The 72089-nt window shown below is 36.4% G+C and overlaps 1 protein-coding gene across 1 annotated transcript; it reads right to left on the bottom strand.

Annotated features, from left to right (window-relative positions):
• Window positions 1–34587: 34587 nt before the first annotated feature.
• On the bottom strand, window positions 34588–37924 carry LOC145031177 (long-chain-alcohol oxidase FAO1-like). The gene is made up of 3 exons (XM_078979692.1): window positions 37569–37924; window positions 37185–37457; window positions 34588–36536 (listed from the first exon to the last, which is right to left on the bottom strand). Exons 1-3 carry the CDS (start codon window positions 37797–37799, stop codon window positions 34815–34817), a joined length of 2226 nt encoding a protein of 741 aa, XP_078835818.1. The 5' UTR covers window positions 37800–37924; the 3' UTR covers window positions 34588–34814.
• Between the last annotated feature and the right edge of the window lie 34165 nt (window positions 37925–72089).

Here is a 72089-nt window from a genome sequence, read left to right as displayed (position 1 = left end):
TATGTATAAAAAACTCCAATAGTGTGTACTGATCATGCAGGCGTCTTCCCGCGATCCTCACTGGTACCTGAAACACATAACACAAAACACTATAAGCATAACTGCTTAGTGAGTTCCACAAAATACTACATGTAACACATAATAGCCACTCGAGGCTATAGCTCTGTGATCCCTCTAGCTCTAACCCTGTGGACCCTCTGGTCCTAACTCTGTGGACCTTTCGGTGCTAACTCTGTAAACTCTGATATACACACAATATAAATCACATAGATATAATGATATGTAACACAACACATAAATAGCATACAAGATACTCTAACGCATAACTCTAATTACCACTCAAGGTAATGTATAGTGAGAAAACTCACCTCGGGTAACTCGGTAAACCTCGAACTCTGAAATATTGCACTAGCCTCCGCCTAATCACATAAATAATCACTTTAATTAATACAACTTATAAAGGCTAGGCTAACCCCTATCTATAAGTTCTCTAAGAAGGGTAAAAGACCATTCTACACCTCTAATGGCTCATAAGTCCAAACACTGACTAAATCCTAAAACTCAACAAGAGTCAACGGTCAAACTTTCATCCAACTCGTCGAGTGCACTCGTGTGACTCGGCAAGTACATGAATTTCCTCTTCGCCCCTGGTCCTAACTCAACTCGCTGAGTCAACCCTACACTTAACAGTTTATCACACGTCGCGAAGCGTGGGGTAATCCGAATCGACTTGTCGAGTCCCTTATGGGCTCGGTGAGTTCCTCCCATGAAAACACTCATTTGACCTCTTGAGGTCAGATCTGCTTCTCTAATCTATAGATCTGACTTTTCCATGACCAATAAACACATAAAGGTCAAATCTTGGTAAACATGCAAGGCACTCTAGGCTTATTTTGGTAAAATCTCTTCTAACATGGCAATCAAAGTCCATTTCCTCCAGAGAATCACAAAAAGCAGCATGGTTCAGGCTCTCTGGACCTCAAAAGGTCCAGATCTAGAGTTTAGCACTTAGTGGGACACTATACTCATCTAAACAAGCCATAAAAGGGTATAGAAAACCCTAAATTCAATGCTTTTAAGCAACACAGAAGGATATGATCGAATAGCTACCTCAAACTTTAAGATCCAAACTAGAAACCCACTGAAATGCAATCCTCCTGACCTCCCCTTGCTGGAAACACCTTTTTGTTGCAAAATCACACCAAATATGATAAAAAATGCTCAAAATCTCTCAGAACTCGCTCACAATCGCTATGGTCTCTCTCTCTGGACTACTAGTCGCAAATGGAGGCCATAAAGGCCTTTAAATAGGGCACAGACCCTGAGAATTCGGTTTTCAATCCACAACGTGGAATCTTCAAGTCCACCTTTCCCGACTCGTCAAGTCTGTTCATTAATCCAGTCAGCATTCGCGGTCCTACTCGACGAGTCTACGAATCAACTCGTCGAGTCCCTCTCTTTTTCTCAAAAATATAAATGATAAAATATAATACCTGGAATTCCGGATGTTACAATTCTCCCCCACTAGAATCAGACTTCACCCTTGGAGTCTTACTCCACAAACAACTATGGATGTTGCTCACACATCTCTAATTCTGGCTCCCAAGTCAACTCGGACCCACTCTGATGTTGTCACTGAACCTGCACCAGGGGCACCTCCTTGTTCCTCATAAGCTTGATCCTCCGATCCATAATCGCAACTGGCCTCTCAACATAAAGCAGGCTGGCATCCACCTGAATATCCTCCAATGGTACCACAGCCTACTCGCCGGCTATACACTTCCTCAACTGAGATACATGGAAGGTATCATGGATCTGGCTCAACTCCGCAGGTAGCTCCAGACGATATTCTACCCTACTTACCCTCGCAATCACCCTGAATGGACCGATGTATCTGGGCCCCAACTTCCCCCTCTTCCTGAATCGGATCACTCCTTTCCAAGGAGATACCTTCAGGAGTACGAAGTCCCCCACCTGAAACTTGAGCTCAGATCGTCGCCTGTCTGCATAACTCTTCTAGTAACTCTGAGTTGTCAACAACCCCTGTCTGACCTGCTGAATCCGCTCAGTCGTCTGAAGCACTAACTCAGTGCTGCCCGACCTCTCCCCAGCATATGGGAGTTTCACACCTCCTCCCGTAGAACAACTCAAAGGGAGGCATGCTGATACTCAAATGGTGGCTGTTGTTATAAGAAAACTTAGCCAATGGAAAATACATGTCCCAACTTCCTCCGAAGTCCATCACACATCCTCGCAGCATATCTTCGAGCTTCTGAATCGTCCGCTTACTTTGACCGTCCGTCTGTCGGTTATATACGGTACTAAAGTCAGCCTCGTACCCAAATCCTCATGGAATTTCTTCCAGAATCTGGAAGTGAAACGTACATCTCGATCTGACACGATCGAGATCGGTACTCCATGTCGCGATACCACCTCTCTCGCATATATCTCTGCTAACTTCTCAGCAAAAGAGCTCTCACTAATAGCAAGAAAGTGAGCACTCTTCGTCAGCCGGTTAACAATCACCCAAATTGCATCGACACCCCTCGCAGCCCTCAGAAATTTGGTGATAAAACCCATGGTAATTTGTTCCCACTTCCACTGGGGAACCTCAAGTGGCTTCAACTTGCCATGCGGACGCTGATGCTTGGGCTTGACCCTGCGACAGGTCAAGCACCTCTCTACGAATCACGCAACATTCCTCTTCATACACGACCACCAATACTCCCTCTTTAGGTCCAAATACATCTTAGTGGCCCCGGGATGGATCGAGAACCTTGACCTATGCACCTCCTCCATTAGAATGGTACGTGCCCCGCCTTCAAACGACTCCCAAATCCAACCTTGAAAGGTCATAAGCCCACGGCTATCGGCAACAAACTCAGATATATGTCCGATCACTCGCTCTCTTTTACGGTTCTCAGGTCTCATGGTCTCTACCTGGGCCTCTTAAATGCTATCAAACACCATAGTCATCACTGTCAATCTCAAATAAACATCTCGTATCGGGGCACTCTCCGCCCTGCGACTCAGAGCATCGGCTACAATATTAGCCTTGCCCGGGTGGTATAGGATCTCACACTCATAATCCTTTACTACATCCAACCATCTCCTCTGGCACATATTTAGGTTGGGATGATCCATCAGATACTTCAGGCTCTTGTGATCCATATATATGGTACACTGGACTCAATACAAATAGTGACGCCAGATATTGAGGGCGAACACCACAGCCCCCAACTCCAAATCATGAATGGGATATCTAGTCTCATGAGGCTTCAACCGCCTCGATGCGTATGCTATCACATAACCTCTCTGCATCAATACTGTACCAAAACCTGATATCGACGCGTCACAATATACCATAAAATCCTCCATCCCCTCCGGAAGGGCTAATACCGGGGCTTAACATAATCTCTAGCGAAGTGTCTCGAATGAGGCCTGCTACTCTGGTTGCTAAATGAATGCTACGCCCTTCCGGGTCAACCGGGTGAGAGGAAGCGCAATCTTGGAGAAATCCTTGATAAATCTTCGATAACAGCCGGCCAACCTTAGAACACTCCTGATCTCTGAGGGGATCTCGGCACCTCCCAACTCATCACTGCCTCATTCTTGGCCGGATAGACCAATATCCCGCTCTAGTTAACGAGATGTCCCAGGAACTGGACCTCTCGTAGCCAAAAATCAAACTTCGAGAATTTGGCGTAAAGCCTCTCCAACCTCAGAACTCCGAGGATCTCCCTCAAATGCTCCTCATGCTGCTCTTTCGATCTCAAATATACCAATATATCATCAATGAAAATGATCACTGAACGATCCAGCATCGGCCTGCACACTCTGTTCATGAGATCCATGAGCAGCGTCGGTGCATAGGTGAGCCCGAAAGGCATCACCACGAACTCGTAATGCCCGTAACGAGTCCTAAATGTTGTCTTCTTGATATCCTCATCACACACTCTCATCTGGTGATATCCAGATCTCAGATCAATCTTGGAGAACCAAGACGCTCCCTGTAACTAATCAAAAAAATTGTCAATCCTCGGCAAGGGGTAACGGTTCTTGACCGTCAACTTGTTCAACTCCCGGTAATCGATACACATCTGGTGCGAACCATCCTTTTTCTTGACAAAAAGGATCAGCGCTCCCCACGGCGAGCTACTCGATCAAATAAATCCCTACCCCAGCAACTCCTAAAGATGCGAGGATAACTCCTGCATCTCTGGAGGCGCAAGGTGATAGGGCACCTTGGCGATAGGTGCTGCCCCCGGAACTAAATCGATACGGAACTCTACTTGCCTCTCGAGAGGCACACCCGACAACTCCTTGGGGAAAACGTCTGGGAATTCTCGCACTATCGGAACCTCATCGACCGACCACAACCTCTCTGGATCTACTCTCATATCCACCACATATGCCATAAATCCACTACAGCCCTACTGTAGGCTCTGCCTCGCTCTAGCGGCCGAACAAAATGCTGACCCAGGACAGGTACCCTCTCCATATACCGTAAGAACTCCCCCACTAAGGTCTCGTATGGTCACCAGCTACTGCTCACAGTCGATAACCGCTCCAAATGTGCTCAACCAGTCCATGCCCACGATGACACAGACATCCCCCATCGCAATCGGAACCAGATCAATCGGAAACTTAACTCCGAAGATCTCAAGTACACATCTTCGAATCACATTGGTGGCATACAACACTCACTCATCAGCTATGGAAACTTGCAGAGGTCGACTCAATGCCTCTCGACGAATACTGATGTGCTGACTAAAGGCTAATGACACAAAAGATCGGCTCACACCCGAGTCAAATAACACCAAGGCAGATACATAACACACAAGAAAAGTACCTACGCATAAAATAATATAAACACAATATCTCAAACATCATAGTAAATACTTGAAAGAATACATACCAACCACAACATCGGGCGCTGCGCGGACCTCCTCCATGGTGAACTGGAAGGCTATCCCTCATGCCTTCGGTGCCTTGGCCTTCACCGTCCGACTCTCAATAGCTCGAACAGCAGCAGGGGCAGATTCCTGTGATGCTTCCTATGCTAATCCCCGCAGCTATGGACACTCGGACTTCCGATGTCCGGTCTGGTTGCAGTGAAAAAAGAATGCAAATCCCTTGGGGCAATCCTTAGCTATATGCTCCTCCTTACCACACTTGTAGCAAGACCCTACTCTACACACTCCGTCATGACCTTTGCCGCACTTGCCACAAGTATGGCCCTTCTGGTTCCCCGATCTCGAATCAGCGGGCTTGGCCCGCTTTGCTGCCAGCTGGGACTGAGCCAGTCGCTGATCCCTCCCCTGAGACTCCACCTCCTCCCTAGCCTAAGTCTCCAGCTCTATCTCCCTCTTCCTAGCATTTGCATGGAGCTCGACAAATGTCCGGTATGACGAGTTCCCCATGAACTCTCGTATGTCCCTCCTTAGAATACTTAGATACCGACTCATACGTGCCTACTCGGTAGACACGTTCTTAGAGTAGAACATCACCCTCTCATGGAACATCCAGGTGATCACAATAATAGACTCAGTACCCTGCTTCAAGGTTAGAAACTCCTGGGCCAAACGTTCCCTCTCCACCGGGGGAATGTACTCATCACGAAACATAATGGTGAACCTCTCCCAGGTCACCGCAGCAAGCTCAGCAGACAAAAGATGCACCATCACAAACTTCCACCAGTCCTTTGCTCCCAAGCGAAGCTGGTTCAGCGCAATACGGACCCTCAAATGCTCTGGACATGAACACATATAGAAGCACCCCTCAATATTAGAAACCCATCTCATCGTAGCAATCAGATCCTATGTCCCATTAAACTCTGGTGGCTTCTGTTGCTGAACTCCCGAAACAACAACGAATCACAACCCTGAGGTCTAGCAACAATAACAGTTGCGGTAGCTGCAGCAGCTGCAGCCTCTGTAACCGTTGTGTATCTCTTATCAAAAGTCTCAATCAGCATGGTCTTAATAGACCCGAACATCTCAGGAATCTCTGCATGGATAGCCGCAGCCACCTCCTCATGGATCATCTGGCGGAGCTCCTCATCACTCACCCTGCTGGTCTCTGGTCTATGGCATGTCCCAACCATGATGTCTCTTGAATACAACATAAAAAATATCAGAGATTCGCTCGAGCATACTCGAACTCGATAACTCATCCCTACTCGTTCCTTGGTACCCTAAGGATTATTACTTGGGCCGTGCACTGTTCCGGTGTCTTCAGTAGTACGGGACCAATACTTTCATCCACACTGCATCAGTATTCACCCTAAGTTCTCCACATAGGATCCCAAATACTCTACTCTCACTATGCATAGTCTACTCTCTAGTAGATCTCTCACAAGCTCCTCGCTGCTATCTACTCACTCTCAAGCATCTCCTAGCGGCAAAACCCCTAAGCTAAGGCATCACAGATCAGGCCACTCTAATTCTAATAAGAATACTTAGCCTACTCTATCATGCATAACATATTATCTCACAACACATAATAGAAGGGTATTTTGGGAAATCGTCGTTCAAGCGCTGGCTGATCGTACACACTGTTCTGATCTACTCTTTTCAAAAACCCTTTTACTCTTTTAGAAAATTTTTGTTTTTTTTTCCGAAAAAAATTCCTCAAATCCTAAGTTTGAGTTCAAATGTGCTCGAAGGCGCATCCGAATCCCTCAAACCAAGGCTCTGATACCAACTTGTAAGAACGTAAATTTCAAAACAATTTTTCACTTTTTAAAATTTATAATTTCATTCATGAACTTTCTCATATCTCATTGTATCACATATCAAATCCATAAAAACACATCCCAAGATCAAAATGTACAAAAAACTCCAATAGTGTGTACTGATCATGCTGACGACTTCCCGCGATCCTCACTGGTACCTGAAACACATAACACAAAACATTGTAAGCATAAATGCTTAGTGAGTTCCCCAAAATACCACATGTAACACATAATAGCCACTCGAGGCTATAGCTCTGTGAGCCCTCTGGCTCTAACCCTATGGACCCTCTGGTCCTAACTCGTTGGACCTTCTAGTCCTAACTCTGTAACTCTGATACACACACAACATAAATCACATAGAAATAATATTGTGCAACACATCACATAAATAGCATACAAGATACTCTAACGCATAACTCTAATTACCACTCAAGGTAATGTATAGTGAGAAGACTCACCTCGGGTAACTCGGAAAACCTCGAACTCTGAAATACTACACTAGCCTCCGCCTAATCACATAAATAATCACTCTAATTAATACAACTTCTAAAGGCTAGGGTAACCCCTATCTATAAGTTCTCTAAGAAGGGTAAAAGACAATTCTACCCCTCTAATGGCTCATAAGTCCAAACACTAACTAAATCCTAAAACTCAACAAGAGTCAACGGTCAAACTTTCACCCGACTCGTCGAGTGCACTCGTGTGACTCGGCAAGTACATGCATTTCCTCTTTGCCCCCTTGTAATGCCCCAATCCTCAGGTATTAATTAATTAAGAATTTCTGGATAAAGCTCTACTCGACGAGTTGGTCGACTTACTCGTCGAGTAGAAGCGGAGTGAGAACGCGTGGTTAGTGACCTACTCGGCGAGTCCACTATAGGGACTCGACGAGTAGGAGCTGGCTGATGAAACCCTAATTCTCGGGGTTTGCACCCCTATTGAAAGGAGCCTCATCCTCCTTTGGGACTCCTTACAGTCTTTGAGAACCCTTGAAACCCTAATTCGTGTGTATGTGCCTTGGTGTGGGTTTGAAGCTTGGAAAAGAGGATCTTGGAGGAAGGAGGCTAAGATTGCAAAGGGAATTGAAGCAAGAAAGGAGTAGAAAGTGGGTTTTGCCTCTGCTATCATTGTTTGAAGGTATCAAAGTACCATTCTTACTTCCTTTTCTTCCCTTTGGTTGATTTTAGGGCTTTTTATGGACTTTCAATTTGGGATGTTGAGCTATAGGCTAGATCTGAAGTTGTAACTTCAGATCTGGACCCTCCTTGGATGCTAGAGTCATAAAGTTGTTGTATTGGTTGTGGTTAGAGTCCCTCTTGGACTAGAAGCTCCCTTAAGAACATAAAATAGACATTTGGAGCCTTTATAACCATGCATGCACGTAAAGTTTGCAACTTTATGTGGTAAGTATGCTCTAGAAGCTTGGATCTATGATTTGGAGCCGCTGCATGGCTCAAAACAAGTTTGTATGGAAAGAGGATTGGATGGAATCGGCGAGTCACATGAAGATGGTCATTGAACTCGGCGAGTCCGATGAAGATCACCATAAAAGTCGACAAGTTGAAGAACAACTCGGCGAGTCAGATGGCTTTTCCTTTGGATAGGCATGTGTGTGTACCCGTCAAGTTACAAGGAGGAAACTCGACGGGTGGCCCTTAAGGATTGATCGGGATTCGAAGGGACTCGACGAGTTGGAATGTGCTCCACGGACTGGCGAGTGGTTGAGTGCACTCGGCGAGTTGAGGTCAACATGGACTGTTGACCTTGACTGAGGACTCTGACCTTGATCAGGTATTACTGAGAGGTTATGGGGTGTCTCATAAGAGTAAGAACTTATGAGTATATTGTTCCATGGTTATAGGTGGTAGTGCCGGTGTCAAGTGATCCGATAGTGGGAGTTTGCATTTCAATCGACATCTGCGAGGTGAGTTATCCTCACTATATCGATAAGGTCTACGACACCAAGGCCAACCCTCTATGATTTACATCATGGTTTAGGATGGTTGCTTTGTTATTGCCATGCTAGATTTCATCCTGGTTTAGGATGGGTGTTATGTTATTGCTTTGTTAGAATTCATCCTATTTAGGATGGTTGTTAGACTAGAGATCAGTTACATCGGTTGTTATCGTATGCTACATATGATTCTGATCTATTAGATCAGAATCAGAATAGATAGTATGTTATTCTTTTATGATTCATAAGGATTGGTATGTTAGTGACCTGTTAGGTCGATACTCTAGTTACGGGTGAAACTCTATGATTGATGGTCAATGAGATAGATATGTTTTCTATGTGTATATGCTAGTACATGATAGTATGCATACATGGTTAGTTGCTTGTTGGTTGGGTTGAGGTGGTCCTGCTTTGTGCTGAAGGCCAACACACCCTCTGAGTGGCCCAGGGAGACTGTAGGCCCACGCGGCGGACCAGTCATGCCGAAGGCTCGGGATAGATTCAGATAGACTGTAGGCCCAATAGGGCGGACCAGTCCGGCCGATGGCCCATTATGTATGTTGTTTGATTGATCGATATGGCTGTGGTTTCTGTCAGTATGGTGTTGGTATTTTGGGGGTAGCTCACTAAACCCTCGGGCTTACAGTTTTCAGTTTATTGTTTCAGGTACTTCAGGAGAGCGGGGGAAGGCAAAGGTGTGATCGTACCACTCCTCATCCTCATGATCTATTTTCGGACACTCTGATGATAAACGAATTGGAATTTTTTTTGTAAAAACAGTTACTACTTGACTCTTTTGTTAGTATTAAAAGTTTAAGTTTGGCGTAAATTTTTGGGTGTTACAAGTTGGTATCAGAGCCTTGGTTTGAGTGAATTGGAGGAACACTTGTGTGAACCCAGTCTCAAACCAAGGAGGTTTTCGGAAAATGAGTTTTTTTTAAATGGTTTTCAAAATAAAGAATGGAGGATGCAAAGGGTACGATCAGCCGGAGCCTGTAAGTATGCCCCAAAATACCATATAGTTATTTGATATTATGATATGTTAGAACAGCATGCTAGTGCTAGGCTAGGTATTTTCAGGAATCGCATGATAAATTGGCCTAATTTTATGATACCTATTAGCCTAGGGTTTCTTGTATGTAGGATTGACATCATAACTCTAGATGATTAGTGTATGCACCACGGCTGTGGATAGTCAAGATCTTATAGCCTGAGAATGTTCGATTTGACCTTAGTGTGGGATTGGATATTCAAAGTCTATCGGGTCCAGCGCTATGTGCAGCTAGTGTACACTAGCGCTGCAGGGGATGATGGAAGTTTCATGGATGTGTGAGTGGTGCAGAACTGTAGGATCAGTTACTAGTTAGGCGATGTCCCCTGTTAGTGAGGGTCGATCGCATATTATGTAAAATACAATTTAGGGCGTTGTGGTGATACTTGAGACAAATATGGGTAAGTGTGGAAGGTAGTAAGGGCCCATACTACTAAAAGCATAGGACCCATACGCGTATCAAGGAAGTCACAACCCCTAGGGATTGAGGGTAATTGGTTTTCCGTCATTATATAATCTGTCTGAGGCATTGAGTGTTTTTTTGTATGGTGGTGACGAGACGTGTTGCTTCGGGGTCCGGATCAGGATCAGGGTCAGGAGACGGTGGATTGGAGGTGCCGATAGCACTTGAGCCCGTGGTTCAGATAGGGACTGAGGAGTTGGATGCCCGAATTCAGGAGATCATGCACGATGAGATTGCTGCTACGTTCCGAGCGCAGTTGCCAGAGATGTTTGGGTCGATTAAGACTGCGATGGTCGAGTATTTTGATGAGCGGTATCCCGCTCTAGCAGAGACTGCTGCCGCTGCAGCCATTTCGGCTGTAACTGCTGCAGGGGTTGGAGGAGGAGGAGTCGGCAGGGCTTTCCAGTACCGGCACTTTGACAATACAAAGCCCCCGACATTTGATGGTACACAGGATGCCATTCGGGCTATGAGGTGGTTATCTGACGTGGAGGGATGTTTCTTCACGTGTTCATGCCTTGCTGACCAGAAGGTTAGGTGTGCCTTGAACCTGCTGAGGCTTGGGGCGAAGGACTAGTGGAGGCTGACAACGGGTTTGTATACTGATGATCAGAGAGCTGCTATTACCTGGGAGCTGTTCAGGGATATGTTTCGCACCCGCTACGTTCCGCGCGTGGAACGGGAGCGGCTTGCTCAGGAGTTTTTGACCTTGAGACAGGATGGGGAGTCTGTGATGGAGATTACCCATATGTTCACGGAGAGGGCTATGTTTTTCCCGGAGTTTGCTTCAGAGTAGTCTCAGATGACTCGTTATCTGAGTATGCTCAAGACGGATATTCGAAAGTTTATGTCTACTCAGCGATGTGATACCCTCCTGGACCTACAGGAATCTGCGCGGCAACGTGAGTTGGAGATAGAGTTGCAGCTGAAGGATCAGTGTCAAGCACCGACACAGTCTCAGTGGGCGCCTAAGCGATCTAAAACTGCTGATACACGGTCCGGGGTTCATAAGAGCCGCACTTGTGGAAAGTGTTGCAAGGCTCATTCAGTGGTTTGTCGAGTAGGAGGGGGTGCCACAAATGTAGCAAGGAGGGGAACTATGCCAGGGACTACTGTCAGTCCGCCCCTCCAGCAGATATGAGGATTTGTTACCATTGTCATCAGGTTGGTCATGTGAAGACCAACTGTCCGCAGCTCACCGCCAAGCTGGCGCAGGGTTCCACGCCAGCTACTGTGAGGATTGGAGATGGGAGGCTAGTCAAGATGGAGCCTCCGAAGGCTCAGGGTCGTGCCTTCCAGCTCACGGCTGAGGAGGCCAAGGCAGCACCGGATGTGGTTGCTGGTATGTTCCTATTCTCTATCTCAGTTATTGTATTTGTACTATGCTTATTGGTTGTGCCTATGATCAGGTACATTTTTAGTAAATTCTTTGCCTGCTTTGGTATTATTTGACTCGGTGGCGAGTCGGTCGTTCGTATCTTAGACCTTCTCTAGAGGGTTCAGTGTGTTGATAGATGATCTTGAGTGTCCGTTGCGAGTTTCGATCGCCAACGAGCACGGGGTTTCTGCTTCTTCGGTCTACCGAGGATACGAGTTGGAGATTTTCGGGGTGTCTTTCCCAATAGATTTGATTCCTATCCCCATGGGGGATGTATGTGTGATTGTAGGAATGCATTGGCTTAGCTGTTTTGGTGCCATGATCGACTGTGAGGGACAACGGGTAGTGGTTCGAACCCCAAGTGGGGGAGAACTGGTAGTATATGGTGAGGGCACCAGGTCGGGATCAGGGTTTTGTTCAGCAGCTAGGGCTCGATAGTATATTCAACATGGTTGTGCCGATTATTTAGTGTATGTGGTAGATACGCGGGTTAAGGAGCAGCTCTCAGTTTCAAAGGTCCCTATGGTTAGAGAGTTTGCTGATGTGTTTCCGGAGGAGTTACCCAAAGTGCCTCCGGTGAGGCAGGTTGAGTTTAGGATTGATCTAGTGCCAGGTGAGGCCCCAATTACCAAGGCGTCATACCGTTTGGCAACGCCAGAGATGCAGGAGCTATCATCTCAGCTGCAGGAACTGCTAGGTAAGCAGTTCATTCGACCGAGTAGCTCACCCTGGGGAGCACCGATCCTCTTCGTCAGGAAGAAGGATGGTTCACACAAGATGTGCATTGACTATAGGGAGCTGAATAAGTTAACGGTGAAGAACCGTTATCCGCTCCCGAGGATAGATGATCTTTTCGACCAGCTGTAAGGTGCATCTTGGTTTTCCAAGATCGATTTGAGATCAGGATACCACCAGGTCAGGGTGAGGGAGGAAGACGTAGAGAAGACTGCATTCCGGACTCGTTATGGTCATTATGAGTTCGTAGTGATGCGGTTTGGACTCACCAACGCGTCAGCAGTATTCATGGATCTGATGAACCGAGTCTGCAGACTGATGCTCGATCGCTCGGTCATTGTGTTTATAGATGACATCTTGGTGTATTCCAAGACCCAAGAGCAGCATGAGGAACACCCCAGGGAGTTGTTAGAGGTGCTGCGATGAGAACGACTTTATGCCTAGTTCTCGAAGTGTGAGTTATGGTTGCGAGAGGTTCAGTTCCTTGGACATCTCGTTAACCAAGATGGGATTTTGGTCGATCCAGCCAAGGTGGAGGCGGTTATGTAGTGGGAGACTTCGAGATCTCCTTCAGACATCAGGAGTTTTCTGGGATTAGCAGGGTATTATCGGAGATTCATTCGTGATTTCTCAAAGGTTGTCGTACCCCTTACTCGTCTAACGAGGAAGGGAGTGGATTTCCGGTGGGGCCCAGAGCAGCAGAGGGCGTTTGAGACCCTCCGGCAGCGGTTATGCGAGGCTCCAGTGTTGACACTCCCCTAAGGAGTGGGGGATTTCGTAGTATATTGTGATGCGTCCATCACAGGCTTAGAAGAAATCCTCATGCAGGGGGCGAGTGATAGCTTATGCATCATTGCAGTTGAAGCCGCATGAGACGAGATACCCCACGCATGATCTTGAGCTGGGAGTGGTGGTCTTCGCTCTCAAGGTTTAGAGGCACTATTTATACGGGGTCTGTTGTACCATATACACAGATCACAAGAGTTTGAGGCACATAATGGATCAGCCGAACTTGAATATGAGGCAGTGCAGGTGGCTGGATGTAGTCAAGGACTATGATTACGAGATCCTTTACCATCCTGTTAAAGCGAATGTAGTTGCGGACGTCCTGAGCCGCAAGTTAGCAGGGTCTTCTACCCCAGCCAGATGTATGAGGATAGCGGTGGATTCCCCGCTGGCGGGTTTGGTCAGGGATGCTTAGATCGAGGGTATGAAACCGTAAAACTGGAAATTGGAAAGGATTAAGGGCGAAAGCACCTGGTTTGTTCAGGATAGCCGCAGGCTATTGACCTGATATGGTCGGGTTTGGGTTCCGATGACCGGAGGAGTTAGGCAGACAGTGATGGAGGAGACTCATAAGCCTTGTTTTTTTATTCACCCGGGGGCTACCAAGATGTACCAAGATTTGAGTTTGAGTTATTGGTGGCCTGGTATGAAGCGAGATATCGCTTGGTACGTTGAGAGGTACTTGACCTGCAGGATGGTCAAGCCGAGCACCAGAGGCCGCAGGGTAAGCTGCAGCCTCTGGAGATTCCCATGTGGAAATGGTAATGGATCGCGATGGAAAGGTCTTGGAACTCCGAGAGGAAAGATCATCGCACAACCTTTCATCTGGAAATCGAGTCCATCCAACGCCACAGTACTTCCCGAATCTAATCCCAATCGCTGATTACAATGTCAATCAACAAACCCCAAACCAAATCAATTAAATCTAATAACTTCTAAAAATGTTGGGGAAAAAATCGGATAGAGCATTATAGTTACAGTTTTCTGCCACGCATCGCTTGCTGCATCTCACCTGACATTTCATTTATTTTTGATTTTCGCGTAAATCACCACCACGTCGAGATCTTCTTCTTCGACGGACATCCATCTCACCTCGCCACCGAAGATGCCTATTCCCTCAGTCTATAGATGCGATGAACCGTGGCTCATCCTTTGGAGAACTGGAACAATTTAATGAGGGGATCAATTTAGGGTTTTCAGAAACCGGTTTTTATATAAAGTGGGGAACGAGATTTAATAAACGTCAATACCATGATTATAGGAAATATTTTTGAAAGTTATTAAACAAATTACTAAATTACCCTTATTTATTTATTTTTTATTTAATTTTGATTAATCCACATTTATGCATACGATAACACAATACTTAGTTTAAACAAATGAATCTAACTCTCTCTCTCTCTCTCTCTCTCTCTCTCTCTCTCTCTCTCTCTCTATATATATATATATATATATATATATATATATATATATATATATATATATATATATATATATATATATATATATATTGAACACATAACTTTTTAGTTAGTTGTTAGATTAGAAAAAATGGCGAGACTATTTGATATCATGGTGGGTTACTTGACCCACCTCTTTTGTATTTTTTTTTTATAATAAGTTATATAACATTAAAGTTTGTGACCTATCTAAAAAAAATTAAATGAACCACCTTCATATTTTTTAAAAAAAGATGTATAAATCACATTTTTAAAGCTCACATGCTATGCTTCAATATCCCAATATTTTTAATATATAATTCAATATTCATGACCCAATACAAGCTAAACAAAATAATAATAATAATAATAATAATAATAATAATAATAAACGTAAACCTCTAATCATCAAGGCCGTTTCACAGTACATGGCGTTTCCACCCTTCACAGTCGTTAATCCAATTTTGGCTATTGGTTGTCGTAACCGTCGATGAATTATTTTAATTACTTTGTTAACTTTGTGCACATTAAGAATATGTGGAAGTTCTATTTTCAATTCAATAAGCATTAAACTAACCATTGTAGGTTAAGTTGCATTCCATCATTGCTATTTTTTTTAATTATTGTTTGTTTATATTTATTTCATGATCATCAAAATTATTGAATGTTTGTTAATACTTAATAGTGAGATTTTTCACTTGTTTGATTATTTCATGATTCCACGATAAGTGTTTTTATTGCTTCAAACTTTCAATATTATAAAGTATTAGTATGATATAAGTGTGACAATATATCAACATATAACACATCGTGGAGTACAATTGTAAGAATTGTTTTGCTACATTTTGACCTGATACGAACTCGAAACTAGTATTTTGATTTTTTTTAGTTTCTATCATTTTTATTAAAATATTGAACTATATGGTTTTACGTTATAGACTCGCTATTGATTAGGAACCTCCATGTTAGCCAACTTGTTCTCCTAATCTCCTTTATATTTGTTAGATCAAAACTATACAAATGCCATTTAGAAGATGAATTAAAAATCATATGTAACTCATCCAAAAAGATCGTTAGGAAAAAGAAAAGAAACAGATCTTCAAATCTTGTTCATCATATGACCCTAGAATTTAAAGATAGTTTTTTGTTTAAATACTATAACAAGAATCTTACATTGTTCTGAATGACTTGTCGATCATTGGAAACAAGTTCACGATAGCGACAAAACCTTCATTAACGTTGACTAGAAACCATTTTTTAGGTCAATTATTAAATTTAGCTAGGATCGTGGTTGTTAATTAAAGACAAAATTGCAAAAATGGTCCCTATGATTGGCAAAAATATGTGATTTTGGTCCAAAAATGTTTGGTGGTGCACCAATGGTCCAATTTTGGATCTTTTTAATGATTTTGGTCCTTATATACTGAAAAAGATGATTATGCCTTTGTAATTATATTTATCATTTTTTATATTTATATTAATGGTTTTAATTAAGTGAAAATAATAAAGGGCCCACCAACCCTACACCTCTTCTTCTCCAGTTCTCCCTATCTCTCTGATGTTATCCATCCTAACACCATCGCCACTTCATCTCCTTCCTACACCTCTTCTTCTCCAGTTCTCCCTATCTCTCTGATGTTATCCATCCTAACACCATCGCCACTTCATCTCCTTTTGGCTATGGATTCCCCCCCCCCCCCCCCCCCCAAGTTCGTAACATCTAGTATACACTTTATTCTTCGCACAAGCCACTAAAGGCAGAGCTTTAGTCGTCGCCAGTGCATCTTATCTGGCCACCACCGGAAACATCACTAGAATCACAGTCCAAACCCTAGTTTCAAGAATTTATGTAAAACTTTGAATCCATAAACACCCAGAGCATCTTTACCCTCGTCCATTCAAGCTATTATGTCTTCTCTATGTCCTGATTTGTAATTAGCTCAGGTGAGTTTAAAACATTACCAAATGGAGAACACCAGCCTGCAACAATTGTAATTTTGTTGAAACTTGCAGATGAGACAAGACATCTATTGTCACACCCCCGAACCAGACGGCGGAAACGTCCGGGGGCTTATGCGTGACTTCATCTTGAAATATCATTACAGTGAATATAATTGAAACATAACATCATCATCATCACACATGTAATATAACAACATTCATTGTTTACATCGAGTATTGTGTTTGAATATTACCTGCCAAACTAGTAAGAGTATGGTGAAACAAAATATCACACAATATCCATTAGTTTGTTTCGTTCATCCGGCTTCAACGGTTTCCTGAGAATACAAGTTATTTTGAAAACGGTCAACATAAAAATGTTGGTGAGTTCATAAGCACGTTTGTGAAAATGATTTGTATAACTTTGAAAACCACTAGAAAATCCGATATTTTCTGAAAAACTATTTAGTGTGTTTTGTGTTAGATCTTGTATTAATGCATGTATGCTATTGTTTATTTGACTAAAAAGGTAAAGAGAATGTACAGAGAATGTAAGAGAATGTTCCCAGACAACCCGATGTTGCCTAAAAAAAAGGTCTTCCGTAAACTTCATAACGTTAATTCCTCTAAGCGAGTCGTCATAACCATACTAAATAACAACAATTTCACCTGTCTTGGCATCGTTGGATGCCGGTTTTGACTTTGATTATAAGGTTTTCGTCACCCTAGTCTGAGTTAGTCTAACTGTAGCAAACAGCTGAGGTCTGGGGTGTCAACCCCGTATAGATCTATACACAAATCCCCGTTCTGCCTCCAAGAGACTCTGGTTATAACTAAAGGCTACGATCGTACACTTAATAGGTGCCAACCGACAATAACTCACTAGATCCTTAACCGAATTTACGCAAAGAAAAAGGTATAAACTCATTCCAGGACCAATGATCCATGTAAGTGAACCACTAAGGCATCGCTAAACATGAAAATCATTCAAGACCTAATTGGAATGAGATTATATAACATGGGCCCGCAATATATATGAAAGGACAACTAAGGCCCATTTCACATGTAAAGTATTTATAGGCCCAAATAGCACACAAATAGTATCCAAGGTCCGTCGCACTTGTTAATGGGTCAATGAGGCCCAATAAACATATACAGGACCTCTTACACATAACAATGGGCCACTAAGGCCCAATAACCTAGAAAATGATCAGTTTAAATCCATTTGTTGGTTTATCATTGGTTTTGGCACAAGTATTTACTAAAATATCATAAAAAGAAGAATGCATATAAAACCCATTCCCAAACCTAATAAACATGTAAGCGGACCACTAAGGCCCACTATACATGTCTATTATTTCCAGGCTCAAAAGGAATGTGAATGTCTATCTTAAGCCCAATATACATGTAAAAGGACACTAAGGCCCACTAAACATGTAAAACTGGTTTGAAAAATACTTCCATTTGGAGGGTCAAAACAGTCCAAGAATGGACCAAAACTTTTCTGTCAAGGGTTGTTTTGTGAGTTTAGTTTATAAATCTTTGAACCTAACACTCATTTTTTCTATATCAAGTATACAAATCCAAGATCTACAAGTTACATGTATTATATGAGATAAAACATACTTTCTCATGTTTCATATGAAGATCCTAGTGATACACTTCAAGTTTCTTAACATATTTGTAGATTAGTGAAGAAATCACACATAGTCACCAAATGTTTCAAGGAAATCACACATAATCATGCATATACACATAGATATACACAAATCAACTTGTATTCTCCCCTAAAAGCAAGTAAAAACCAAAAACAAGGGGGTATGAACTCACTTGGCTTTCAAGTTTCAGTTTTGATGAAGAATAAGGTGAAGATCTCGGCTTTAGCAATCCTCTTGAAGAAGTTTTCGAACTTGGATGATTCACAATGGATGAGTTCTTGAAGTGATTCTCTTGAAGATCTTCCTTATACTCACGGTTATTCTTAAGAGGAAATGGGTGGAGATGTGTTGTATGCTTGAGAGAATAATGGTTAAGTTTGAGAAGAGAGATAGGTTAGAGTGAGAGAGAGATGGCCGAGAGTTAGGGAAGAGAGGGGAGAGAGGTGACTTGCATGGAAGTATGGGGGATCTAACATGGATACATGGTGGACAATGTGGAGGTGGCACCTCCAAAGTCAACCCTCTCCTTTCCATTTCATTTTTCATTTTTTTATTTGATGTTGGGTCGAGATTAATGGGCCAAAAGGAGTAGGGATGGAGTAATGTGAGCCCATTAACATCTAGCTACGATTTCTGGAACCTAAAAACTTTTCAGCCCATTGGGCTCATTAGACAACTCACGGCCCATTATGGTATAAAGGAATGGGCTTATGGCCCATTAGGGCTAATTAATTCATTTATGACCCATCATGGTCCAATGAAGAATTCATAGTCCATAACCAACTTGAATCGGAATTTTTAGAGTTTCAAACTCTTTGTTAAACATGAGAGATGTATTTGAATGAGCATAGAGTATGATATTCGCTTAGAGTACTAGTTATTGTACTGGTTGAATGATTATAGGACAGTGGAATTCCCTATCAAAAATGCTAGTTGTGACATCATCCCCCCGTTAGAGGGAATTTCGTCCTGAAATTCTTTCGAAAGATGGGTTCATGAATGAGAGAATAGGTGAGGGTACTTCTACTTCATCTGATCTTCGAGTTCTCATGTGTATTCTGATCTACGCTTGGCATTCCATCGAACCTTCACAATCGGAATGCGACATTGTTTTGTACACTTTACTTCCTTATCCAATACATCGACTGGTTCTTCGGTGAATAGGAGATTCTCGTTTATTTCGATCTATTTCTAAAGGAATGATAAGAGTTTTTCCTGATAGGCACTTTTTCGGATTCGATACGCTTAGCACAAGGTGTACGCTGCTGAGCTCTACAGGCAGCTGCAGCCTATAAGTCTTTGGACCAATCCGAGCAAGAATCTCGAACAGTCCGATGTATCGTGGGTTTGGTTTTCTCGTTTTCTAAAGCGAATCATTCCTTTCCAAGGAGATTCCTTTAATAACACGCGATCCCCGACTTGACATCCTAATGGCTTACGCTACTTGTTAGAATAGCTCTTATGTCGGTCTCGCGATGCTTGAAGTCAAGCTTTGATTTGGATTATCTTCATTGTTGTTTCGCAAATGGTTTTTTGGTCTCATGAGAGTACTGGCGAGTGATCTGCATTTATGACTATAAAGATTTTCGAAAGGAGCAATCTTGTTGCTTGTGCGATAGCTGTTATGGTATGAGAATTCAGTCAAGGAAAACTAGGTATTCCCTAACTTATTGAACTCAAACATCCAGACTTGTAGCATGAATTCGAGTGGTTGAATGGTTCGTTTGCTTTGGCTATTAGTTTGAGAGTAGTAAACAACACTCATATTTAGCTATGTTCCCATAGCCTTCTGAAATAACTGTCAAAGTCTTGAAGTAATCCTGTTATCTCGATCCGAGATAGTAGATACTGATACTTCATGGAGTCTCACGATCTGTATTAGCAAGCAATGGGCAGATTGGGTTAACCTATCGATAATCGCCCGGATAGCGCCCAACTCAACTCTTATAACAATAAGCTTTGTCTTTCGACCTCGAGGGTTTTATCCATCCAAGTAGTGCTTTCTTCACGATATTCCCCGGCTTTTGATGCTTTCAAGGCTAGTCGTAGATGCTGATAGTGTTTGTTCTTGTTTCATGAGCAGACGAGTATGTTATTGATGAAAATAATAAAAAGGCTGACTAGGAGTGGTTGAGAAAACTTGGTTCGTAGGGTCCATGAATAGCGTTGGAGCATTCGTTAGACCGAAGGGTATCACAATGAATTTGAAATAGTCGTGACAAGTTCGGAAGACAGTTTTTGGAATGTCGTCTTCTCGGACTCGAAGTTGATGATAACTGGTTCTTAGATCTATTTTAGAGAAGTAACTAGCTCCTTGGAGCTGGCCAAATAGATCGTCAGTCCGAGGGAGTGGGTATCAGTTTTTGATAGTGAGCTTATTTAATTTCCTAATATCGATGTACCTTCTGAAGGATTCGTCTTCTTGAAGAACAAGATCGAAGTTCTCCAGGGTGAGAAGCTTGGTCCGATGAATCCTTTGCGCAACAATTCTTCTTAATTGACTGGATAACTTGTGAATTTTCGGTGGGAGTCAACCTATAGGGTGAATTGGCAATTGATGTAGTTCCCAGTATAAGGTCGATTCAAAATTCGACCTGTCTTTCTGGAGGTATTCTCGGAAGTTCTCCGGGAAATACATTCAGAAAATCACACACTACCGGAATACCTTGTATACTTACTTCTTCCTTGGTCTTGTCCACAACAAGAGTGAGGAAAACGTAGTTTTTATGGTGCAGGCACTATGTGCCTTGATGCACGAGATAGGAAGAGGATTGGTTCCAGGTTTATCACCATGGATTATTAGAGTTTTGTGATTGGGAAGGTGAAGGCAAACGGCCTTCTCGCGACACATTATATCAGCACGGTGGGGGCTTAACCCAACCATGCCGATTATCACATTAAAACTCCTAATATTTACTAACATTAAATCTATTTGAAATGAATGGTTGTTTAGTGTTAAGGTGTACTCCCCATAAATATCCTATGTTAATTTGGTTTTTCCCATTAGCCACGTCCACCGTAAAGGCTTAGTTTAGCTTCCGGGGTTGTTGTTTTAGTAAGTGCTCGAATTTGTTACTAACGAAGCTTCACTCAGCTTCACTATTGAATAAGGGGTAAGTGAAAGAGTTGTTAGGTGGGAACGTACCAGTAACAACCGTTGGGTCTTGGACTGCTTCGCCCTGACCCAAGGTCAGGACCATTTCTGATCCTTCTGCTCCTCGATTGTTATCCTTGGGGAAATTGCACCTGAAGTGACCGGTTCCTCCACACCTACAGCAGGTGTGACTGGTCTAATCATTGGTGTTGTTGTTAGGGTTGTTGCGATTGTTGTCATTTTCATTTGGCTGGCGATTCTGACATGGATAAGTTCTACAGAATTTGGTGGTGTGATTCTTTCAGTTTCATTTGTTACAATGCATCTCCTGGCAGGCTCCATTATGATGGAATTTGCACTAGTTGCATTTTGGAAGGCTTCCAGCATATGGTCTCCTGGTTGTTGGTTTAATAGGGTTCATGGTCGCATGAACAGCAACAATATGTTGCTTCCTTTAGAACCCTTTAGTGGGTTGTCCCTTTCTCTTACCTCCAGGATTTTGCTTCGTGCACTTAAGCTTGGGGTTTATTGTGCCTTGACAAGCTTTCACTTGTTGGTTCCCATGCTCGTTCCTTTGGCTGGAGTTGTCAATGTTGTTCTCGCCTCCATTTGGGTTGTTTGCATTGATTTGCGCCATTGCAACGGTTACTACCGCCGTTACAGCAGCTTGGAATGTAGCAGAGTCCATCTGCAGGATCGGTGTCTCGTAGGTGCGCTTGTTATTCTTGCGGGATGGCATTTTCCTGCTGCACGTTGATAATCCAGATCGTAAGTAATGATCGTCATTCCTAGTTGTACTCTATAAAGTTTCCATCTTGTTGTATAATTCTCGCTACTTCCATCTACATCTCTATGATGTATTTGCGGTAGTAGGTAATCGCATATTTGTCACAATCGCTACGTCTATCCTTAGAGTATATAGGCTGTTCTAGTTTCGAGATCCTTAAGTATCTAGCGGTTTTGAGGGTTTGGTTGTGCATATAATTGAATTTATGCAATAACACGAAATAAAGATAGCATATAATCATTTCATTAGTACACGAAAGAGAGTCATATCGGATAGTAAGGGGAAAAAGAAAAGGCTGATCCTAATTGTGGTAGAAACTATCTGGTGGTGGTGCTGATGAAGTGGATGCACCTCGGAGACAAGCTACTTGTTTCTCGGTATCTCGTAGTCGTACCTCCCAACTAACTGTCTCGCTCGGGAGTCTCCGTTCCCTTCCTTTGTTTGTCTCTCATCTCTCTCAATAGCAAACCACATTTGTTCTGTTCGATTTGGGATGTCCTGACCTCGGTTATCAATACCTCGGGTGTGCCGGACCATGACTGGGAGGGCCCGGTCAGCTGGTCCTCTATGACTAAGATTGAAGAGACCTCGGTTCCTATCGTAGTGTGGTCGTATCCCCTACTGGTGACTCTATCTCCAATATCGTGTGCCTATGGGGGCATGGGGACACCGGGGCCCACACGATATGTCGGTACTCTGGATTTACATGGAGGATTGATGTCATTGGATTCTGTATCTGAGTCATCATCATCATTACCCTTGGGCACTTCCTCTTCGAGGTCCTCTATTGGCTTGGCGGGTCCATCTGCAAGTTCTACTTCGTGTTCCTCCTCTGATTCTTCCTCTGAGTCGAGCCACCCGACTATTCCCTGACTAGGAAGATAGGGGTTTCTTGGCTAATGATACTCGTCTATAGTGTATTGCACGAAGGGGTATAAATACTAGAAACAAATAGCATACCAATTACTCCTATACTAATTTAATTTTGTTTAGGTTTGGTTCTATAAGCTCTTTGGATAATTAAATGGTAAGTTTTTGATTCATTGCCCATCACAATTACTCCCGAACACATGTTGGTCGTATTTTGAATGAATGTAGTTGATCAGGTTACATTCACGCCCAATACGACTACATAACTGCCCGAGTTTAATAGCGATGTTCAAATCCTCCAAAGACATTTACTATTCTTGTTGTGTTATTATTCTAAAATGCACACAAAGGTATGTATTTTAAAATTATTATGTTCAGAGTTGTTCAGTCCCATTGTATTTATAGTTGCATATCCTGTATGATTAGATAAGCTAGTTCACTATAAACAATGCTCTGATACCAATCTGTCACACCCCCGAACCAAAAGGCGGAAACGTCCGGGGGTTTGTGCGTGACTTCATCTTGAAATATCATTACAGTGAATATAATTGAAACATAACATCATCATCATCACACATGTAATATAAAAACATTCATTGTTTACATCGAGTATTGTGTTTGAATATTACATTCCAAAATAGTAAGAGTATGGTGAAACAACTTCGTTCATCCGGCTTCAACGGTTTCCTGAGAATACAAGTTGTTTTGAAAACGGTCAACATAAAAATGTTAGTGAGTTCATAAGCACATTTGTGAAAATGATTTGTATAACTTTGAAAACCACTAGAAAATCCGATATTTTCTGAAAAACTGTTTAGTGTGTTTTGTGTTAGATCTTGTATTAATGCATGTATGTTATTGTTTATTTGACTAAAAAGGTAAAGAGAATGTAGAAAGAATGTAAGAGCATGTAAAGAGAATGTTCCCAGACAACCCGATTGTGACAACCGTCAAAATTCGAGTTAGTTCTAGATTTGAATAAACTTAGTTACACATATAGGAACTACACATATTAGACTTAGTAACTAGAAGCTAAGTTATAACCTAGTAGAATCTTGGAAACAGATAGAGACAATGGATACTGTGCTTGGATTTCACATTGGTATGTGAATTCTACAACTACTTAACTATAGTGACTATCCATATTCGGGTTACTCTTTGACTCGAACAACATTTCATGAATCATATACACACATCATGCACTTGACCTAGAAGTAGAAGTGAGTTCAAAGTCTCATAGAAACTTAAGTCAAAGTTGAAGACTAGGACTAGTATGCTTGATTCCTCAATTTCGCTTGAATCTCGGAATCACTACATAGAATACCAATAAACCCATAAAATAAATTACAAACATTATTTATAATTATAAAAGAGTTATAATACCATAAGATAATTTGAAATCTCAAATATTCAATTTATTTTGATATTCAAAGTTTATTAAACTTCAAAACCCTAAAAGCCCTAAAACCTAAATTTTATAAAATTTGACATCAAGTATTCTATAAAAATAATTATGAAACTTATAATATTATCTTAAAACAATTAAATTCAGGGAAATATAATCAAGGAAAATAAAAATTTAAACATTCATCCTTAATTTATAAGTCAAAAATCAAGGTTTCATGAATAAAAACTTGATTTTGGTGCACATTTTATAAAAAATTTAGATATTTTATAAAATAACTTAAATTTTATAAAACAAAATGAATGAGAAAGGGTTATTATACTCAAAATTTCGGACCCCTCTCTTCCCATATATCTCTTTTTCACTCTCACTCTCCAACACACACACATCTCTCTTCTTTCTCTCTCTAGAAAACTTTCTCTACCTTCTCTCTAATTTCTTTTCTCCAAACACCACAACCACAGCCTCTTAACCAAGAAATTATGGAGATTAATTAGGGTTTTTTAAGCCACAAATAAATTTAAGGTAAAGGACATACATCTCTTGAAGATCGCAACAATGATTTAAGCTATGCATGTGCATTTTACTTCAAAAACCGACTTCTACTTCATCATCTTCTTCAAACTTGTTTTCTTTTTGTTAAAATGGTTTTTAGAACATCATGGATGTGTTTTAACACCATGCATGTATGATAAACAAGGTTGCATGTTCATGATCTAAGTGCAAAAATCGATTTTAAGGATTAAAACATCAAACTCAATTTAAGAGTTTTTTTTTAAAACAAAAATTTTGTTCATAAATGCATGTATACATTTTGATAATTTTTAACCATTTAATCTCTGGATACATGACTAAAATATGAGTTTATCATGATTTATTTAAAATATTTCAAAAGATTTACTAAAGGAAATGATAAAAACTCACTTTTCTAACCAATCATCATTCATGCAATCTGCCAGATTTCTTTACTTAACTTTAAACTGCCATATCTCACTCGTTTCTAAACCAAATTTCGTGATTCTTTTTCTGAAATATAATATTTTGAGTTAAATTTCAAAACCAACTGGTCTCACTATAAAATATTAAATATCAGATTTTTGGCAATTTTTACAAAATGGTTGCGCAAACAGCTCTTTTTCTGTGATCACCATTTTTGCCTTGCATGATCAATGGCCTTAAACCCAACCATAAATCTAAGGAAAAATACCTTAGAAACTTAACATATCTAATGAATGATGGCTGAAATTTCGTGGTTTAAAACCTCACTGAATAGGCTACACAAATTCATGAACTTCAGCCACATCTACATCTCATGCACCATTTCATGCAAACTTTCTTAAATTGTTTGGATTCATTACCCTCATTTCTCTTCATAATACATTTTTAACATTTTTCCTTTTAAAAGCCCTCACATGAATGAGATAATCTGGAAAATTTCAAGAGATTTTCTTATTCCTTTGATTTATTAAAATTATTGCTAAAACCAAGGGCATAAATCACATAAAATACTTCCAAAGGTCAATAAATCCGGAATAAATTCATGGATGATCCTTATGACGAATAATGACCCCCCCCCCCCCCCCACCAAATTTCATCAATTTTTGTTGCTGTTTGATATGATTTCTGATTTTTCGTTTGTTAGGGTATAATAAATCATAAAACCACTTTAGAGAGTGTAAAAATTGTATCTAACAATTTTCACATACCTTACCTGTGATGGGTGACTCCAGAAAATAATTTCAAGATTTTTTATCATGTCTTACTATTTTTCCCAATTTTTGGTAATTATAATGGTCTAAACATAGGAAAAATAGTTCTGATTATCCAAAATTCATGAACATTTACCAAAACATCATATTGTACAGTAGGAGGTTACATAAACATTTTGAGGGTTTTTCTGCACTGTAAACTATTTTTCTCTTATTTTCTAAAGTTAATTACACTTAAATACACTTAAATACACATAAATACCCAAAACCATATTATACATTATGAAAACCACTTTTGATATTTTTCCCAGGTTATTTATACTGTAAATGATGTTACAAAATTTTTTGGTAATTTATTTTAATTGTTTAATATTATTTCTTCAATTAATGATTAATTAAATGAATAAAACAAGGAAAAATAAAAATACCCACTGAAAAATATCTTTTATTTTTTTCCCAGCCTAGTTATGTATAATTACAGTTAAATAAAAAGTTTGGGTAATTTTGGAAACTATTTTCTATTTATTTCAATTTTTATTGGAATAAATGCTCAAAAATCATAAAATATAATTAAACAGCTTGGAAATCCATTTTTATATTTTTCCCAACTTAGTAATGTTTAATAACAGTAATATAAAAAGTTTGGGGAATTTTCTTAACTCATTGTTATTTTTCATGAATTTATGGTTATTCAAGAAACTAAAATGGTGAAAAATAGTTAGACAAATCAAAAATTCAAGAAAATTTATCTTGAGGTCTTTGACTTCAATTAAAACTGAAATGCAAAGTTTGAGATATTTTAGAATTAAATTGATTTAGTTTTGAATATTTAATCATTGAAACACCTCTAAAATGTTAAATATTAACATTTCAATAATGGAAATTTTCCACTTAAATTGTTATATAACAATTGATTCTTTGAAACTTAATTTCCACAGAAAAATGTTTGTAACTTATCGATATTAAATTTTGACACAATATTAGCATAATTCTATTATAGTACCATGTATACTAGTGTTAGATTTCAATTATAGACTCACTAGCGAATACCATTATTGTAGGAATCGATAGTGATACGAGTGGAGCATAGTCAAGGCACCATTTGCATCATCTCAATGCACATTGTGAGTATTCACCAATCCCCTATTTTTAGTTTTTATGTTTTGGGGTGGAAAAGCATGTCCTAAACTACTTATGTTCGTTATATTTAACTGACTCGTACAAACTTGATTACTATATTTTGCACATTGTGAGTATTCACGCACTCCCCTATTTTTGGTTTTTAAATGTTTTGGGGTGGAAAAGCATGTCCTAAACTATTTTTACGTTTGTTGTATTTATTTTGACTTGTATGAAACTTGGTTGCTATATTTCGTATGTTTGTGTATGTTACTTTAATTCATGAGGACTGTGTCGCGGTTAAGTCCCTGGAATCTCTAGACACAACTCATTAACTCTTTTGAGCCTATGGTTATTATGGATAGCACTATCAGGAGGTAGACAACTCCTCACTCGCACGATTCGCTGAAGTGCATTTTACCATTTTCTACACTATGTTTGCGATACACATAGTAGTCAATAGGGCACCATTCGGTCATTAGGCTTGGGTTGTGAACTCATGAATGGAAACTTGATTCACGTACTATTCTTTATGCACATACGAAACTTGTACTCCCATGTCAGCAACGACTCTTGTATACTTATTTTGGCAATGAAACATGAATACTTATTTTAGCAATGAAACTTGTATTCATTAATAGCAATCAACTTTGTTTCTTAATATGGCAATGAACTCTGTTTCTGATTAAAGCAATGAACTTTGTTTCTCATTATAGCAATGAACTCTATTTCTCATTACAACAACGAACTTTTACTAGTGGAAACTTATATACATGTTTTAGCAATGAAATTGTTTGCTCCTTGTAGCAACGAAATTGACAGCTCATTTTAGCAATGAAACTTGTTTACTCGTTTGAGTAACGAACTTTATCTTCCATGAAAATATGAATGTTGCATCTTATTCGGGCAATATGGTTTATTTCTCATGATAACAACGAACTGTGTTTACAAACTTATTTACTCCTAGCAATATACTTTTATTGTTGGAAACTTTTATCAAAACTTTGATTTCAACTCATGAACCAATATTATTTCGTTAAACTCGTGAGTACTCACCAACTATTTTTATAGTTGACACTCGTTTTACATACTTTTTCAGGAATCATCGAGTAAGTGGCACTTAGGGACACTTCAATTTTAGGAGCATTCGCATGTGTTGTATTTCTATTTTCATTGTAATTTCTTTTAAAAGTTGTTCAAACCCGTTGTAAATTTGTAATGGTTTTAATACTATGGTTGGTGTTGTCTTTAAACTTTTGCTATGAAACCCTTTGTACTGCCACGCCTCATGTTTCCGCTTTAGTGGGGTGTGACACCGATGTTGCCTAAAAAAAAGGTCTTCCGTAAACTTCATAACGTTAATTCCTCTAAGCGAGCCGTCATAACCATACTAAATAACAACAATTTCACCTGTCTTGGCATCGTTGGATGTTGGTTTTGACTTTGATTATAAGGTTTTCGTCACCCTAGACTGAGTTAGTCTAACTGTAGCGAACAGCTGAGGTGTGGGGTGTCAACCCCGTATAGATCTGTACACAAATCCCCGTTCTGCCTCCAAGAGACTCTGGTTATAACTAAAGGCTACGATCGTACACTTAATAGGTGCCAACCGACAATAACTCACTAGATCCTTAACCGAATTTACGCAAAGAAAAAGGTATAAACTCATTCCAGGACCAATGATCCATGTAAGTGAACCACTAAGGCATCGCTAAACATGAAAATCATTCAAGACCTAATTGGAATGAGATTATATAACATGGGCCCGCAATATATATGAAAGGACAACTAAGGCCCATTTCACATGTAAAGTATTTATAGGCCCAAATAGCACACAAATAGTATCCAAGGTCCGTCGCACATGTTAATGGGTCAATGAGGCCCAATAAACATATACAGGACCTCTTACACATAACAATGGGCCACTAAGGCCCAATAACCTAGAAAATGATCAGTTTAAATCCATTTGTTGGTTTATCATTGGTTTTGGCTCAAGTATTTACTAAAATATCATAAAAAGAAGAATGCATATAAAACCCATTCCCAAACCTAATAAACATGTAAGTGGACCACTAAGGCCCACTATACGTGTCTATTATTTTCAGGCTCAAAAGGAATGTGAATGTCTATCTTAAGCCCAATATACATGTAAAAGGACACTAAGGCCCACTAAACATGTATATTATTTCCAGGCCCAATAAGGTTATGAATATCGTTTTTAACCTGTTTGTTATTGTTTTGTTTATTTTAGCTTGATTATTTACATAATTGATATCTAAAGCCCACTTTTTATAAAAATGACGTTCTTGGCCCAATAAGCCAAAAATTTACAATTAAGGCCCAATTTTTGTAAGAATAACACTTTAATCTCCAATTTTGTTAAAACTTGTGTTGATGACTACTTTGTGATAAAAATAACATTTTAAACCCATTTTTGTCAAAAATATCATTTTTGGCTTGGTTTTTGTGAAAATACACATTTTTTTGGTTTTTGGCTTTTCCGACCTAGTTTTTAGAAAATTTGTAGAAAATTCATCTAAAGTCGAAAGTTGGATCCGTAAATTCTGGAAGTTTGGAAATTTTGTCTACTTTGTTCACAATGTGTATCATAATTTTTGATGGCCTCAAACTAGTGTGAAATTACTCATCTTCACAGGTTGGTCCGAAACTATTTCAAATATGATAGGCAGTTTTGTAAAATTTGCCAAAAATTGTAGAAAAATCGTATGAAAATGTGAGAGTAGTCATTTTAAAGGTATAAATCTGAACTTTATACATGTAAAACAGTTTTGAAAAATACTTCCATTTGGAGAGTTAAAACAGTCCGAGAATGGACCAAAACTTTTCTGTCAAGGTCTGTTTTGTGAGTTTAGTTTATAGATCTTTGAACCCAACACTCATTTTTGCTATATCAAGTATACAAATCCCAGATCTACAAGTTACATGTATTATATGAGATAAAATATACTTTTCTCATGTTTCATATGAAGATCCTAGTGATGCACTTCAAGTTTCTTAACATATTTGTAGATTAGTGAAGAAATCACACATAATCACCAAATGTTTCAAGGAAATCACACATAATCATGCATATACACATAGATCTACACAAATTAACTTGTATTCTCCCCCAAAAACAAGGAAAAACCAAAAACAAGGGGGTATGAACTCACTTGGCTTTGAAGTTTCGGTTTTGATGAAGAATAAGGTGAAGATCTCAGCTTTAGCAAGCCTCTTGAAGAAGTTTTCGAACTTGGATGGTTCACAATGGATGAGTTTGTGACATCCCCAAAATCACGGCCAGAAAAGACCGGTTTTGTTTATACTTTATTTCAAAATCAGAGTTATCTTTTAATAAAAGGTTTGCGGAATTTGTCCCAAAACAATAATATGATAAAGATTTATCAAAAGCATTTCCATAGAAATGTATTCATTAAAAGACTCGGGATGTCATGTTCGTACAGATCAAAAGTATAAACAGTACAATATAAGCCTTACTACATTATTTCATATCTACAGGCCTATATCCGTAATCCCTCGTCCAAAACATCACACCTATGCTCATGCGCCACTTCCTGTAATACATAAAACTGAGTGGGTCAGGCTTGGGAGCCTGGTGAGCACATAGGGTTTTCAACCCACAATAAATAAGTTTATTAAGTTCATCAATCAACAATAACCCGATTACCCGTTCCCGTTATCCTCACTTTACGTCCCTAAACACCTATCATAAGGGACCTAGCCTAAGGATCATCATCGGGACGGACACTACTGCTAAGGGGATTCCTCAGCAATAAATGTCCTAATAGGAAACCATGTGGGGGATGGAGTACACCGGTGAACACATCGTTCACAACACCTACAGGTTGCGAGCCTGCTAGTGTTCCACTGGACTGTCTAGAAGAGTCCGTGGTCGTCATCTATACTCCGCTAGATGACTGGATCAACAACAACAACATCGAGGCCTCTCATCATTTTATCACACATCACCTATTACATCTACCCATGTTTTACCCCAACATTTTCGTAGATATAAAATACATATACAGTTTAAATCATTGAAAACATGTATAACAACGTTCATCTAGCATAGATAGCAAGTATTCAGATAATATGCACAAATAGCACGTAATTTATATAAAATACTTCATATCTATGTGTAAGTTGAAGGTAACTATGCACTCACCTGATTAGGTGGTGACTCAGCACTCGGACAGCGCTTCGCTACTCTCAAAATGATATTCTTCGATAAAACCTAGTATCGATACCACTAGGGTTTAGTCTAATGATGACCGCGACAAATTAATTGTCTGACTATTATTATTATTATATAAGCGTTAATAACACTTAATATAACTCATAATAATAGCCCAAATAATTATTTTAAGGACCTAATAACATTCCTATATTAAAACATAAGCTAAACTAAAGTTAGGATAGGTACAGCTCACTTACAGCGGGTTTTTCTCGAAAACCGGGCTTCGCTGGAGCAGCGTTCCCGAGCCGAAAGGCTCTTTTCTCGGGACTCCGGGAGCCTCGGGGCTTCCTTCGGGTGCTAGGGGGTTTACCTAGGCTTTTAGGGGGGTTAGGGGGCTAGAGAGAGAGTCTAGAGAGAGAAAGAATAGTTTAGGAAGGTGTGAAGAATGAGGGAACCCGGCACCTCTATTTATAGGGGAGGAATTGGGTGGACTCGTTGAGTCTGAGTCATGACTCGTCGAGTCAGTCCATGTGGTGGCCTTCTGGTGGTGCCACGTGTCCAATTCTGATGGTGCCACGTCACCCCCTATCGCGTATCAGCCTTCAAACTTAGAAAAATCATAACTTTCGCATACGAGCTCCATTTTCGACGTTCTTTATATCCACGCGTAGGTAAAATCAAGATCTACAACTTTCGTTTAGACTCCGTCGGCTAATTCTCGACCGATCTCAAATTTAACAGTAGGAGGCGTTTAGACTGTTAAATGACCGCGAAGAGTTCATAACTCCTTCATACGGACTCCGTTTTCGTCTGTCTTTTTACCGTTGAGTTCCTATGAATGAGATATTCAACTCTCATTTAGGTCGCGTAAGCCAAAAACCGCTCGAACTAAAATTCGAGTTTCGGGCTGTACACTGCTAAGCCGAATCTTAGAAAAATCATAACTTCTTCATACGAAGTCAGATTTGGGTGTTCTTTTTATCGATGTTCTTAGTTTAACATATTCTACGACTTTTGTTTAGATTTCTAAGGCTAAAAAATCTTCTATCGTAAATTTACCATTTTATGTTTTCCGGTGCCGTGCCGGTTTTGCCGTAAAACTTCGGCGGGCCATAACTTCTTCGTTATAGCTCGGATTTCGGCATTCTTTATATGTACGGAAACCTCGAGACATATTCTACAACTTTATGTAGAGATATCGGGATTATCTCACACTTTAATTTTGACGCTCATTTTTATTCTTTATTAATTATACATTTATAATTTAATAATAAACACATAAACACATAGTTCACATAATACTCAAATATTTCATATTTATTACTTCAAAAAGAGTTACAATAGTTGACCTAGACTATTACATTGACAAAATGCTTAGCCCTGAAAACCCGGGCGTTACAGAGTTCTTGAAGTGATTCTCTTGAAGATCTTCCTTATACTCACGTTTTTTCTTAAGAGGAAATGGGTGGAGATGTGTTGTATGCTTGAGAGAATAATGGTTAAGTTTGAGAAGAGAGATAGATTAGAGTAAGAGAGAGATGGCCGAGAGTTAGAGAAGATAGGGGAGAGAGGTGACTTGCATGGAAGTATGGGGGATCTAACATGGATACATGGTGGACAATGTGGAGGTGGCACCTCAAAAGTCAACCCTCTCCTTTCCATTTCATTTTTCATTTTTTTTATTTGATGTTGGGCCGAGATTAATGGGCCAAAAGGAGTAGGGATGGAGTAAAGTGAGCCCATTAACATCTAGCTACGACTTTTGGAACCTAAACATAAAATTTCCGGCCCATTGGGCTCATTAGACAACTCACGGCGCATTATGGTATAAAGGAATGGGCTTATAGCCCATTAAGGCTAATTAATTCATTTATGGCCCATCATGGTCCAATGAAGAATTCATAGTCCATAACCAACTTGAATCGGAATTTTTAGAGTTTCAAACTCTTTGTTAAACATGAGAGATGCATTTGAATGAGCATAGAGTATGATATTCGCTTAGAGTACCAGTTATTGTACTGGTTGAATGATTATAGGAGAGTGGAATTCCCTAGCAAAAATGCTAGTTGTGACATCTATGGTTGGTGCCTTTGATTCTGGATTACCATGAATTTGTGAACAATGTGTGGGTCGATTATTTCTTTTCCAAATACGAAATGCTTGATGCCTGCCGCTAAAGATTTCTTGTGTAATTTTCAGGTGGGTTTTGTTAGGGTTGGCAAGTGTCGATAGTGTGTGTGTGTGTGTGTGTGTGTGTTGACTATAAACCTACAACTAGAGACACTTGATATCAATTTCTGAAAGTGTATGTGTCGTATGATAAACAAACACTGACGACATTAATGAACAAGCATGACACGGTGGTCATGAACAAATAGGGGTAGAGATGGTAAGATGGGCTAATGGTGGTGGCTAGGGGAAATAAAGGGGTGAGGTATGTGGAAGAAGGGCTCAATTCAAAAGAGAAGTAGAAAAGGGGCGATAGATCACCATCGCAGACTTGTTGTTGTTTCCTTTGAAAACCTACAACTCGAGAAAAAATGGAAGAAGAGGGGACCAATTTTTGATCTTGACCTACAGTTTTCCTCATCTATATTTCTTTTAATTAACATATGCATTGAACGAAGATGACGAAGGAAGTGTGGGATAATTTGAGTGTGTGTGTACGTTTTGAGTGTATGTGTGTGTGCTTGTGTTTTCTTAATTTTGGAAGAGAAAGAGATAACATGAGAGAGAGAGAGAGAGAGAGAATTTATTTTGTTTTTGTATTTCATTTTATTATAAAAATAAGAAAATAAATAAAAGAAATTAAAATATAATTATTTAAGAGCATAGTAGTCATTTTAGGTGGGATGTGGACTAAAAACACAAGAATATATAATCATAGGGACCAATACCACACAAAATATTTAAAATCGAACGAGTGGTTTATTAACATTTTGTTTTGGACCAAAACTACAGAATTTCGCCAAACGCTGACCAATTTTTGCAATTTTGTCTTAATTAAACTTAAACCTTTCATAGGAGATTTATATTTCAAAAAAGTTTTCTTTCAAAATACTAGAACTGCTTTATAAAATTAAGAGTAAATTTAAAATCCTTGTGGTTAGCTCAAATTCACACATTTGGTCCTACTATTTGATTTCTGACATGGCTGGTTCTTGTAGTTTTCATTTGCTGCATAACTAGTCCATGACGCTAGCGCTTGTTCATTTCCACCGTTAACGAATGGCATGTGGAGCTAACATTAGGGAAAACTGGACATGTCATCAAGATAGGTTTATATCAAGACCTTGGGTAATTTTCTAGCATGTTTTTATGATCATGAACCAATTACTTCATATACACCAAACTGTATACTGGTCATTTTACCCTAGGTAATACTAAAACATTGTATGAATACATTAGCTAAAATGCTAATGACCATTATACAATGTGGTAAATAACCATGTTTTTTTCATCACTTCCATTAATCGACTTCATACATCCATTTATCTAAAGATATCCGCAATTCTTTCCGCAAGACAATAAGCAGTTGATTGGATTGTGATCATGGGATTCACACCAACAGCACTCGGTAGAATACTCGCATCACAAACATAAAGTCCCTCCGCTTCCCAGCTCTCTCCATTCTCATCCACTGCACCTTCCTTCTCACTCTTCCCCATTCTGCAACTCCCCATTTGATGAGCCGAACAATAAATATTCCAATCTTTCACCATTGACATCGGACCAGGTACAGCATCTACTGTCTCCAAGAACTCCTCGATCTCCTCTTCACTTGTCCCTTTGCATTTCAATTTCTGCCCATCGCTTCTTTGAGTACCCACTTCAACAGCCCCAGCTGCAATCAACACCCTTAACGCTTGTCTCAACCCTTTCTTGATGTTTTCATTGTCGAATTTGCTAAATTTATAACTTATCCTTCCTGCTGACGTCACTTCCCCAGATCCTCGGTCTTTCACCAATGAAAACACATGAGCTGTTCGAGAGTATTTCAGCATCCTTTCCTTTAAATCTTGCCCTGAAACCCAAGGAGTTAAACCAGCGAAACATCCGGGCCCTAAAGCTGGGACTTCCAAGATGTATGTCTCTTCGGACCCTGGTTTATGAACAGATGTCAGTATCCCCCCTTCGTAGCTTTTTCCAGTAAGATCGGTTTCACCTTCGGGAAAGTATCCCCATGCCATTGCAACAGGATGGAGATGAAGATTCTTGCCAATATTAGGGTTTTTCAGACCACTTGATATCATTATAGGCGGCGTTAAAAGAGACCCACATGCAGAAATTGTCACCTTTGCCTCGATGTGTAATCTTTTCAAGATTTTATCGTTTAAAACTTGAGCAATTACTCCTAAACATTTCTTTCGTCTTTTCTTCCCGTTTTGGTTTCTTGTTAGCATAAATTTCTTGGCTTTACATCCGGTTATGATCACAGCTCCATGATCGACTGCGTCAACCAACCAAGTCGAGTCGGTTCCCTTTTTGTCTCCTGATCTACAGCCATAACAACAAGTCCCACAGTGATGATTCTCAGACGCGTTTTGTGGGACAGAATCGACTTTTAGCCCTAGATTCTGACACCCTTTTCGAAGAACTTGATTCTGGAACCCTTCTTTTGTGCATTTTTCAGTAACACCGATTCTTTCACACACTTTGTTCATTGCAGAAGTGTACTCATGGCTCTCGTATAACTTAATGTTGTGTTCTTCAGCCCATTCTTTTCGCAAGGATTGTGGCGTCTTAATGCAAGCTGACCAATTCACGGCTGAACCACCTCCAACTGTTGATCCAGCTTGGATCATTACTTTCCCATCGAGTGTAGGAAGTATTCCTCCTGATTCATAGAGTTGATCCAAAGAAGGTCCTTCCAGTTTTGAATAATCTGTTTGAGTAAAGTAGTTTCCTTTTTCAAGAACCACGACTTTCTTCCCGGATTTTGCAAGTATGGCAGCTGCAACGCCACCACCACAACCAGAGCCGATAATTACAACATCGCATTTGATTTTGCAAATGTTCTCTTTAAGTTCTTCGGTCACATCAAGGCCTTTTTGAAGGAGAGAATGCACGAGGGTTTGATCGGTTTCTTTCATGATCTCCACCATTCCTTTCTGCAAAGGGCGCTTGTTTTGCTCCTTTTTCGGGTGTTCTTCGTTAATGTCTACGTGGTAACCGATGGCTTCCCATGCAGGATTATCTGCTTTCTTACCAACCTGTTAGGAAATTTAAAGAATATATCATGTTAGATGAAAAATCATATGTTAATTCCTTTTCGAAGTGAAGAAACTATTTGAAAATGTTAAATCTTTACTAAATTTTTGTTTCATATCAATAATTAGAGTTAAACGGTGTGTTTTAATTATAGATATTATTTATGTACCCAATTTATTCTTACCTGTAGCTCGTGTAGGCCAACTCTTGTTTGAAGAATAACCATTTTATATAAATCTTGATCAAATGATGTTTTATATTTTCGTTTACATGTTGACAAGGCCTCTACGAATGCTTAGGGAATTGATGAAGATGACAACGAAATGGTCCTTGGAGTATCGTATGAAATTTTAACAATTCTCTTGCCGTGTATTGAAATAAAATCATAATTGTTCAAGGTACTAGTTGTGTACGTATTTTATAGCAAAAAACTTAATCTAATTAAAAACAACTTAGAGAGTCTTTTCATACTCCAAATTATTGATTTTGACCAATCAAATATGTGGGTCATACTTATCTCATATTGTTTTGCATTAAAAGTGTGTACTATGTATCTGTTTTGCAAGATTACGATAAGAATTATCTACTTTTAAAATCTGGGATTAACAAGAAAACAATTAAACAAACATAATAAAGGAAGAAGAGATCACCTGAGTGAAGAAGACCAAAAGGCAGAGTGTCTTGATGAACACGAATCCGAGTCTGATAGGCGTTAGAAACCTATTCTCGAACCATTTCTGAACAATCTTCTCCCTCTTATCTAGCGGAATTTCTGAGAAGTTGTGTACGTATGGCCATTTATGAGAAAGACAAAGAGTTCCAGAAAGTAAAAGGGTACCCAGTCTTGTGGAAAGAAGTGTTAACACCAATTTCACCACCATCACTGCTTCAAGAAACGCCCTCGTCTTCAAAAGATGAACCACCTGTTTCCAATTCCATCACTTTGATCAATTTCAATTTGATTAAAAAAAAAAAAACAAAGGGAATCGAATTTGATGATATGTTGAAGAGTTAGGTACTTAGGTTGATGTTACCTTATTAGGTATTGGGTATTGAGAACCAGAAGCAGTGGAGAATGAACGGATGCTTTCTTCCACTTTGTTGCCATGATCATCAAGAGAATTCAAAGGGAGTGGTTGTACGATGACGTCACATATGCTGCTTAGAGTTGCCATTTCTGATGAAGAAAAGCTTCCGTTTTTGTAGTCTTCATCTCTCTCACCTTGTAACAGAGGGTGACACTTTCTCTCACTGTCATCATACATCTCTCTCTTTCTCTATGTTATGTTGATTTCAGATGGAATTGAGGGTGTATAACTGTATATCGTGTGGTATGATGGGTATCGCATATGTTAATTTATATACAAGTTCGAGGCGTTGAAATATGGAAAGTGTCTCTATTTCCAAACTAAAAGCCAATTGTTTAAGCGGTAGTACGTAAAACAATTTTTATTAATACCCAAAAGTAGCTGCAGTCTTCGGTATAAAATAAATATTGGCCAAATTTAAAATTTTATCCGCGTATTATTTGAAAAGTTTTGATTCGGTAAATATGTATGATATTTTGCACGGGTGACCCTAAAACAAAGTTTTGTTGCACTTTTTGGTTCCTAAAACTTCTAATTTAACAAAGCATTTCCGGGCTTGTCTTTAACCATCTACTTCATGTGTTTCAACTTTCTACCTTCTCATCTTCTTCATTGTATTTCGATTTCAAGAAGTTTAAATTCAAACAAGAATCTATAAATATTTTAAATTTAGACTAATTAAACAAATGATTATAAATTGATAGTAAATAATCAAAATCAATGTAAACTAATGAACAAAATATTGTTAGGGTTTATTTATTGAAAATTTCAATGAAATGAAAATATGATGTAAATAAGAAAGTTAATTAGGTTAAACCTAGCTAAAGAACTAAAGGGGCAAACAATGAGCCCAAACCACAAAAGGGCCTAATAGATTTATTAGGCTAACAACATCTTCCTCAAATTCATAATACGACAACAATGAGCATTGAGAGTTTGTCAAACAGAAAATGAAACCGACGAGTAGTCAAGGTTTTTCGTAAATATCTCAATAATCTATATTATGGATGAGACACGAGGAAGAAAAATAGTCACATGCAAAAAGTGGTGACGAGTGAAATGAAAATCTTTCTCAATATGTTTTGTATGCTCATGAAACACCGAATTCTTAATAATCATTATTGCACTCTTGTCGCTTCATTGCAAAGGGGTTAGCTAAGAAATATGGACACCCATGTCTGCAGGAAGCCATCACAGCCACACAATCTCACAAGTAGCAACAACCATAACTCAATACTCAAATTTTGTAGATGATCGAGAGAAAACATCTTGTTTCTAACAATTATGTGAAATCAACGAATCTCCAAGAAAGATACAATACCAAGTAGTAGACTTGTGATCATAAACATTGTTATCCCAGACAACGACACTATAGGCATGCAACTCAAGATATGTAGTGAAAAAAACCACATGGAGAAACTGAGTACTAAAAGATATCTCAAAATACGCAGAATAACTCCCTAATGAACCATGGAAGGAGCAGTAAAAAACTGTCTAACCACATGAAATACATGAACAATATATGGCCTAGTAATGGTAAGATACACAAAAATCCCCCACAATGGTACAATAAGGGCTCGGATATGACAAGGGAAAATCATTAGTTGGAGAATACATGGCATTACTCTCTAGAGGGGTATCAATTGTTTTGTTATCCGAAATTTGTGTGTCTTCAAACAAATCTAAGATATACTTTATTTGAGATAAAAGTTATCCTTTTGGAGATTGTGTAACTTCACTCACCAAGAAATAACACAATAAGCTCAAGTATTTCATAGCAAAACGATTAGCCAAATCACACTTCAAGGACTCTATACCATCATGATGATTGCCAGTAATAATCATATCATTAACATATAAGGAAATATGGATCCTACATGTACTTGTACATCTAAGAAACAAAGTAGTATCATGAAAACTAGATTAAAAATGATGGGAAGTAATTACTGTAGAAAATTTCTCAAACAAAGCATGAGGGCTTGGAGTAAACCATGTAATGCTTTCCAAAGCCGAAAAACTTCACCCGGACGGTGAGTAATACCTTATGGAGGAGACATGTATACCTTTTGATGAAGATCAACATTCAAAAATGCATTCTTGACATCCATCTAATAAATCTTCCATTATCGGATAGAAGAAACAACATTTAGATTGCATATAGTTGTCATTTTTGCATCTAGATCAAATGTCTCTTCATAATCCATACCATATTCTTGCAAGTATCCTTTTGCAACAATTCTGGATGTATGACATTCAATAGATGCATCAGACTTGATTTTGATCTTATATACTCAACGAAAACCAATTATGTGTTTTGTAGGTGGGAGCGGAACCAACTCCAATGTATGAGTTTGATAAACAGTTGTAAGTTCCTCAACCATAGCGTTTTGCCAAAAAGGGTCAGAGACGGCCTCTTTATAGGATATTGGTTTAGATCTACGAGATATATACCCAATAAAGGAGGAAAAATTGTCAAGTAAGAGGAATATACAAATTCAAAAAGCTTGGTGGACTTTCGAGTGTGAGTACATATAGATGGTGGGGGATCCTAAGCATGATGAGGATCCTAAGTAGGTGGGGGTTCCTGAAAAACAACAGGTGTGGGATAAGAAGTTGGAAGGCTATTTGAAATAGCGGAAGAATTAGAAGAAACGTCATCATTGTCAATGCGTTGTGTAACTAAATAGTAATGTTATGGAAAGGAACATGTTCTAAAAAGGTGACATGTCAAAAGATATATAATTTTTGACTTATCGGGTCATTATATCGATATCCTTTTTGACCAATACCATATCGCATGAATACACATAAAGCATAGTTTGGAGATAACTTGGTTCGCTCAGCATGAAGTTGTAAAAACTCATGTATACATAAATACATGATATAAAGAATAATAAAGAAGTTTTCCATACATTTTTTCATAGGGAGACATCCCAGAAATGTGTGCAGTACGAATGCGATTAATGATATATGTGGCGGTAATAACGACTTCTCCCTGAAAGATACTAAGGACCTAAGTTGATAAAAGCAAGAATGGTGCAATTTCAACATGGTGGCGATGTTTTCTTTAAATAATAACATTTTTATTAGGGGTATCTATACATGATCATTCTTGCATAGTATCATCATATTCAAGTAATTAAGTAAACTCATTTGAAGTGTATTCCCCTCTCAAATCACAACGGAAGCATTTTATGACAACAAAGTGTTGAGTCTTAACATCAACTCTAAATACGCTATATATGGTGAAAAAAGATAGATAAGCTCTTCATAAGATAAACCCACGAATAATGAGTGTAATCATTTCTAAAAGAAACATACTAGAAGGATCCTCCTTTGAAGGAAATCTGTGAGGGACCCCACACATCAAAATGTACAATATCAAAAGCAGCAACAGAACTGGTGACACTTTTATTAAACAAAAGAGCATAAAATTTTCCTAGATTATAAGCACACCAATCAGAAATATCATGACTATTAAAACGATCTAACACACAAGTAGAAGATAAAAACTATAAATGAGATGCAGAAACATGACCTAAACGAGAATGCCAAAGATAAAATTCTAAAGATGATTTATTTAAATGAAAAGATGAAAAATAAACACTGGAAGAAACAACATTAGACACTAGTACTTTCTCTAATACATAAAGGTCCCGAAGTATACGGCTAATCCCAATCACCATTTAAGATTGTTGATCCTATACACAATATAGTGAATCAAAGATACTTACGCATCTGACTGACTGAGGTAAGATTCAAAGAATTTATGGAAATATAATATACATCGATCAAAGATATAACATAACTAGGCGTACCAAAACATAACGAAATAAAAGATTAAAAATGTGGTGACATATGATGAGATGCACTAGAATCTAATATCCACAATGATGAAGGAATACATGAAGCATTAGATAGGGATAAATGTGAGTGACATGTGGATGCTACCATGGTAGTAGGATTGGAGGCAAGGACCTATCTGAACTTTTCAGCAACCTAAGGATCAAAAATTGATGGTGGTATAACAATGGTTTCGGTCTCTACTAAAGGTGTAACGACAGCCATGAACTATGGTAAATGAAAAGGTGGAAGTCTTTATTACTGCCACACTCAAAAGGTCAATTTTGATGTGGAGATTGAAACTGTCCATGTGGTCTAGTCTGTTGTTACGGCTGATTTACATTGCTGAATAGCGAGGAGCACAAAGATTTCCAATGGTTTTTCTTTTTTGTAGAGGTCACACTCATCAAATACAAATATATGAAATTTTTTATTAAATTTATAAGGTCTTTGAGGAATAATAAAGACAGCTGGAGTAGTAGCATACTTATATTTTTTAGCATGTGACTTTATATGAGTTTCTTCAGCATTTAACTTGTAAGCAACTAAATCAACAATTGGTAAAGGTGTACTATGACACTTATTTTTATAATTGGTGTTAACGAATGATAATGAGTAATAATTAGTAGAAGAAAGTGATAACAATGTTCATATGAGGAAGTTATGGTCGTTCAAAGTTGAGATGAAAGTATGTTGCTATTTTGAGAAAGAAAAAAAAGTAATGATCAATGGAGACTCTTTGTGGCATGTTGTAGTCATCCCCATGACATGGAGAAGGAGTGAGTTGTAAGGACATGTGTCGGTAATAGAACGACATGTAGTGAAGAAGTAAACACGTGACGAAAATTGGATTCTCCTCATCACCAAATTGCAAAACGTCCAACATATAAATATGAGCCATTTTTGACGTTTTAGAGATTTTGGAACACGTGGTCGGGGGAACGGATCGAGAGGTGTTCATGTAGGCTTATGATTGGAGCATTGTACTATTGTACGGGGGAAACGATGGTTGAATTATGGGATTATATGTGGTATCTTTTATCCTGTTATTACATAAGTATGTTATTATGATATTTCATAAAGGGTTGATAAACCCGAGTGTGTATTACGGGATTTCGTGATATGATAATATTACGAACCCAATGATTTGTTAAATGTTAATCTCGTAATTTTAGGTTAAATACCCTAATTTATCGAGAATTGTAGATTGGGTTAATGACTTCTGGGGCTAAGCCATTAGGTGATTCTATTTGAAAACATGACTAGCTTGGTGACAAATGATTACAAAGTCTACTTAGTGATCAGATAATTGATCACTATAGTGGATATAGTGATGAGATTAGAAGAGTTCTAATGAACTTGATATATTGTCCAAATAGGGTTAAACAAGTGATGATTTGAAAGTAGTGCTAAAGTGGAGGCCAGAATAATAGTTAGTCTTCAGTAACTAACCAAGTGAGTAACATTATCTTTTTGTATATAATTGCTATATATATATATATATATATATATATATATATATATATATATATATATATGAAAACTATTGGTTATGTTTAGAGTTGAGAGTATAATATTTGAATTTTATTTATTATTATCATATGAATTGAGCAACTATTTTAATTGATAATTATAACTATCTAATGCTATACAATATATTAAATGGGGAAATTGAGAAATGTTGTACTTTATTACTATTTGAGTAATTAGACAAAGTAATTAAGTGTAACACCCTTGATCCAGGTATTTTCCATTTATGCACTTAGTATGAAATTTATTTTAAAATTGGTTCCGTAGCTCCTTAAGTGAAAACGTATGTGTGCCTAGTATGCTAGGCGTACTTCAACTTACGTGGGGAGTAAGTGGTTGAGGGTCAAACCCTACTTTTTAGGGTTTAAGCCCTATTTAAACATCATTATCTCTTCAAGACCTCTTCCTCATCTGCCTCCATCTTCCAGTCACCCCTTGCTAACCCTAATCCATTGCGTGAGCATTTTGAGCTTGAAAGTGTGCTTTTGGTGATCTTGAGTGAAGAAGAAAGAAGTGGAACCAACTTGGAAGCTCAAGGAATCTTGGATCCAGATGTATCTTTCCCTAATCATCATTTGAAGGTGACATATAAAGTTAAATTTTGGAGCAACTTTCTTTTCTGCTATTTTTTTAGACTGTAAAGTGAGTTTCCTTACTGTACTTATGGGTCGAAGGCATCAATGATGGCCCATTCGGTTTTTGTATCTTGGTATATAGGATGTTGCGATGTTGTAGTGATATTTTAGATCTATATGATTATCTGTTCGCTGTTTATATGTTATTTGTTTCATATATCGACATAGTGCAGTTTTCTTGAAACAATATTGCTCTGTGCGGAAGCAAATTGACCTGGGAGCAAGCCAGACATAAGATGTGGGCCAGAATGTCAAGTCAAACTTATGTAGTTGGCTTAGGAGTAATCCAAACATGAGTCGCTTGCCAGGAAGGCAAGCTAAACTCATGTTGTGGGCTCGGTGGTAATCCAACCTGATGGTTGCGGTCTAGTATGCATGCTATTATATGTTTGTATGGTGGTATTTTGGGGAACTCACTAAGCTTTGGCTTACAGTTTAAGTTTTATGTTTCAGGTACTTCAGAGGATCAGGGAAAACAAAAGGCGTGATTGTACACATCCTTCAGTGACATGTTTTGGAGATGTTATGATACATTGATTTTAGAGCATTTGTATTTGATCTTGGGCTCGTATGATTTGGGGTGATTAAAAAACAATGATTTCTTTTTTATTAGAATTTTTATTTTTATTTTTATTTTGTGATGTTACGAGTTGGTAGTAGAGACCAAGTTTGAGAGAAATAGATGAGCATTTGTGTGAATCTAGCTCAAACTATGGATTTGTAAAAGTTTTCAAAATAAATTCCAAAACTGTTTTTCAAAATTGCATTTATTTTTTATTTTCAAAATTGTTTACAAGGATGACCAAGAAAGATGAGATGTGTATGATCAGCAGGAGCAAGAAAGTATACCCGAAGATACCCACACTATTATTTGTTTATGATGATTTTGATAGATCTGCATGCAACTTTATAGGCTAAGGATCTTCAAGAAATACATGTCAGAATTTTGAATGATGTCTAATAGCCTAGGAGAATCTCTTGTATGTTCGATGGAATTTGACATCATTGTTTTAGTTACTTAGTGAATGCATCATAGTTGTACATAACTAAGATTCTATAGCCTGAGACTGTTTGATTTAGCCTTATTTCTTGTTCCTTGTTTAGTTGTAGGCTTAAAGTAGAATCAAGTATTCTACTATCTATAGAATACAACATTATATACGATTAGCATACATGAGCGGCTACAAGGTTGGTGGATGTCTCATGAGTGAGTATGTGAGCAGCCTACCATATGAGGAACAACTAGCTACTCTCGAGATAGTGAGTATAGGATGTATGTGTATCCTATTTGTGGGTTTGTTTTCGGGTAGTTTGTGATGATCCATTGAGACAAATACGAGTAGGTGTGGAAGGTAGTATTGGCCCATACTACTAAAAGCATAGGACCCGTATGCATGGCAGGGAAGACACAAACCACGTGGGTTTAGTCTCTCTGTGATGATTATGATTGTATGAATTAGGGAATTTATGTTATGTTTTAGTTCATTTTTAGTATGGTGTTCACGAGACGATCTAATTCTAGAGCTGGTGGCAAGGATACATTAGGATTGACAAATGATGACATCCATGAGTTGATCACTACTGAGATAGATTTTGCTATTTGGGGTGCCATCCCCCAAGGACTTTGGGTCTATCAAGACCACTATGATTTAGTTGTTCGATGAGGGGTACGCCATTGTACTGAGATTGTTGCTGTTACAACAAGGATTCTGTGGGGAGGGGGAGATCATTCTAGTGTCAGGACTTCAGCACTACAACCCCCAGAGTTTGATGGGTTCAAGGACCCGATTGTAGGGATGAGTTAGTTGTCTGATGTGGATGGCTGTCGTGCCCAGGCGACTAGAAGGTCAAGTACACCCTGAACCTTCTTCAGTTAGGGGAGAAGAATTGGTGAAGGTTAGCGACTAATACTTTTTCTCCTTTAGAAAAGGCTGCAGTTACTTGGGAGTAGTTCTCTGAGATGTTCTGCACTATGTATGTTCCCTTGGTGGAGAGAAAGAAGTTGGCTCAGGAGTATCTCTCTTTGAGATAGAAGAAAAAATGGTAACGGGAATCACCATGATGTTTACTGGGAGCGCTCTTTTTTGTACTATGTATGCTTCATCAGAGTAGGCTCATGTATCATGATACTTGAGCATGCTCAAGACCTAGATTGGAGAGTTTGTGTCTACCCAGCGATACAGTACCCTCACCGAGATTCAGGATGCCACGATTGTTGGATTAGGTGTCTAAGCCCATAACTATAATTGGTATATGATTGAATCAATAGAAGCACAAGTCCTTTTGTGTTGCCTTCACTCTTGCAACATAACACGATGACTTTTGGAAAGAAGTTGGATTTATTTTTTGGAATGATAAATTCATATAAATGATTTATTAATATGTTATGAAAATAATATATTAATTGGAAATCATGATGTTTAATTAATATTTAATTAGATATTAATTTGGAATTAATTTGTAAGCCATTAGAGGTATCACACTTGAGGCACTTGCTTTCAAGAGTCAAAGAACTTCAAGGTGTTCGTGCTATTACTACATAACAAGTAAGCTAACCATCTAAATGCTATTTTGTGTAATTTCCGAATTATATACTAGTTTCTAGGGTTTTGCTTTGGTATTCAAGTTTGTATGTTCAACTAGTGAAAAACCTAGATCCAAAGCAATAAAGTTGCATGAACACACAAGATTTGTAGTTATACTCAAAACCCATCAGCGATGAGGCAAAAGATTGAGATAGGGGCATGTAAAGACTTCCACTGCACAAATTGCAAATGAAAGACTTCCACTGCACAAATTGCAAATGAAAAGGGAACACTATCCGATATTGTAGGATGCCCCCACAGCAAAACAAGCAGCACGATGATAGCAACGCCGGAGCCAGCCGTGCATATTACAGATGTGGAGAAACCGGTCATTTTAAACGGAACTGCTGCAAGAACAACAATCAGAACACAGGGAGGGTCCTAGCTATGGTACAAGGAGAGGCAGTGCGAGATCCAACTGTAGTGACTGGTACGTTTCTCCTCAACCACTCTTATACGTGCATTTTATTTGATAGTAGGGCTGAGCGGAGCTTCGTAAGTCACGAATTCAAACACCTACTCAATCAAAATCCCCACAAACTGAATGAAACTTTTACGATTGAAATGCCTAATGGTAAAACAGAATCAACCAATGATATCTACGTAGGGTGCACATTAGCATTAAATAATCACTCCTTTCCAATTGATTTGATGCTTGTAAATATTAGGAGCTTTGATGTGATTGTTGGCATGGATTCGTTAAGCCTCCATCATGCTGAAATTATATGTCACGAGAAGGCCATTCGCCTTCATCTTTGCAAAAATGAAACCATAATAGTTTATGGCGATAAACCTGGCACTAACCTCTGACTCATTTCTTGCATCAAGGCACAAAAGTGCTTTCACAAAAAGAATCACACCTTTTTTGCTCATGTTGTGGATAAAAAAAGGAGGAGAAAAACATTAACGATATTCCATAAGTACGTGACTTTCCCGACGTATTTCCAAAGGATTTTCCAGGAATACCCCCGAGCATCAGGTCGAGTTCCGAATCGATCTTGTACCTGGAGCCACCCTAATCGCCAAATCACCTTAAAGGTTAGCTCCTTCCGAGATGCAAGAGTTATCTAGCCAACTAAGAGAACTTCTCGACAAAGGATTCATCAGGCCGAGCTTTTCACCCAGGGGAGCTCCGGTCCTATTTGTTAAAAAGAAAGGCGGATCTTTCAAAATGTGCATCGATTATCGGGAGTTAAACAAGCTTACTGACAAGAACCGATACCCACTTCCTCGAATCGATGATATATTCGACCAGCTCCAAGCAGCCAGCTACTTCTACAAGATAGATCGGAGGTCCAGATACCACCAACTAAGGGTCCGAGAAGAGGATATCCTGAAGACTGCTTTCCAAACCTGTTATGGGCACTTTGAATTCGTATTCATGCCTTTTGGTCTCACAAACGCACCCGCAACCTTTATGGGCCTGATGAACCGAGTTTGTCAGCCGTTTCTCGACAACTTCGTGATTGTTTTCATCGATGACATACTCGTTTACTCTAATAGTGAGGAAGAGCACAGCCAACATTTATGACAGATTTTGTGAACTTTGAGAACAGAGAAGCTATACACAAAATTCTTAAAATGCGAATTCTAGATCCATATAGTGGAATTCTTGGGACATGTGGTCAGTGAAGAGTGAATATATGTGGACCCTATCATGATCAAAGCTATTGAGGGCTAGGCAACCCCAAGTACACTAATCGAAATCTGATAATTTTTGGGCCTTGCTGGCTATTACAGAAGGTTCATCTAACATTTCTCCAAAATAGCCAAGCCTCTCACCACTCTCTCCGAGAAAGGTGTACCTTTCCATTGGAACGATAAACAAGAGGCTGCATTCCAAACCCTGAAATAAGCCCTCTGCAGTGCCCCAGTGTTGTCTTTGCTAGAGGGAGTGGAAGAGTTCGTAGTATACTGTGATGCTTCTAATCAAGGGTTAGGTTGTGTGCTCATGCAACGCGGAAATGTGATAGCTTATGCATCTAGGCAACTAAAGACCCATGAAGTAAACTATACCACCCACGATCTCGAACTAGGAGCTGTGGTCTTTTACCTAAAGATTTGGAGGCACTACCTATATGGTACGAAGTGCACTATCTTCACAGACCACGAGAGCCTCCATCACATTCTAAATAAAAAATAATTGAACATGAGATGATGGAGATGGGTTGAGCTACTAAGCGACTATGAATGTGAGATCAAGTACCACCCAGGCAAGGAAAATGTGGTAGCCGATTCCTTAAGTCGAAAGGAGTACTCAAGCCGCTGAGTAAATACGCTAACAATGACCATCCATTCCCATCTATCCTCACAAATCAAGGAGGCTCAACAGGAAGCCTTGAAACCAGAGAACGTCGCCAATGAAGCATTGCGTGGAATGGAAAAGAATTGGACGGTCAAAGAAGACGGAGTCTATTATCTCATGGACCGGATCTGGACACTGAGGTTCGGTGGATTCTGGGATGTAATAATGAATGAGGCTCATAAAACAAGGTAGTCTATCCATCTGGGTTCCAATAAGATGTACGTCGATATCAAACAACATTATTGGTGGCTGAATATGAAAGCGGAGATTGCCACTTACATGGGCAAGTGTCTCACTTGTGCCAAAGTTAAAGTGGAGTATCAAAAGCTCGCGGGTCTACTTCAACAACCCGAAATACCCGAGTGGAAATGGGAGAGGATCACAATGGATTTTATAACCAAATTACCCAAGACAGCAGACGTTCTAGATGCTACCTGGGTGATCATTGACCGATTAACAAAATCCGCCCATTTCCTGCCAATAAAGGAGACATACAAGATGGAAAGTCTAATGCGAATATACCTAAGAGAAGTAGTGAGACTCCATGGGGTGCCCATATCTATTATCTCTGATAAAGATAGTAGATTCACCTCTTGTTTTTTGGTAGTCCCTCCAGAAAGCTTTAGGAACCCAACTTGATATGAGCACTGCCTGTCACCCTCAGAATGATGGCCAAAGCGAGCGTACCATTCAGACATTAGAATACATGCTCCAGGCATGTGTAATAGACTTCGGAAAAGTTTGGAATACTCACCTTCCCCTAATCGAATTCTCATACAAGAGCAGCTATGATACGAGCATAGTAATTGCCCCTTTTGAGGCCTTGTATGGCCAGAAGTGCAGATCACCCCTCTGTTGGGCTGAGGTAGGAGACACCCATCTGGAAGAAGGGCAAACACCCAGCAGCACACTCACTGGACCCGAGATTATTCGAGAAACAACTAAAAAGATAGTCCAAATCAGAGCACGACTCCAAGCGTCACGAGACCGAAAAAAGAGTTATGCGGATAAAAGGTGAAAGCCTCTTGAATTCCAGGTGGGGGATCGGGTACTATTAAAAGTCACCCATTGGAAAGGGATCATACGATTTGGAAAGAGAGGTTAACTGAATCTCCAATACATCGGGCCATTCGAGATCCTTTCCCGAGTCCGTCCGGTAGCCTACAAACTACAACTACCCTTAGAACTTCGTAATATACACCCTATATTCCATGTGTCAGACCTCAAGAAGTGTCTATCGAATGAAACCCTCATAGTTCCTATAGATGAGATTGAAGTGAACGAGAACCTTCTATTCGTCGAGCATCCTATTGAGATCATGGATAGAGAAGTTAAGCGCAAGAAACAAAATCACATCCCCATTGTTAAGGTTAGATGGAATGCCAAGCACGGACCAGAATTCACGTGGGAACGCGAGGATCAGATAATGCAAAAATACCCTCACCTTTTAACTAGTTCGTAAGAATGACTTCTAAAGAATTTCCGGATGAAATTCCCTCTAACGGGGGGATGATGTCACAACTGGAAATTTCAAAGATTCAAAAACCAAGCCAAAGGAGTCTCGTATACGTAATAGTCATAATTATACTATTATTATGTTATGGTAATGTAAATTTTTGGGAATTATGCTACCCTAGAACTCTCATGAGCCATGAAATTTAATGGGATGTTGAATTTACATCAAATATAAAACACACAAACAATAAAACTAACATGTTAAAGTTTCCAATCCACTAAGACCATGAACACTTCCCTAGGAAGCACTATGGCCGTGAACTACTCATTAGTGAACATGTTGGATGTGAAAAACATCCAAGAGGCCACTTTAGCTGTAAGCCACATCAAACCATCGAAGCTTAACCGTCAACACCATTCTAGGCCACTTTTAGGTCGTGAACACCATAAGTGACCCCCCTTAGGTCGTAAACCACCTTGGTGGACCTCCATTAGACCATAAACCTTAGTTTAAGGTCCATTTAGACCGTGAACCCTTTCCAAATAATAAGAATATACAAACATATACAGTCAATCATACTTTGGAAGTAGGTAATGAGGTAAGACTATCATGAATTTGACTATAGATTGTCTAAGTGTTTAGACATAGCAAAAGATTATTGTAGTGTTCATGAGTACTCCTGTAGTAATATTTGAGTATTGGACTAAACCTATGCTCATATGAGTCACTTCATGGATTTTATCACAAGTGATTGTGAGATAATAATATCTTATATTCTTGAAACGGAGACATATAGTTGTAGTTTACAAGTCGGATGCACATTGATGATATGTAAATGCACTAGTAACTTGGTGTTATAAAACCTATTGCTGTGTTTGATTTGATGAGTAAATAGAGAAAGCATATGAGTCAAAGTTTATCCATGCCTTTTACCCTGAGAGGGATAAAAGCGATATATGTGGGCCCCTCGATAATTTAGTGATGACAACCCTAAGCGCTTAGCCAAGCCTGGACTGCTTTAATTTGTTCAATTAGTCGATCATCATAAATCAGAAATCGGGAAACAACACGTGGACATATAGTATGATTATAATCCATGTCTCATGTCCATATGATATCTAGAATGGAGGAATATATGGTCCCTTATATAATGGACGCATTATTGATCAGAGTTCGACTATCGCCTTTTGAGAGCTACAATTGCTAATCAGATTCTAAAGTCGTACTTACAATATAATAGTTTTTAGACTTATCCAAGTAGGAGAATGTTGGATTAGGTGTCTAAGCCCATAACTATAATTTTTATGTACTTGACCCGTTAGTAGCATGGTCCATTTTGGGTTGCATTCACCAGAGCAATTTGACAAGATGGATATTTGAGAAAAAGGTTATTTGTGATTTATTAATATATTATAAGTATAATATATTAATTGAGAAATCATACTATTTAATTAATATTGGTCAAGAATTATTTTGGACTTAAATTAGTGATCAAAATAGATTCATTAAATTAAGGGAACTGATTATATAAATCAGTGATACATAAGCTTATCATATGGATGATTGGATTAAAGACCCAAGGAAATGGATTAGGGTTTACAAGTTGAAACTCTAGGAATTCCACACTATAAATCTAACCCCTATCACCAACAAAACGGCTAATTATTCCATGGGAAACCCCTAGCCGATTTTGTGTGCTCATAACGTCTTTCTCAATGTCCTCCATTTTGTTCATGGTGTTTTGTGAACCATTTGAGGCATCACACTTGAGGTGCTAAGCTCTTGAAAGGCCAAATTCTACATTCTACAACTAAGAGGTATTCTTCTAACTAGTTTTTATTTTTCAAGTATCAAAGTTGTATGCTAGTTATAGGTTTCATGCTTTGGATAATTTTGTTGCATGTATAACTAGAGAAAACTTAGATCCAAGGCATTAGGGTTGTATGTGCACCATAAGAGGGTTATAGTACCTAAAACCTAATAGGCATGAGGTTGCATTTTAGCATTGCTTATCATCTGCAGACTAACGGCTAGAGCAAGACAACCATCCAGATGTTGGAGGATATGTTGAGAGCTATATGATAGATTTCGGTGGGAGTAGGCATTCCTACCTTCCTTTGGCTGAGTTTTATTACAAAAATAGCTATCACTCCAATTTCGGTCCGTCGCCACTTGAGCATCTTTTTGTGAGGAAGTGTCATACCCTAGTGTATTGGGGAGAGGTCGGTCACATCGTCATGGGAAAGGCCCAGCTGGTTCTCCAGATGAAAAAGCTTATCCAATAGATCAGACAGAAGTTGAAAACATCTCAGAGTCGGAAAAAGAGTTATGCTAATAAGTGTCGATACAAGTTGGATTTCTAGGATAGGCAATATCGACTGGATATCCCTGAGTAGCTTAGTTAGATTCACAACACTTTTTCCCATCTCTCAACTATGTAAATGAGTAGATAATGATTAATTAGTAGTTCCTATAGATGATATTCAGGTTGATGCTCACATGAACTATGTTAAGAGACTAATGGTGATTTTGGATTGGAAGATGAAGGCCTTGTACAAAAACATGGTATCTTTGGTCAAGGTCCAGTGGCAGCATCAAAAGGGTTCCAAATGGACTTGGGAACCGGATGCAGAGATGCAAGAGTTATACCTTGATTTGTTTTTAGCACCAAACTTTGAGGTCGAAGTTTGATACGAGTGGGGGAGAATTATAGCACCCTTGATCCAAGTATTTTCCATTTATACCCTTAGTATGAAATTCGTTTGCAAATTGGTCCCTTAGCTCCTTAATTGAAAAAATTGTGTGTGCCTAGTACACTAGGCGTACTTCAGCTTACGTGGGCACAAGTGGATGATTGTCAAACCCTAAAGTTTAGGGTTTGAACCCTATTTAAACATCATTATCTCTTCAAGCCCTCTTCCCGACATCATCCTCCATCTTCTAAATCTCCCCTTGCTTACCCTAATACACTATGTGAGAATTTTGATCTTGAAAGTGTGCTTTTGGTGATCTTGAAAGATGAAGAAAGAAGTGGAATCAACTTGGAAGCACAAGGAATCTTGGATCCAGAAGTATCTTACCCTCAAGCATCATTTAAAGGTAACCTGTATATTTGACTTCTGGAGTAGTGTTCAGTTTTGCTATCTTTTCAGACTGTAAGGTGAGTTTCCTCTCTATACTCATGCGTCGAAGGCACCAATGTTGGCCCATTCGGTTTTGTATCCTGGTATATTGGATGTTGCTAAGATATAGTGATCTGTTAGATCTATGTGATTATATGTTTGCTATTTATATGTTATCTGATGCATATGTCGACATAGTGCAGTTGGGTTGAGGTAATATTGCTTTTTCCGGAAGACAATAAACGTGGGAGCAAGCCATACATAAGTTGTGGGCTAGTAAGGCAAGCCAGAGTCACATTGTAGTCTCGGGAGCAATCTAGACATGAGTTATGGGACAGGAAGGCAAGTCAAACTCATGTTGTCGGTTCAAGGGTAATCCACCCTGATGGTTGTAGGCCTAGTATGCACGTTCTTATATTTTGTGTGGTGGTATTTTGAGGAAATCACTAAGTTTTGGCTTACAGTTAAGTTTTATTTTTAGGTACTTCAGATGACCAGGGAAAATTAAGGGCTTGATCGTACACATCCTTCAGTGACATGTTTTGGAGATGTTATGATACATTGATTTTGGAGCATTTGGAATTGATCTTGGGTTCATATGATTTGGGATGATTGAAAAAGAATGATTTCTCTTTTATTAAAAATGAAAATTTTTATTGCGAATTCGGTATGTACAATTGAAATATAAGATATAGTAGTAAATGATGCGTTAATGAGTGACTATGGGTGGAATATATATTTGTATGTTACTATAAAAACTAAGGAGCAAGTGTTACCGAGATACATAATAGAGTATTTTTATATGAGTCGATGAGCTCGGATGATTGAGATTTAAAGAGATAGAAAGAATGTGAGTGTATATATATATATATATATATATATATATATATATAGAGAGAGAGAGAGAGAGAGAGAGAAAGTATGAGTATAGAGATAGAACGACTGTGAGTAAAAAAAGAGAAAGACAAAGTATATATATATATATATATATAGAGAGAGAGAGAGAGAGAGGGAGATAAAGAGAGAGAGAGACATAGAGTGATAGATTATAAATACAGAGAGAAATAGAGGTAGAGAGATGGGAAGAGATAGAGATAGAGATATGAGAAATGGTAGAGATAGAGATATAGCGAGAGATAGAGTATGAGAAATGACCCATAAAGATAGAGTAAGCGTATATAGATAGAAATAACATAGAGTATAAGTATAGATATAAAGAGATACAGAGCATGAGCATATAGATAGAGAAAATAGAGTATGAGTATATAGACTGAGATAGAAAGAGTAGAGAGAAATAAGCAAAACGTGTATAGAAAATGAGTTGAGAGAATAAGAGAATAAAAAAGAAAGAGAATGTGTATACAAAGAGAGAGAGAGAGAGAGAGAGAGAGAGAAAGGGGGGAGGAGGAGGAGGAGGAGGAGGAGGGAGTAGAAAGAGAATATGAGAATAAGTATGGAGAAAGTAAAGGATGAGAATGAGTATCTTGTGAGACTCTAATGGTAGCTTGAGTATGTGTAAGTCTATCATAATTGTTATTAGAGAAAACGGTTGACTTGTGAAACTTTAATCGATAAATGAGTTTTAAAAAATTATACACTTGATGATTGGTATATTTATGAGTTATGATTATTATGTGTCTTGTAATTAGGATTACTCACTATGTTTTTTGTAGCTTATCCTTTTTGTGATGTATGTTTTGTAGGTAAATTTATTAAAGAAGTATTGAAGAAGAGAGATAGTTATACTTGGATAGGATTTAATTTCTTTGAATAAATCTTAACTACTTGTGTTGGATTTTTAATGTAAGGGTACACCAATGTGGTTTTATAAATAACAGCTGAAAATTTTTAGGTGTACCTTGTGTTAAAAAGTCGAGTGTTACATGTATGATGCAAAATAGATACACATAGGACTTCGAAATCATAACGTAAAGCCATCAAAAATTTACCAAATGATACTGATCCTTTTTCGTAATGTAAAGCTTGAAGGCCTTCAGGTCAACCGGTTCAGTAAGAACCAACTTATCCTACAAATCATATATAGAAACATAAACATCTTGAGTACTTAGATTGTTCAGTTGGAGGGCTCGAATATAAAACTCTAATTGATACTGTTTTGCTAAATTAGACCGTATGTACACTCTAGCCAAGTGATGCCAAACTTCTTTTGTAGTGTCATACTTTCCCAACTATGTGCCACTGGACTAAATTATAGAATTCTTAATCTAAGTGATAATCTTGGAGTTATCAGTCTCTTTTGATGCCAATAAGGTTGCATAATAAAAAGCATTCTCATCGTTGGTTTGTTTTATGTACATGCCACAATTCCCCACATGTTCTTCCCTTAAAAAAAAATCTTTATAACATAATTTCAGTAGGTATAGTTCTTGTCATCAAGCTCCATACTTATGGACTGAAGAGAGTCATCTTTTGGAGTCATATTAACAATAACAAACATAAAATTTTATCGTAGTTTGTCCTCATGAAAATCATGGCGTGAATACAAAACTGCGGCAAGATATCGACGAACAACGACACCCAAATTGTGGCGTAAAAAAAATCCAAAATCGCAGCGTGAAAGCAACAAAAAACAATATCAAACGGATAGCAGTAATCAAAGGTCTAAAGAAATCCAAACAAATCAAACAAAACCAAATACGAAAACAAACCAGAATGACATACCCAAAATCGTTAAAATATTTCTAGTGTTTCATTATTGAAATAAAAATTGCAATTACAATGAAAGAAATATCTATATTCTAATAAAAAAATAGTTTTATTTTCCTTTTAACATGTGTCATCTTATCAGACCTCTTAATTAATACATATTTTATTATTTTTTTGCTATATGTCACCTTATTATGTCTCCTATCTGCCATTTGTCAACCTATTGATTATTCATTTTAAATTTTAAATTTCTCATTCTATCTACATTAAACTAATAGCATTTAAAATAAAAATTAAAATAAAATAAATACAAATTATAAAATGATATAATGTACATATTTATTTAAATCAATGATTATAATTTTATATAACTAAAAAATCTTTTAATTAATAATTTATTTAAAATAATTGATTAATAGCTTTGAATTTTTACTATAAAAGTTTAATTAATTTTGTAACCGTAGTTGCCACGGATTATAAACTAGTATGATATAAATACGAAAGTTAATTAGTTTAAACCTTAGGGATAAAGGGGTCAAACACAATTACCATTCTTAAGCTAACAATCAAAACTAACTTATTCGAGTAACTAGTTAAACAAATGATTTTTAACAAGTTGGGTTTAGTCCACTTGGCTAACAAGGTGTCTAACTAGGAGTTTCTAACCAGGAGGTCTTGGGTTCAATCCCAAGCAAATACTAACATTGCCGTTCAAAAAAAAAACAAATGATTTTTAACGAATTTGGCAAGAATACTTTGCGAATCAGAACTCACTTGTTAGAATCACAAGGACAAAATTACCATTCTTCTTAGATTTAAGTATTTAACATAGTTTGTATGTAAGACCTAATACATACATCCTTCCTAATAAATGAAAATGATTTTACCACATATCATCTTCTAATAGACTCTTGCCACATGTCATTATGTAAGATATTTAAATTATTTAAATTCCACATGTCATTATGTGGATTTTTATTTCTTTATTAATCAAAAATTATAATTCCATTAATTAATACTTTTATTATTATATATGTAAAGTATTCATTGTATTAAATGTGATAATCAATACTATAATTATTAAATATATTTTATTTCCGTAAATTTCATTTCTTTTCAAATTCAAATAAACTTATTGTTTAATCATTTATAACATTTTGTTTTAATAAACCTGTATAATATACGGGTTACACAACTAGTTTATTATGCAAACAATCAAAACTAACTTATTAGAGTAACTAGTTTAACATATGATTTTTAACGATTTTGGCAAGAATACTTTGTTAATAAGAACTCACTTGTTCGAATCACAAGGACAAAATTATCATTCTTCTCAGATTTAAGAGTTTGTATGTAAAGTTATATGCTTTTATGGACCAAAAGTGAAATAGAACTATGTTCTAGGGACCACGTATGCCAAAAAATAAAACAACTGGATCAAATGTATAACTTCCCAACCAACACAAGGAGAAAGTATGAAATATAATCTTAAAATATTTATTTGTATGAGTTGAAGCTGAGTTCTACAGCTTTTACCGACTACTCCACTGTCTCAAACATGTTCCATCGCATTGTCAGGAACCCTCTATTAAATATTAAAAAATAACCAATTGGAGTTGAAATTTTATATTTTTATTTTGAGTGGTCTAAAAGCACATCCGTGTGTATTTTATAATAAATTTTGCGGTCACATAGTCTTCTAATAAAAAATAAAAATATACAACTTGAGTGAAAAAAATAACAGACTTAGTCTTTATGTATATATATTTGGTATTTTATTAAAAATGTTGCCATCATAGGCATGCATATTCTGGAAAATATAAAAATCAAAACCATACGTAAAAGAATTAAATTCCTCACTAGAGAACAAATCATAAGAATGTCGATAGGATTTTGTAAATCGATGGGAAACTAAAACCAAGATTCTAAACATCCAAATTATGCCGAAACAAAAAAGTTCTATGGCCAGACGTGTTTGTCATCATCTTTACTATAACTAGTCATGCCGCTTTTAACTTTATCCATTTAGTAGTTTAAAGAACTTTCTAATTAATATGGTTTTTCATATTTCTTTTCCATAAAGCCTTATTCGTTATGTTGGAATAATGGAAGAAACTTTTTTTTTTATCCTGTCAAAAAAGATGAGCCAATGACTCGATCTCGATCTCTTGTCTGTGAAAAACACGATGCATAAATATATATTCTAGGCATCTTCATAATAAAAAATAGTCATAGAAAGATTGTCAAGTATCAATGAGTCTAGTTGGATATATGGTTGAGTGTAATAAAGGTACGTAGCTTAATTGAATTGAACAAATTCTCAAATCTATGGGCATTTCAACAGTCTGTCTTACTACGCAAAAAGATAATACAAAGGACAGATAACATGTGTTTGCATTAGAGCTATACAACACCATGTTTTTCAACTGTAAACTATTATATATAAAGGTCGTGTTAATTGTGATATTAAATTATGGAAAGTGGGCAATCATATACATATTTGGCCAGATCCCGTCACCTCCTATAATGTCTAGAACACAACAACTAAATGCAGATTTAATTATTTCAGGCCCAGTAATGAAGACGACAGTTCGCCAACCACAATAAATTGTCGTTTTTCTTCCAAATTTATCTTTGACATGTGTATGCACTTCAAGGGAACTTCTCATATCTGTGGCTTTCATTTCTGTAGATTTGCTTATTTGGCGTAGTCATGTCAATGTCGTTTTAGGAGAGGTTCACCTAAATGGCCAATGCCCAATGGTTATTGAGAATAACCACTAAGTAAAACGTATTTGGCCCATTTCCATTCGATATTCTCAGCTACTATAGTAGAAATTTTGTTTTTTCAACTTGCCTCTTAATTAGGCCCATCAATCAATTAATATTGTGTTAAATATCAATTAGGTGAAGGATTATTGATGAAGACATCATGAAATGCATACAAGCATGTGTTAGTATTCATGTGTGGTGTTGGTCGCTAAGATCGTGTGTGGTCGATCTGTGGCCACAAAGCATCACCAGGTTCCAATGGATTAGAAGACGTGAATGGCTTTATAAGGATTTGGAACATAAATTATTTGAAATTGTAAATGTAATTCGTAAAAGATGTTTATTGTGACACTTTAGGGTGAAATGTGTATTTTACTGTTTTTTAACACATAGGAAATGATGGGAATTCAATTCTATACATTACTATAACGCGAGCTAAATTATGAGATTGAAATATGTCTATAAATGGGCTTAGGCAGCCGGATCATATATACAGCCGAAGTCAATGTGAAATTCTTAAAAATTCTCATTCCAACCTCAAAGATTTAAGGCGTGTTTGTTTCACAAAATGTTTTTTTTGAAAGAATAGAATTTATCAAAAGAATTGGAATTCAAAAGAATTAGAATATAAATGTAATGGAGAACAAGGAATGAAATCTTTTTCTTGATTGATTTGTTGATTTTACAAAGAAATTGTAAAATAAATTTTATAATATGAAAGAAATATCTTTTATAATTTTTAATAAACAATACAAAGTTTTATTTAATTACATCTTTTATTGAACTATTCTATGAAATAACTAGTATTTCGTGAACACAATCAAATAATAAAAATATTTTTTAAATTGAAATAAAATGATTATATGTAATAAAAAAAAACAAGAAGTCATTTATTATGTAATAATATAAAACATATAGATGATATTATTATTTTTTACCAAAATCTCATATATATATATATATATATATATATATATATATATATATATATATATATATATATATATATATATATATATATATATATATATATATATATATATATATATATATATATATGGAAAAGTGAATATACCCTTAAGGGTATATAAACTTAGGTACCCAAACACGTTATACCACGTCGTTTTGTATTATATATACTCATTGTAATTATCCAGCGTTCTTATAATTCAACTTCTAACATAATTTATTTCCCAAATTTTTATAAATTTCATATTTATCTTCTTCTCACATATTCAACTATAACATATATATCCTAACAAGTGTTCGACAAAAAGATGTGATGTAAGAGGAAGGTAATAGTGAAATTTCAAAAATCTTCAAAGTAAATCAAATTAGGGAATGAAGTTTAAGAACATTATAATAAATACATAAAACAAAACGACGTATCATAGTGGATTTGGGTACCTAAGCTTATATATCCTTAAGGATATATTCACTTTTCCCATATATATATATATATATATATATATATATATATATATATATATATATATATATATATATATATATATATATATATATATATATATATATAGGCTAAGTGAATATACCTAACAACCTTATATAAGCTTAGGTACCTAACATCATCAAACTACGTCATTTTGCATTAAATTTTCATTGCAATCATCCAAGGTTCTTAAACTTCATCCTTAAACTTGATTTACTTCAAAAAATTTGGAAATTCATCATTATATTTCTCTTACATCCTTTCATTTGTAGTAGTAGGATTTGAATTCCATCAGGTGGTATTCAATAGAAAGGCGTAATGTAAAAGAAAGATATTGGTGAAAGTTCAAAACTTTTGGAAGTAATCAAGTTATGGGGTTGAAGTTTAAGAACTTTAGGCAATTACAATGTAAATATGATATAAACCGATGTAGTATTATGGAGTTAGGTACCTAAGCTTATATAAGGTTGTTAGGTATATTCAATTTATATATATATATATATATATATATATATATATATATATATATATATATATATATATATATATATATATCATTCCTTTTGTAAGGCAAATATGTCTTTTAGTTTCTAATTCCTTTAAATTCCTTAGGAATCAAAGGAAATAAACCATCCCTTAAATTCTCATCAAATCCAAAGGAGTATGATGTGTTTAGATTGTGAATTCCTGAGGAATCCGAACAAATTGGAATGTAAATCCATTTGATAACGTATTCGTTGATAGTGGAATTTAATATCATCAGATTCCCTTAAAATGAAATTAAGTGGAATTTTTTTTATATGCTTACACAATATTTTTATAAATAAAAAACTTAGGTTATGTTTAGTAGCTTAACTAAAAATTTATTTGATAGTTGAAAAGCTAGTTGATAGCTGAAATATTAATTGCTAGCTTTTTAGTTATCTCACAAAAAATGATTTTTGGTAAAAATTTATTAATAAACTAGGTGGAAAATATAAAATTACATGAAATGATGTTTAAATTAATATGTTTCCATAATTAAATAAAGAAGTATTCAAAATATTTTTAAAAAGCTTCAAAAGGACTAATTTAAATAGTTTTTTAAAATGTTAGCTTATATATTACTTTCTGGCTCGCTGAACGTGTCAGTTTAAAAATAATCAAAGAACAAAATTAGCTTATCAGCTAGTTGTGATGCGTCAAACACACCTTACTAATGAAAATAAGTTAATAAAGAGTATTTCCATCCATTGCAATTTTCTTCATTTATAGTCCTTTAAATTGCAATCTCTTCGATAAAATCTTATTTCTTCAGAAAAATAAATATATATTCTACACAAAAAAGACACCTAAGATAGGTTTTAAAATAAGAGACTGTATAAAAATGATTCATGATTCATAAAATGGAGAAGAAAAAAAAGATCCATAATTAATATAATTAATAGGGGTGAGTGCAGTGCGATTCGGTACGGTTATTAGCCAAAACCTCACCACTAACCGCAAATGTGGTTAATCTATTTTCAAAACCGTTTGGTACGGTTATTTTTGCGGTGCGGTTAGGCGGTTATTTTTACGGTACAGTTTTGTGTTTTTGTGTTTCGGTTATTAAACGCATAGATTTGGTGCAGTTATTTTATGTGGTTTTTAACCGTATTTTAGAGTTCAAACAATTTTAAAAGTTTAAACATATTATTTGTAATAATAAAAAACCATAAGGTATAAAACAATTAACTTAAATTACAAACAGCTAATATCTTAAAAACTTTAAATCACTAGTAATTAATAATAAATATCTTAAAATTGTTAAATTTCACAATTTTTCAAAGTTAAACATACGAAAAAACCAACATTTTTGTCTTTTAGAATTTTATCATACTTTCATTCATGAAACTTCTCTTATTTTTAATATTTAATATATTAATAATTAATAAAAAAAAATTATATATAATATATGCGGTGCGATGCGGTTTTTTGCGGGTTTTAAAAATTAATAACCGTACCACACCGCAAATTTACGGTTTTTGAAAAACAGAGAACCTCACAATCGGTTTTTATTGAGGCTACGGTTAATCGGTTGAGATTTATACGGTTTTTACAGTTAATTATAATTCTAGTACGGTTTTTACTCACCCCTAATAGTTAATGAGAGGAAAGTGGCCCCCATAAAACTTAACTAGCAATCAATTATTACTTGTTAAACATAAAGAAATCATTCGCTTTCACAAGGAACCATTTTCTCTTTTTTTTTTTTTTTTTTTTTTTTTTTTTTTTTTTTAGAAAATGAATCATGAAAATACATTCTATATTGTAATCTTAAACTATTTATATCTTATATTTCAAAATTATTATCTACAAACAAAAAAACAAACAGATTAAAAAAATATTAATTATTATTAACTTTATTAAATGAAATACCAATTATACCATATTGCTGTATTTAATTCTATAATAGTTGCATTTAATTTCATTTTAGTTTAACTAATAATCAAGATTATTTTAGTAAAAATGATATTTATTTTTAGAAGTTTGACAATTATTTTGGATAAATCAAAAAAGAAAAATATACTATTAATTTAAGACGGAGAAAATATTTTATCTTCAAAAAGATCTAAACTATGAACCAACACGTGATACCATGAGAATACAAATATTTTATTTCATGAAAAATCATATGCTTTATGATTTATCACTCAATAAACTTATAAAATAAAATATATGTTCCAAAATTAAAAATATTATAAAATTTTCAAAAGAAAATACGAATAAATGTATAGTCTGAAGTTAACATAATAGTAACCAATTAAATTATTATATTTGTAGTAAACTGTAAAGATCTATGCCGTTTTTTAGCAATTGGCATGTTGGGATTTAGATGCGCTACCTTATTTATATTTTGTGGACAAGATTTAACAAGTCATTTTGGTTAAACAAGCTTATTTGCATTTATTAGCTGCATTTATTTTTCATTTATCTTAAAGCTTTGACAATATTATTTGAGTACTTTCAAGTACAATTTTTGCGACTAAATAATTTTGTCATAAATGTTTATATAGTTTTTGAAAATCAAATATCTTTCTACTTTAGTTATTAACCATCTCCGTACACATTATATCAAAAGCAAATGTTAAAATCAAAAAAGAGATTAAAATAGAGAATGAATGGATTCCATATATATATATATATATATATATATATATATATATATATATATATATATATATATATATATATATATATATATATATATATATATATATATATATATATATATATATATAGAAGTAAGTTAATGCGAAAATATAAATATCCTGCGAAAACGCGAAAACAGATTTTATCTTATGAAAATTAAACACATGTACTATAAAAAAGTAATTTTATTAGCAATAAATTAAAGATAGTAAGTTTGAATTGGATGGTGTTATGGTAATATAGATTTAAAGACGGTTTTTATAATTATATTTTTTTCACGTCTTTAATCATTTTTAAATTCATGTTTTCATAATAAAAATGTTAAAAATCATACTTTGCTAATATGAAACAGTTTATCATCTATCATCGATTATCATCATGTATTTCAAAGTTTGGATGAATTATTTTCCAAAATATAATGTTGAGGTGACATAATATCATAGGTTTTTATTGTTTTCGCGTTTTCGCAAATTATTTGCATTTTCGCATGAACCCTCCCATATATATATATATATATATATATATATATATATATATATATATATATATATATATATATATATATATATATATATATATATATATATATATATATATATATATATATATATATATAGGTGGGTTCAATTGAGAAAATAAAAAATGTTGAGAATGAGAGAATTATTCTCAGCCACTCATTTAATCTAAGCATAAAAGACACGGTGACAAACTTGTAAATATCGTAATAACCTTCAATCTCAAATACGTAACTATAGAGAATTCGATAACTGTTCGTTCATCATCAAATTTTTTCCTCCGACCTTCAATAATCATCCATATTTCTTCAACTAAAACGAAATTTCTTCGATGTTCATGAAATTGGAATCGGGGTTCTGGACTCGCAATCACAGTCGACATTGAGGGACTTAGAATCGGTACTCACAGGTTCCCAATCGGATTTTCGGAAATTAAAATCAAATTGAGAAATCGATCAGAGATAGGATGTCGCATCTGAAGTCGAAATCGGAAGTATATGATGATTTGGAATTGATAACTTGATGTTTTTAACATTTTTAAAATAGTTAACTTGTTTGCACTCCAATTGTTTGATGAAATGTATAAACTAAATTACCACGTTATATTCACATATGAATATGTTTTCTCGCCTGAATCAGTATATGATTATTAAAAACACAAAACAAATATGCAAGTCTGTATGTTATTCATATGTGAATAACATATAAAAATTATATATATTTGACAAAATACCTTCAATATTCATAAGTGAATATACCTTCTAATATTCATATGTGAATATACTGTGTAATATTCATAAGTGAATATATCATCTAATATTTCACAAGTGAATATACTTTGTAATATTCACATGTGATATACCATGTAATACTATTTAATATTCACATATGAAATATCATTTAATACTCATAAGTGAATATACCATCTAATATTCACAAGTGAATATACTATGTTAAAATTCACAGGTGAACTCATCGTCCAATATTAAAATATGAATATGCTATGTTTATTATATGTTATATTCATATATGAATGATACTTAAATTGTAAAAAAAAAATCATACTATTTATTCATAAGTGAATAACGAATGTATTGTAATAAAACCTGATGCATTGTTATTCATTTATCAATAACGATAGTTGAAAATATAAAAAAAAATAAAATTTTTATTTTATCTTTAAAACTATATCAATATTGATGTCTATTTGTAGAAAATAAAAAATCATGAATTTTGGTATATTTAAAATCATTTTTTGATAAAAATAGCTTATAAAATTAAAAAAAAAAACGAAAAAAACTATGTTTTTGTATATATTAAGGTAATGATTAGCATAGTTTAAAGAAATATGTTATGTTGGAAAACACATGTGCATTCGTTTCACATTTCCGCTGGTACGTTGGAGCCTTTTGCGGCAAAAATAAATGATTGGCTGAGAATGATTCCCCTATTCTCAACCTTTTTTTTCTCAATTGAACCCTCCCCTATATATATATATATATATATATATATATATATATATATATATATATATATATATATATATATATATACACACACACACACACACACACTATGTTACAACCCGTGGAAACCACGGGTTTTCCACAAGAAAAATATTTAATAAATAATTATTAATTATTAGAAAATATTTTTATTGGTTGTTAAATTGCCATTACAACTTCATCGAATTTTATAAAATAAATATTAAAACCTATTTATTTATGATTCAAATTAAAATAATAAAGATTTACAAAATTAATTAAATAAAAACAATGGTTAATTACATTACTCTATAAACAATATTGAAAAATTGTCAATTATCTTAATCTAAAAACAATGATCGCTTGCAAAAATTATAATTTTTAAGGGAATAAGATAATATTAGTTAAAAAATACAGGGACTGTTTATGTAAGGGTATAATGAGTTAATCAAGGAAACTATTTATGCAGTGTACTATAATAATATATATTTTAAACTAGTTTATAATATGTGGGAACCACGGTTATAAAATTAATTAAACTTTAATAGTTAAAATTTAAAATTATTAATAACTTATTTTAAATAAATTATTAATTAAGAGGTTTTTTTAGTTATATAAAATTATAATCATTGATTTAAATAAATATGTAAAGTTATATCACTTTATAATTTGTATTAATTTTATTTTAATTTTTATTCTAATGTTGTTAATTTAATGTAATTAAAATGAGAAATTTAAAATTTGAAATTTGAAATGGAGAATCAATATGTTGACAAATGATATGCATTAATTATATTATAAGACATAATAAGGCGAAACATGGCAAAAGAAAAATAAATTTTGCATTAACTATGAGGCTTAATATGGTGACACATGTCAAAAGGAGATTAAAAACTACTCTTTTATTAGAATAGGAAGATTAGAAGAAAATCATCGACAATGAAGGAGTATTTTTGTATTTGTCAAATCAAACATCAATTTGAACAAAGGAGGGCAAGAACGCTAGATGACCTAATATCGTTTGATTGTTTCTTCTATATTAATTACAATTTCTTATTAGACAAAATAAAAATACTGATGGGTTTTGGTCATAAGACATCCTATGTGCTCATACAAACCCTAATGCTTGGATCTAGGTTTCTCTATTGTACATGCTTTGAATCGAAGACTATAAACCCTAATTCTAGCATGCAAGTAATCATATTAACATAAGAATGAGTTTATAATGTTACCTTGATTGTTATGTAGCAATAACAATCTCAAATCTCCTTGTATTGACTTTGGAATGCTTAGAGTCACAAGTGTCACTCCTCTAATGGCTTACAAACACCATAAGCAAGAGGGTGAAGAGGAGAGAGGATGGAGGCTGCCAAAAACGTTTATAAACCCTTACAAGAACGTTAGCCACGTTTTTTAGCCTTAAGGGGTCTTTATATATAGTTGGGCTATTAGGGTTATCTAACAAGGAAACCCTAATTTGGATGCTTAAGCCCTAAGCAACCCATAGACTCCTTTTATCAAGCCCATGGACGATTTCCTTATGGGTTTCCCATTAGAATTCGTCCATCCCTTAATACAAGGCAATCCATGGCCCAAATTGCAATTATCCTATAATTACAATTCCAGTCCCTTAAGTTTAATTAATCTCTTTTAGTCACAAAACTAATTACCAATTAATTATTGACTAATATTAATTAAACAATATGATTTCTCCTTTAATATATTATTCCCATAATATATTAATAAATCATATTTAATCCTTACTCTCCATAATTCATCCTATCAAGTTGCTTTGGTGAAGGCAACCCAAAAGGACCATGCACCATCGGGTCAAGTACATACCAAAATAGTTATGGACTTAGACACTAATCCAACAGTCTCCCACTTGGATAAGTCTAACAACTATTCTGCGTATGACTTCAGATCCTGATCTGCAATCGTAGCTTTCCAAAGCCGCTGTCAACTCTGATCATATAAGATACGCGTGTACTTAGATAAGGGATCATATATTCCTCCATTCTAGATATCGTATGAGATATGATTTCAAATCATTCTCTTTGTACTATATCTCGATTTCTGATTTATGACGACAGACTAACTGAACAAATCAAATTAGCCCTAGCCCGGCTGAGCATTTACGTATGTCATCACTAAACCATCGAGGGGCCCAAAGATATCGCTTTTATTCTTTGAATAAAAGGAACGGATAAACTTTGATACAATGCTTGCTTGCACTCACTTACCGAATTACACACAACAATATGTTTTATAACACCAAGTTACTGGTGCGTTTACATATTATCAATGTGTAACCGATTAGCAAGATACAACTCACACATCTCGGTTTGAAGAATATAAGATGTTATCGTCTCACTAATCACTCTAGATAGTGATCCAAGTGAGCGTGGGTTTAATCCAATGCTCAAATCATATTCATTAGCACTCATGAACGTTGCAGCAAACATTTGCTTATGTCTAATACTCTTTTAGACAATCCACACACCAATTCACGACAGTCTTCATTCATATCTACTTCCAACATATGAATGACTGTGGCCCGTTTGAATAATTCGATTATTCTTAATAAACTCAATTATTCTGGAAGTCAAAACATGCAAGGTGAAACACAAGAATAATACTAATCCCATATGGCCTCAAACCTTTGAGTATAAACAAAACACGTTTTATTTATCACCATATCGATTACTCATTATTTATCGTTTCGGGTAATCAACTTTATACTTGAATTATTACACTTGTCCCATGCTCCTAGCATGCACACAATGTTTACCTATGGTTTTTACTTTGTGAAATAGACAAATTGAACACATTTCCAATCATTCTCATTTTACAACTCCAAATCCATTTTCTTAAGTGTAAGAATATCAAATTCTTGTTACTTATAGAATATACTAGATTCTAACACTTTATACAACGATCCTTTCGTAATGTCACTGCACCAAAGTCACAAAGACTATTGCCAATGATATTACAAAGTCCTCTATCGGAGATTGTTACAAGACAATTCCTTAGATATGATGTCTCTCTCTCAAAGTACATTCCTTTGAACATCCTTTTGCATAAAAGTTTCTAATCTAGACATAGATTTTCAATATTTACTTCCCAATATGGACACGCTTCCATATTTTCCATATGACAACTAATTTCTTAATAGAATCTTATCTATTCGTAATGATGTCGATATTGTCCATCCAATATGGAAACATTTCCATAATTTCCAATACTATACTTCCAACTACTCACAAGCGACCAATCCTCGTCGAACTTTGGATTGTCCTTTGATAGTTGTTTAATTATTTTAGTCAAAACCGATTCTAGTCCCTTTTCCCTCTACATGTGCTAGACATTTGGAAAATTTTAGAATGGTCAAACATTAAAGGATTTGCAATTGATCCTATACCCGAAGCGTATGGGACACGACGCATAATGTTTAATTTGCTATGTTCTCAAAATTCGAATTATGAAGAGGAATGTCGTAATCATAATCGAAACTTTAAGAACACACTATGTACCCTTGACTAAGTTTATTAACATTTCTCAACCTAATCCTTTAGATTTGAAATGAAGCATAATATTCTCTCCCTTAATTATAGAAAAACAACTTTTCAACTCTTACAACTTTGCAAAGTATGACTCTTGTTTTCTATAATTAATATTGCCAACTATGCAACACGTGCCTTAATAATCATACAATCATAACATTTATGCTCCCACTATCATGATGATTATTATAAAACATAACACTTATGCTCCTACTAGCTTCGACATGTATTCATAAACATCTTAACTTTCAGAAAAACAATACTTTTTGAATTTCTTAAGTTCATGTTTCTAATACTTAGTGCTTTGATAATCTTTTATCAAGACTTCTTGAACTTATACACTTTTGCCTTAGATAGTTCATATGTGTGTCTTACCAATTAAGACTAATTGCCAAACCTCACAATTCAAATTATGGAAAGGGATGCCGTAACCATGATCGAATTCGAGAATGCAATTTTACAATCACTATCTTTTAAAATCTTTCTTAGTGAAAGCATTTTCTCACAATCATTTTCATGAAGGAGGAAATCTTATGACACTTAGATTTAAACGGTGTATGTGTTCCTATCCATGTGAATTTGTTAAAACCAAAGTTTACGACAAATTCAAACTCATATGGATCGAACTTCCTTAATCTTGATTTCTTGCCTTATGGTAGCACAGCTGCCCACCACGTCTTCCAATTAGTTAAGCAGCTCACCTTTTCCTATCAATGTACTTTCCATTGATTAAGGTCCTTGACTTTTATGCATTCAAATGAGAACTCATAGGACTCACATGCATAATTAACCCAATTGGATTGGTACAGAAACAAAATAATGTCTTCACGATGGGTTGTAAACCTCAACTCGTGTGCTAGTGATAATCGATAAGGTTTATTTGATTTGTTCTTGAAACTTTTCAAGACTATTAAGACTCCCACTGACTCCTTGACATATACGATTCTCTTATCAAAACATTTCTTGACAAACAAATATTCAAGAGTTAGTGTAGCTTTTATCAAAACAAAACACTTCATAATTTTGGTATTAGTTGGTCTTTGTCTTATCCAAGACATCAAAACTTTCCATAATTGATGAATGTTATAAACCTTCTTAATACTATTCACTTAATGTCACAATCTTGACTTTAAGACTTGTTTTGGAACGAAGTATGATTGACTTCTTGATTTGACCATTTCTTCAATCTTTGATTCCTCTTCTTGGACATACAATTGTACCAAGACTCACTTAGAGGATCAATTAAGATATGGTTCTTAATCATTAAGACCTATCATAAAGCATAAAAGCTACTCTCCCTTCTTCTTAGAATGGAGAAACTTTTATCTTTCCGCCTACTTGATTCTTCTTATTCGTTTTTATATTGATCTAAACCCTTTAATCAATTCAAAATTACACTTAATCTTGTAAGTGTAATCATATTTACTAAGCCTTTAGCAAATCATGACGAATATCTTTGTTACTCTCATGGTGAACTTGATCAACATACAACTTTGTGTACTCGATCTCCTAGTCCTTTACTTGACACTTTGTCAATGAATTAGTCCAATTTCCAAATACGAAATTTCTCATTCATCGTGCATCCACGTTGCATGATTCCAAGTTTCTGTCCAATTGAAACTTGGGCGATGAGAAACTCTCCCTATTTGGTAAATTCTTGACATTTCCATAAATAACATAACTAAGAATCATATCCATTCGTTGTAGAAATATTCAAACATCAATTTTCATAACGATATCATTGAAAGGAAATAAACAAATAAATAAGTGAGTCAAAATTTATTTTATTTATAAAAGCAGCGGAAAAACATTTGTCCTTACAATGCAAAATCTATTGAAAACTATGTAAAGAGAAAATTTCTAACAACTCTATCATAACTATCTAAGCTCGAAATCCAATCTTTAAGTCCATGCGATCAAGATCCATCTCTTGTGATTAGATTCACCTTGCTCTCTTATCAAGATTCCTTTCTTTTCACTGATCCTTCAAAACATTCAAATGCAATCTTATCACATCATGTATTAAGAATCAATGAATAGGAACTTAATGGAGTTAGATAGTAGATTCTTACCTAAAGCGTAGTCATACTTTTGACTCTCCCATCTCTTAGATCTCTTAGGTAAATAGGGCAACTTCGTCTCCAATGCCCCTTCTCTATTGGCAATAAAAGCAAACTGACTCTTTTGGAACAACACATGGAACTACCTCAGACATCGCCTTTCTCTTATGATCAAACTTTTCGATCATTGCATGTCTTTCATTACCATTGTCTATATCCATAGAGGTCTCGAAGGAAGATTCACCAATAAACTTTGCTTTTCTATTGCGCCAAACCATTGTTGATTCAGCAGCAATAAGCATGTAGGTGAGATCTATAAGTGTCACGTCGTGGTTCATCATATAGTACTCTCTTACGAACTCACTATACGAGTTAGGAAGTGACTGAAGAACCCAATCAACAGCTATCGCTTCATCGACAACGGATCCCATCATTCTTAATCTATTAATGTGTGACTTCATCCCTAAGACTTGTGCACACACCGACTTGCCCTCTTTATGTTTACTTGCCAAAAGGGCTTGAGTGATATTGAACCTTTCAATTTTACAATCTTGTGGGTTAGGGAGAATAATTAGAGGAGGAGGAGGAAGTGAAGCATGATTTCTTATTCCTCGATCGAATCGTGGAATATCATCTTCTTGTGGAATGCTTGTTCCACGGGATTTGAGAAGACCATAGTTGTCGAACTTTGACATCGGGAGAAAAACGAATTCAAGTTAGTTGATTGATTGAGTCCTTGGTAAATCACCCAAATGAAATTCCAAGGCTAGGACCCAACACAATATCCTACAACTCGGGAGAGGGATGCCGTAACCCAAATTGCAGAACATTTGAAGGTAAGTGAATGCCGATTCACTAATTTCCACCATGAAAAACGAAAAATAATTTTAAGTTTTAAATCTATGAAAACTCCTAGATCCTTTGAGATTCATTGAATATTTCAATGGCATGTTTAAATCTCGATATGCCCCTCTTGTTTGTGACTGGGATGCCGAGGATCACAAAGCGGGTGTGAATAACCATGCAAACTACATGGTGCCCTCATATGTTTCAATCACCTATTCGATGTGCCGGTAAACCACACACGCTCCACCGAACTATGACAAACATTGAGTCACCCTTTGCTACCTTTGCTTAGAACCATTTAGTGTGCCGGTAAACCACACACGCTCCACTAACGTCTTCGCAAGGGCACAAAGTGTAATTTCATGGAATTGCATCAATTCACTTTTGCCTAAGTAACTAAGATTGGGAATTTGAAAAACATTTAGTTACTTTGTATTTCATTATACTTATAATGGAAGGTTTC

This window comes from Lactuca saligna, chromosome 2 (genome assembly GCF_052625555.1).
Source record: "Lactuca saligna cultivar CGN05327 chromosome 2, ASM5262555v1, whole genome shotgun sequence".
Lineage (NCBI taxonomy): Eukaryota > Viridiplantae > Streptophyta > Magnoliopsida > Asterales > Asteraceae > Lactuca > Lactuca saligna.
The sequence above is the reverse complement of the archived record's forward strand: the minus strand, read 5'-3'. Positions and strand labels throughout refer to the sequence as shown.

Bases quoted from the DNA above. Each gene is read 5' to 3' on its own strand.
- LOC145031177 (XM_078979692.1), bottom strand. From the start codon at position 37,799: ATGTATGATGACAGTGAGAGAAAGTGTCACCCTCTGTTACAAGGTGAG. The intron at 37,458-37,568 runs GTAACATCAACC...AATTGGAAACAG, and splicing joins AATACCCAATACCTAATAAG to GTGGTTCATCTTTTGAAGAC. The intron at 36,537-37,184 runs GTGATCTCTTCT...ATTTCCTAACAG, and splicing joins TTTTGGTCTTCTTCACTCAG to GTTGGTAAGAAAGCAGATAA.